At 39.9% G+C, this 72,089-nt stretch overlaps 2 non-coding genes across 2 annotated transcripts; both read left to right on the forward strand.

The window, feature by feature from the left end:
• Positions 1-3,007: 3,007 nt before the first annotated feature.
• LOC136204989 (small nucleolar RNA R71) lies at positions 3,008-3,114 on the forward strand. The gene has a single exon (XR_010675798.1). It is a non-coding gene; the product is annotated as a small nucleolar RNA R71 (small nucleolar RNA).
• Positions 3,115-13,872: 10,758 nt separating this feature from the next.
• On the forward strand, positions 13,873-13,979 carry LOC136204990 (small nucleolar RNA R71). Its single transcript, XR_010675799.1, has one exon. It is a non-coding gene; the product is annotated as a small nucleolar RNA R71 (small nucleolar RNA).
• Positions 13,980-72,089: the final 58,110 nt, after the last annotated feature.

The following is a 72,089-nucleotide window of genomic DNA, read 5'->3' on the forward strand; positions in this document are numbered from 1 at the left end:
TATTCTTTGACATTTATCACAGCGGAGAATAAATGAACGGACATCTTTAAACAGAGTAGGCCAAAAGAATCCGCATTCAAGTATTCTAGTTGCTGTTTTGCTTACGCTATTATGACCTCCGTAAGCGCTAGCATGACATTCTATCATTATAGATTCATGTTCAAACTCACTAACACATCTCCTAAATATTCCATCGCCGCATGTTTTGAACAAGAATGGATCTTCCCAAAAATATTTCTTAACTTCTGAAAAGAATTTCTTCTTTTGCTGGTAAGTCAATCCATCTGGCACAACATGTGCAGGTAAGTAATTGGCTATATCCGCATACCATGGAGTTATGACACTTTGTAATTGCATGAGATGTTCATCGGGGAAATCATCTCGAATGCCTGATGTTTCACCGATGGGACCATTTTCATCCTCAAGTCTTGACAGATGATCGGCGACCAGGTTTTCAACTCCCTTTTTGTCTTTAATCTCAATGTCAAATTCTTGCAATAGTAAAACCCATCGAATAAGACGTGGTTTTGCATCTTTCTTAGCAAATAAATATCGTAAAGCTGCATGATCAGTATAAATAATGACCTTAGATCCTAACAAATAAGATCGGAATTTATCACATGCAAAAACTACTACTAACATTTCTTTTTCAGTTGTGGTGTAATTTAGTTGTGCACCGGACAATGTGTGACTCGCATAATATATAACATGAAGTTTCTTATCCTTCCTTTGACCTAATACACATCCTACAGCTAAGTCACTCGCATCACACATAATTTCGAAAGGTAGATTCCAATCGGGTTTTGATATTATTGGTGTACTGACTAAAGCCGTTTTCAAAGTATTGAAAGCTTGTAAACAATCTTTATTAAAATCAAAAGTTGAATCCTTCATAAGCAAATTAGTAAGTGGTTTGGAAATTACAGAAAAGTTCTTTATAAACCGTCTGTAAAAACCTGCATAACCTAAAAGTTTAGTAATCTCATTTTTGACTACTTCCTTCATGTTCGGATTTAAGCGTCTTTGCCTATCCGCTTTAGGTGGCTTATCCTCTTCTAAGTGAATTCTATGCATTACTATACTAGGATTAATTCCTTTTAGGTCTGAAATTTGTCATCCCATACTTCCTATCCTATTTCTAACAACTTCTTTCAATTTTTCTTCTTGATCGCTTGTTAATTTGTTAGAAATAATTATAGTTAGAGAATCGCCTTCGCCTAAGAAAGCGTACCTCAAATGACTGGGTAACTCTTTAAGTTCTAATTTAGGGGGTGTTACAATCGAAGGTGGAACTGGCCCATCTTCTCTAATCAAAGGCTCTGGGTCTTTATCATCTAATTCCTCGTCTACTATAGGTTCAATTATTTCTTCACTTTGAATTACATCATTGACACATTCCTCGACTAAATCAAGTTTCATACAAGCGAATTCCTCCATAGGGTATTTCATCGCTTTGTTCATGTTAAACTCGACCTTATCTTCTCCTATCCTTAAAACTACCTTCCCTTCCGACACATCTACTAGAGCGCGTCCCGTGTTCATAAATGGTCTGCCAAAAATTAAAGGGCAATTTACATCATATGCAAAGTCTAAGATAAAAAAATCGGTAGGAAAAATAAATTTATCGACTTTGACTAAAACATCTTCAATTATACCATACGGCCTTTTAGTGGTTTGATCCGCTAATTGTAAAACCATATTGGTACGTTTGATATCTTCTTCTAAACCTAACTTGTTAAAAATAGACAATGGCATTAAGTTTATACTTGCTCCTAAATCACAAAGACAACTTGGGAATTCAATATCTCCCAACTTACACGGAATAGTAAAACATCCGGGATCCTTGAGTTTAGTGGGCAAATTACTTGATACTATTGAACTACAGTCTTCAGTTAACGAAATGGATGAAATTCCTTCCCAACTGATTTTCTTTGAAATCAAATCCTTTAAAAACTTACCATAGTTAGGAATTTGTGTTATTACATCCATAAACGTCAAATTGATATGCAAATTTTTGAGTTTATCCAAAAACGTTAGAAGTTGTTTATCATAGTCCTTATTTCGGACTTTGTGTGGAAAAGGTGGTTTGGGTACAAAAGTTTTAGTACCTGCGTCAAATGGTGAATTATTTGTGATTAAGATATCTTCTTTGGACTTTGGTAAATCAGTTCCCGGTAATGTTACATCTTTGGGCATTTCAGGCCCTTGATAATTTTTTCCTGAACGAAGAGTAATAGCCTTCACCTGCTCTTTCGGATTTTCTTCCGTATGGCTGGGAAGACTTCCCTCTTTTCGGGATGGAATTGATTTAGCAAGTTGACCAATTTGAACCTCCAAATTATGGATGCTAGATGAGTGGTTTTTAATAAGCTGATCGAATTTATTTTCGATCCGTTTAAAACCATCATCGTGATTACTTATTTTTCCACTGATAGCATCTATAAACTTGTCGATTTTAGAAGATAAAGTGCTAATCGTATCTCTTGACTGATTTTGATAATTAGTGGTACGATTTTGATTAGCACTAGCATTATTGTTACTGTTATCTTTCCAGTTAAAGTTAGGATGATTCCTCCATCCAGAATTATAAGTATTAGAATAAGGATTATTAGTTTGGTTTTGCCCTTGGACAAAATTTACATGTTCAATCTCACTCATATTTTCGTAATCCACATCCGTTTGGATTGGATTACCATTGGTATCGCGTGGTGCCATAAATTTGTCAATTTTATGCGATAAAGCAGAAAATTGGGCTTGTAGCATCGCGACTGGATCAAGTTCAACTATACCTTTAACTGATGATGAGGTTGAGGATGATGGTTTTGCCACCGGCATATGTCCACGTTCCGCGGGCCACATACTGCTGTTGATTGCCATTTCCTCCAAAAGTTCTCTCGCTTGGGCTAATGTTTTCTTCATAAATAGCCCTCCCGACATAGCATCTAATGAACCCCTAGTTGTAAGATTCAGTCCATTGTAAAATGTTTGCATTAAAAGTTCAGCGGGTAATTGGTGGTGTGGGCATAAACGTTGAAGTTCTTTAAAACGTTCCCAAGTTTCATAAAGGGTCTCATTATCATTTTGAGAAAAAGATGTTAACTCCTTTATGACTCTTGCGGTTTTTGCTAAAGGAAAATATTTAGATAAAAACGCTTGGGCTAATTGTTCCCAAGTGGCAAAAGTTGCGGCTGGCATAGAAGTTAACCATTCTTTGGCTCTATCCTTCAAAGTGAAAGGAAAGAGGCGAAGTTTGATTGCTTCTGCAGTCACATCTGGAATTTTAAATGTGTCACAAATTTCTAGGAAATTTGTTAAATGGGTGTTAGGATTTTCGTTAGGTAACCCGTAAAATGTTACATTATTTTGCAACATATTAAGCAAAGCTGTCTTAATTTCAAATTGATTTGCGGTGATTCTGGGTCTAACGATACTATTGGTTACACCGGCCACACCTAGCCTAGCGTATTCCATAAGTGTTGGTGGGTCTGCCATTTGTTCTGGCTCGGTATATGTTTTTACTGGGGTCTTATTTTTGTTTTTCTTATTTTTCTTGTTCTTCCTAATGGTTTTCTCAATTTCTAGGTCTATAGGGTCTGGTACAATGCCTGAACTTCGAGAACTGCGCATGAACCTGAAATCTTGCACGAACCGAAACTACCTACAAAACAGAATTTTTGAAAAATAAATAAATTAGTATATGAAAACTTTTAAATTATAAAAGTTAGAATAAATATGTTTAAACCTAGATTCGAAAAAAAACACGAAAAATTTAAAATTTTGTAAAAAATTTTGGCGTTCCCCGGCAACGGCGCCAAAAACTTGTTGAGCGATTTCCGCAAGTGCACGGTATACGCTTGTAGTAATAAAAGATATCGAACCCACATGGGACGCTTTTTAACTAAAACTTTATTTAATTCGGTTTAATCACGTGTTTAGGTTTAATAAAAGAAATACGTTTAGTTGATGGAATAGGTTTTGGTAAATTAGGATTAGATAGAAAGATTATATCGAGTTTAGAGAACAATTCCGTTTGGAATTTTGATTACAAAACAGATACTTCCGTAATCGGAATGAAATAGATCTTATTTTCATAAAGCAAAGTAAACAACTTTAACTTTGTGAGATTATGGACATGTAACAATATAATAATTTACTCAATTAAATGGCTTCGAACCATAGAAATCCCTCTAGCGTAGAGACGATTCCTACCTTAATCAAACTAGTGTTTTACTTCTGATAAGCCGCGATCAGCGATCATGTCATCCATAAAAACTAAATTTGTTAAGTGTTCAACAAAGTTCTTATAAGAATAAGATGGAATAGAACGTTTTAATAAAAACACCAATATATCATTTTGAAAATCATTTTGTCGGAACAATATCAAAATAACATCAGTAAGAATATATTGAATAAATAAGTATATCATTAATTGAAATGTGAATTTTCACAAGTTAACAGAGAAGTAGAAACTTGGATAGCATTGTAACGAAGACTTTGAGATCCGGGTCGTCAATCTTTCTCTCAAACTTCGTAGGCTCGTCAAACCATATGCGCTTCAGCCGTCAATTCTTCTCGCTGGATCTTTGGAATAGAGACTGGTCCCGTCCACTATCAGAATGAAAACTAAACTAATACTGTGTTTATAACTAATCTAAATACAATTCGTGTACAACACGATTGCTTACAGAAATGAAATCTAACTTTCTGATTCTTTTCTGAATCAGAAACTCAACATAACAACTTTCTTCTCTAATTTCTCTAACTTTTCCAACTTAACCAACCTTGATTTCTGAAATGGATCACTTATTTATAGTTGGTGAAGGGTTGTAAATGACGGGTCGTGTCTGCTGGTGAAGGGTTGCTTTTATCTGAATGAACAGACACGTTTTTACGAATTAAACATGTGTTTTATGTGCAGGAAGACTTGCTGTCGCAACTGAGATTCTGAAAATCTCAGTCGCGACAGGGGGTATAGGGGGTGAGCTTGAATACGTTGTTTTCCCCCGGTCTGGCCTCCGTAAGTCGCGACTGAGATTTTGAGAATCTCAGTCGCGACAGAGAGATGTTCTCCCTGGCGTTCGACTGTTTTTCATCCTCCTCGAGCGTTCTTCTGACTGATATGCATTCTTGGTACGTTTTTAAGGTTTTTCGTCCATTTTAGCTCCGTTTTTGCTCCTATTTGGATTTTACCAAATATTTAGGTACCTTGCATCAAAGAAGTAAAAAAAGACGTAAAAGTATTCCAAATGAATATAATTAGCATGATTTTAATGTAAATTTAACGTATTTATATATGATATTTTAGGTATATTTTGGGCTTAACAAACTCCCACACTTAAGCTTTTGCTAGTCCCGAGCAAAATTTCATTGAATTTATTCTTTAATCAATCTCTTTATAAATAGAATATATACCCATATATTCCTCTTTGAATTAGTTAAACCGAAAGATAAACTTTTCACGGTATATTTATACGCAAAGCATCAAACTAGCTAGTGTAAAAGAGATATATTACTCGTCTTGTATTTCAATTTTTATATTGAAGTATTCGGGACGGTGTAAGCACGCATGTTTTTGAATCTTTCGTCTCAAGGCATTTCTAAGCACAAAATTTCCTTTCCCAAACCTAAACTATTACAAATATGGATTTAAGGACTTAGGTTTAATATATTTGCTTAGTTACGCCCAAGATAAGGGTGGTCTCGATCGTAACTTTATACGCATTTTATTTTCTTTCGTGTTCGTTTAAGAGGTACCGACCATGCCATGGGTGGACGCAATCGTTACTTAAAACTTTAAACACGTTTAATTTTTGCTTTAATTTTTTAACGTTCCTTTCATACCTCGACCGTGATAAGGGTGGTCGCAATCGTGGCCAAAAGTAAACGATACTTAATTTTCTTCCCTTTCATACCTCGATTGTGATAAGGTTGGTCTCAATCGTGGCCAAAAGTTAAGAATACGACTACTTGATTTAATATGAAAATAAAATTGGGAAAGAAAAATAGCACATTCATCCTATATTGACTTGAAATTCAACATGTATTATGGCTAAAGTTTCCTTAAAAACTTCAATTGGTTTTTAATGTAAGACGAAAAATAATATCGAGCTAAAAAGCTAAAGTTGTTAGTTCGATTTATGCCTATAAACCTAATTGAAAATTGAAAATAAGATTTATATCTATCATGAATTCATGATATAAAGTAGAGATTTGAAACTAAAGAAATTTTACTTATATACATTTACTCGAGACGTTTTTGATAAAATCGTATCGGAGATTTGTAAAAATATTTGTAAAAATATAGCCCGTATAGAAATATTATTTCTATCAATAATGATAACCTTAAAATATGCTTAACATTATTTTGAAAGTTAAAGTGTTTGAAAACATATGAAATATATTTTTTTTTTTAACAAAAAATTATCCTTTATGAAAAATTGCTATTATTTGTGAAAAAGTGTTGCATGGGAAAAAGTGTTGCAAAAATGTTGCATTTGTTTTTGAAAAATTGTTGCATATTATACTTTACTTAAAATTGAATGCATTTAAAAATAAATAGCATTCATTCTCATTCGTTGCATTCATTCGTACTTAAAAATAAAATGGATATGAAATACCTCCTCCCACACTTAATTTGGACCATGTCCTCATTGGTGCAAAAAGCAATAAAACACGAAAAATAGTACGAAATAAATCATACGAATTAGAAATGAAAAATATAGAATACCATAACATTCAAACATTAATAATAAAGAAAATTGTACCAAACATAAGTAAAAATATTGTACCAAACCGAATAAAACATAATAATAATAACGAAAATGAGTTAAAGAGAGAAACGATAAAACCTATCAAGGTGATGGTGGTGGAGAAGGCGTAGTCTCAACTCCTTGGCGTCGGAAGAAAAAGAGCATCCGGCGATGAGTAGACTTGTGCTCACGACTCAACGTAGTGATCCTTGAACTCATTTCGGCATTATTGGCAACGACTTCATCTAACCGCAAATTCATGTGACGGTTATGCTCGTTCATTTGTGTCAAAACACGTTGCCATCCAACTTGTTCTTCTTCATTTGGTTCCATATTTGCTTGCTCGGTGGCATTAACATCAACATTCTCCTCTTCTTCTTCTTTTTCTTCATCAAATTCCTCTTCATCCTCCTCATTATCATCTTGGGCACCTAAACCTTGAGAACCCGAGGCTTCACTACTCATCGTAGCAAAAACACGTCTCGTGCGATCCGCATAAGAGATAAAGGCAGGCGGTCCCATTTTCTTTAATAAATTGGCCCTTTGAAGTGCCGTGAGATCCAATGATGGTAAACCAACATGAGGCATATTTTGATAATCCGCTAATTCACCTCGAGCGCCCAAAACAATGCCGGTAATTAAATTACCCATAGGCACTTGCTTATTGCGGGACTTGGAAGCTCGAACTAAATTAGTAAGTATTATCTCAATACTATCAATTGTCAACCCTTAAAAATAGCATCAAACACAACCAAATCACGAACTTGCACTTTTGAACTTTCAACCCGACCAAATAAGGAGAATGATAAAAACTTGTGAAAGAAGAATATACAATCATCCTTAATTAGCTTACTAGATGTATTCTTTGACGAAAAACATCTAAACCGGTTAAAGAATTCCAAACCGTGTGTGAATCAAAAGGCTTTGGCTTTGTTTGCAACGGTCTTTTGTCTAGGCATATTGTTTTGGTTTGTGAAATTTGGGTGAAAATAGATGAAATTTGGGTAAAATAGGTGAAAATAATATGAAAGGATGAAAGTTAGAATGAAAGAGAATGGTGGTGAATTGAGGAAGAAGATGAATAGGGTAAAAATTTATGGGGAAGATGAGTGAATCTTGTTATTGGGAAGAGAAAAGATGATTGATTGGTGTAAAAATAGGTGATATATATAGGTGTAAGTAATAGGTATTGATTAGGATAGTTGAATAGGGTAGTAAATAGAGTAGGAATAGGAAAAGATGGTGAAAATTTCGCCCAATCCCGCACCTACATGTCGCAGGTCGCGACTGAGATTTTCAAAATCTCAGTCGCGACAGCAAGTAGGGAAGGGGCGAAATTTTGCTGAAAAAATTTTCCTCTGCTGTCTCAACTGAGAATTCGAAATCTCAACTGAGATTTTGAAAAATCTGGGTAAAAGTGGGACTGTTTTTGATGATTTTAACACTTCAAAACCAATTCCTCCGTGAAGTAAGTGACATTAATGTAAATATTAATCCCTAAAACTGAGATAAACAAAACTAAAACATTAAATTAAAGGAAAACCAAAGGTTGTTCCTTAAGAAAAAAGAAATAAACTAAAGAATTAATGCACTTTTATCTATCATTTGTAAACAATACCATAATATACATCTACATAGAAACATTATAAAAACATAAGTTACAATCAAGCACTCATATATATATTAAAAACAACAAACAGAAACACATAAAATATATACATCCCTAACTAAATGACAGACGACGTGCATTGGCCCTTTTAATCTTCGTTTGAACGAAGACTTGCCTCTCTGGTGCAGAAAGGAATGTTGGACCAGAACGGAAAACTCGTTTGACAAGTCCCTCGTTCTCCAAGAACTCGTAGTCTAAAATCGGGTATGGTTCTGTATCAGTCCAAGGAACAGAAATGGTTCCCTTGGCACCTAAAATTATTCCACATATGATATTGGCGAACCCAATCTTCTGTTTCTTCGAACGGGAAGCAGCAACTAACCCCTCCATCAAAATCTTTGAGGAGTTAACTGAGTTGTGTTGGAAAATGTCGCCCAACACATAAAGATCAGTATCTTTCACAATATTGCTACTGACTCGACCAAAAAGGCTGTGACAGAGGAATTTGTGCAGATACAGCATGGAATTAGAATTAATGGATTTGTTAAAGGCAAGACGTGGATTGAATCGCCTAAATCCTGTTAGCATCCTCTATATGTCTCTAGAAGTCATATCCCTTCCAGGATGGTGTTTAGTTGTGTCTCGGGGTGGAAATCCAAACCAATTGTGAAGTTCTGGATAGCCAAAAGTAAATACCTTCCCCTCACAACGAAAACTGAGACGAACACGTCTCTTGTTGACGAACCGAACTGTGGAGAAAAATTCCAAAACCCAATTTCCAATTATAGGAAATTTCATATGAACAAATTTTGACCAACTCAAATTAGTCAGATAGCGATCAATGTCTTCGCTTATCCCGAGTTCCTCGTTCAGAAACTCGTCCAGATACATCATGCCAAAGAACTGAGCATATCTGAATTGCATAAAACGTTTCCCCTCGTCATGGTTATAAATGGGAAACCATGCTCCATATCTATCGGAGATATCAACTTTCTCCTTTCGAGAAGGATTTTGTTTTTGAATGTTCTTCAAAGACTTAGTCATGTTTGTGATAGAAAAGAAAAATGAAGTCTGTAGGATTTGAGATCTTGAGAAAGAAATTTAGAAAGATGAAGTAAAATGGAAGAAGTCTGATCCTACAGGAATATATAAGAACTATAAGTGAAAGGGTATATCTGTTAGAAAGAAATAGGTGGCAAAGTGATACCTCTTCAATTTAACTGACATAAAATTTTGAAGAAAGAAGACTGTAATCACTTACAGTTATTTCAAATGTAAAAAGACAGAAAATTTCTCAACTGAGATTTTCGGAATCTCAACTGAGATTTCTGCATATATAATTTCTAAATAACACTTAACACCTAATGAAAATTTCAAAACATGACTAAATTAAAATTTTAATGTGAATGAAACTCATTTGTACTTAATGATAAAAAAAATAAATAAAAATTAAAATAAATTAAAAATAAATAAATTAAAAAGAAAACAAATAAATTAAAAAGAAAAAGAATGAAAATAAGAAAAGCTATAAATTAAAAACATAAAAATCAAAGAAATTAATTTTTATAAAATTTATCCACGTATTCAATTGCTTGAATAGGAGCTCCGTCGAAATAAATTTTGCAACGATTACCATTGACCTTAAATCGGTCGCCATTAGACTTTTCTAGCTCCAATGTTCCGTAGTCAAATGTTTGAACAACCAAAAATGGTCCAGCCCATCTAGATTTTATCTTACCTGGAAATAATTTTAATCTAGAATTAAAAAGTAAGACCTTATCTCCAACATTAAAGTTTTTAATTTTGATTTTGGCATCATGCCACTTTTCAATTTTCTCCTTATAAATGCTCGCATTTTCGTAGGACAAATAGCGTAATTCATCCAACTCGTTTAAGTCAAACAAACGCTTTTCCCCTGCACTTTGCAAATCATAATTAAGGGTTTTTATAGCCCAATATGCTTTATGTTCTAATTCAACCGGAAAATGACAAGCTTTACCATAGACTAATCTATAAGGTGTCATCCCGATAGGTGTTTTAAATGCAGTACGGTATGCCCATAGTGCATCGTCAAGTTTATGTGCCCAGTCTCTTCTAGAAGACGAAACTGTTTTCTCAAGTATCCATTTGAGTTCTCTATTTGAAATTTCTGCTTGACCATTCGTTTGAGGATGGTACGGTGTAGAGATACGATGGTGTACTCCATATTTTTTCATAAGTGACTCAAAAGCTCTATTTACGAAATGGGTACCACCGTCGCTTACCATAACTCTAGGAACTCCAAATCGACAGAATATTGAATTTAAAAACTTAACAACTACTTTAGAATCATTTGTCGGGGTTGCAATTGCTTCAACCCACTTTGAAACATAACCTACGGCTACTAATATATAATTTTTGCCAAAAGAAAGAGGAAAAGGACCCATGAAATCAATTCCCCATACGTCGAAGATTTCAACTTCCAATATGTTCGTAAGAGGCATCTCATCTTTCCTTCCTATATTCCCTATTCTTTGACATTTATCACAGCGGAGAATAAATGAACGGACATCTTTAAACAGAGTAGGCCAAAAGAATCCGCATTCAAGTATTCTAGTTGCTGTTTTGCTTACGCTATTATGACCTCCGTAAGCGCTAGCATGACATTCTATCATTATAGATTCATGTTCAAACTCACTAACACATCTCCTAAATATTCCATCGCCGCATGTTTTGAACAAGAATGGATCTTCCCAAAAATATTTCTTAACTTCTGAAAAGAATTTCTTCTTTTGCTGGTAAGTCAATCCATCTGGCACAACATGTGCAGGTAAGTAATTGGCTATATCCGCATACCATGGAGTTATGACACTTTGTAATTGCATGAGATGTTCATCGGGGAAATCATCTCGAATGCCTGATGTTTCACCGATGGGACCATTTTCATCCTCAAGTCTTGACAGATGATCGGCGACCAGGTTTTCAACTCCCTTTTTGTCTTTAATCTCAATGTCAAATTCTTGCAATAGTAAAACCCATCGAATAAGACGTGGTTTTGCATCTTTCTTAGCAAATAAATATCGTAAAGCTGCATGATCAGTATAAATAATGACCTTAGATCCTAACAAATAAGATCGGAATTTATCACATGCAAAAACTACTACTAACATTTCTTTTTCAGTTGTGGTGTAATTTAGTTGTGCACCGGACAATGTGTGACTCGCATAATATATAACATGAAGTTTCTTATCCTTCCTTTGACCTAATACACATCCTACAGCTAAGTCACTCGCATCACACATAATTTCGAAAGGTAGATTCCAATCGGGTTTTGATATTATTGGTGTACTGACTAAAGCCGTTTTCAAAGTATTGAAAGCTTGTAAACAATCTTTATTAAAATCAAAAGTTGAATCCTTCATAAGCAAATTAGTAAGTGGTTTGGAAATTACAGAAAAGTTCTTTATAAACCGTCTGTAAAAACCTGCATAACCTAAAAGTTTAGTAATCTCATTTTTGACTACTTCCTTCATGTTCGGATTTAAGCGTCTTTGCCTATCCGCTTTAGGTGGCTTATCCTCTTCTAAGTGAATTCTATGCATTACTATACTAGGATTAATTCCTTTTAGGTCTGAAATTTGTCATCCCATACTTCCTATCCTATTTCTAACAACTTCTTTCAATTTTTCTTCTTGATCGCTTGTTAATTTGTTAGAAATAATTATAGTTAGAGAATCGCCTTCGCCTAAGAAAGCGTACCTCAAATGACTGGGTAACTCTTTAAGTTCTAATTTAGGGGGTGTTACAATCGAAGGTGGAACTGGCCCATCTTCTCTAATCAAAGGCTCTGGGTCTTTATCATCTAATTCCTCGTCTACTATAGGTTCAATTATTTCTTCACTTTGAATTACATCATTGACACATTCCTCGACTAAATCAAGTTTCATACAAGCGAATTCCTCCATAGGGTATTTCATCGCTTTGTTCATGTTAAACTCGACCTTATCTTCTCCTATCCTTAAAACTACCTTCCCTTCCGACACATCTACTAGAGCGCGTCCCGTGTTCATAAATGGTCTGCCAAAAATTAAAGGGCAATTTACATCATATGCAAAGTCTAAGATAAAAAAATCGGTAGGAAAAATAAATTTATCGACTTTGACTAAAACATCTTCAATTATACCATACGGCCTTTTAGTGGTTTGATCCGCTAATTGTAAAACCATATTGGTACGTTTGATATCTTCTTCTAAACCTAACTTGTTAAAAATAGACAATGGCATTAAGTTTATACTTGCTCCTAAATCACAAAGACAACTTGGGAATTCAATATCTCCCAACTTACACGGAATAGTAAAACATTCGGGATCCTTGAGTTTAGTGGGCAAATTACTTGATACTATTGAACTACAGTCTTCAGTTAACGAAATGGATGAAATTCCTTCCCAACTGATTTTCTTTGAAATCAAATCCTTTAAAAACTTACCATAGTTAGGAATTTGTGTTATTACATCCATAAACGTCAAATTGATATGCAAATTTTTGAGTTTATCCAAAAACGTTAGAAGTTGTTTATCATAGTCCTTATTTCGGACTTTGTGTGGAAAAGGTGGTTTGGGTACAAAAGTTTTAGTACCTGCGTCAAATGGTGAATTATTTGTGATTAAGATATCTTCTTTGGACTTTGGTAAATCAGTTCCCGGTAATGTTACATCTTTGGGCATTTCAGGCCCTTGATAATTTTTTCCTGAACGAAGAGTAATAGCCTTCACCTGCTCTTTCGGATTTTCTTCCGTATGGCTGGGAAGACTTCCCTCTTTTCGGGATGGAATTGATTTAGCAAGTTGACCAATTTGAACCTCCAAATTATGGATGCTAGATGAGTGGTTTTTAATAAGCTGATCGAATTTATTTTCGATCCGTTTAAAACCATCATCGTGATTACTTATTTTTCCACTGATAGCATCTATAAACTTGTCGATTTTAGAAGATAAAGTGCTAATCGTATCTCTTGACTGATTTTGATAATTAGTGGTACGATTTTGATTAGCACTAGCATTATTGTTACTGTTATCTTTCCAGTTAAAGTTAGGATGATTCCTCCATCCAGAATTATAAGTATTAGAATAAGGATTATTAGTTTGGTTTTGCCCTTGGACAAAATTTACATGTTCAATCTCACTCATATTTTCGTAATCCACATCCGTTTGGATTGGATTACCATTGGTATCGCGTGGTGCCATAAATTTGTCAATTTTATGCGATAAAGCAGAAAATTGGGCTTGTAGCATCGCGACTGGATCAAGTTCAACTATACCTTTAACTGATGATGAGGTTGAGGATGATGGTTTTGCCACCGGCATATGTCCACGTTCCGCGGGCCACATACTGCTGTTGATTGCCATTTCCTCCAAAAGTTCTCTCGCTTGGGCTAATGTTTTCTTCATAAATAGCCCTCCCGACATAGCATCTAATGAACCCCTAGTTGTAAGATTCAGTCCATTGTAAAATGTTTGCATTAAAAGTTCAGCGGGTAATTGGTGGTGTGGGCATAAACGTTGAAGTTCTTTAAAACGTTCCCAAGTTTCATAAAGGGTCTCATTATCATTTTGAGAAAAAGATGTTAACTCCTTTATGACTCTTGCGGTTTTTGCTAAAGGAAAATATTTAGATAAAAACGCTTGGGCTAATTGTTCCCAAGTGGCAAAAGTTGCGGCTGGCATAGAAGTTAACCATTCTTTGGCTCTATCCTTCAAAGTGAAAGGAAAGAGGCGAAGTTTGATTGCTTCTGCAGTCACATCTGGAATTTTAAATGTGTCACAAATTTCTAGGAAATTTGTTAAATGGGTGTTAGGATTTTCGTTAGGTAACCCGTAAAATGTTACATTATTTTGCAACATATTAAGCAAAGCTGTCTTAATTTCAAATTGATTTGCGGTGATTCTGGGTCTAACGATACTATTGGTTACACCGGCCACACCTAGCCTAGCGTATTCCATAAGTGTTGGTGGGTCTGCCATTTGTTCTGGCTCGGTATATGTTTTTACTGGGGTCTTATTTTTGTTTTTCTTATTTTTCTTGTTCTTCCTAATGGTTTTCTCAATTTCTAGGTCTATAGGGTCTGGTACAATGCCTGAACTTCGAGAACTGCGCATGAACCTGAAATCTTGCACGAACCGAAACTACCTACAAAACAGAATTTTTGAAAAATAAATAAATTAGTATATGAAAACTTTTAAATTATAAAAGTTAGAATAAATATGTTTAAACCTAGATTCGAAAAAAAACACGAAAAATTTAAAATTTTGTAAAAAATTTTGGCGTTCCCCGGCAACGGCGCCAAAAACTTGTTGAGCGATTTCCGCAAGTGCACGGTATACGCTTGTAGTAATAAAAGATATCGAACCCACATGGGACGCTTTTTAACTAAAACTTTATTTAATTCGGTTTAATCACGTGTTTAGGTTTAATAAAAGAAATACGTTTAGTTGATGGAATAGGTTTTGGTAAATTAGGATTAGATAGAAAGATTATATCGAGTTTAGAGAACAATTCCGTTTGGAATTTTGATTACAAAACAGATACTTCCGTAATCGGAATGAAATAGATCTTATTTTCATAAAGCAAAGTAAACAACTTTAACTTTGTGAGATTATGGACATGTAACAATATAATAATTTACTCAATTAAATGGCTTCGAACCATAGAAATCCCTCTAGCGTAGAGACGATTCCTACCTTAATCAAACTAGTGTTTTACTTCTGATAAGCCGCGATCAGCGATCATGTCATCCATAAAAACTAAATTTGTTAAGTGTTCAACAAAGTTCTTATAAGAATAAGATGGAATAGAACGTTTTAATAAAAACACCAATATATCATTTTGAAAATCATTTTGTCGGAACAATATCAAAATAACATCAGTAAGAATATATTGAATAAATAAGTATATCATTAATTGAAATGTGAATTTTCACAAGTTAACAGAGAAGTAGAAACTTGGATAGCATTGTAACGAAGACTTTGAGATCCGGGTCGTCAATCTTTCTCTCAAACTTCGTAGGCTCGTCAAACCATATGCGCTTCAGCCGTCAATTCTTCTCGCTGGATCTTTGGAATAGAGACTGGTCCCGTCCACTATCAGAATGAAAACTAAACTAATACTGTGTTTATAACTAATCTAAATACAATTCGTGTACAACACGATTGCTTACAGAAATGAAATCTAACTTTCTGATTCTTTTCTGAATCAGAAACTCAACATAACAACTTTCTTCTCTAATTTCTCTAACTTTTCCAACTTAACCAACCTTGATTTCTGAAATGGATCACTTATTTATAGTTGGTGAAGGGTTGTAAATGACGGGTCGTGTCTGCTGGTGAAGGGTTGCTTTTATCTGAACGAACAGACGCGTTTTTACGAATTAAACATGTGTTTTGTGTGCAGGAAGACTTGCTGTCGCGACTGAGATTCTGAAAATCTCAGTCGCGACAGGGGGTATAGGGGCGAGCTTGAATATGTTGTTTTCCCCCGGTCTGGCCTCCGTAAGTCGCGACTGAGATTTTGAGAATCTCAGTCGCGACAGAGAGATGTTCTCCCTGGCGTTCGACTGTTTTTCGTCCTCCTCGAGCGTTCTTCTAACTGATATGCATTCTTGGTACGTTTTTAAGGTTTTTCGTCCATTTTAGCTCCGATTTAGCTCCGTTTTTGCTCCTATTTGGATTTTACCAAATATTTAGGTACCTTGCATCAAAGAAGTAAATAAAGACGTAAAAGTATTCCAAATGAATATAATTAGCATGATTTTAATGTAAATTTAACGTATTTATATATGATATTTTAGGTATATTTTGGGCTTAACAGATAAAATGGGCCATTTTCGAAAATCGGTCCACCACCACAAATATGGAATCCATCCCATGTTGGGTCCTTGGTAGCCCCAACACGAAGTCCATCGAAAGGTCTTCCCAAATGGTCTCCGGAATCGGGAGGTGCATACATAATCCGACATTAGTAGCGTGTCCCTTGGAAGTTTGGCAATTCTCACACCGCTCCACAATATACGCCACATCTCTTCTCAATTTTGGCCAAAAATAACGGGAGCTAACCGCTTCAAAGGTCTTGTCCCTACTAAAGTGGCCTCCTAAAAATCCTCCATGTAGTTCCTGAATCACTCTCTCTCGTATGGACATACCCGGAAGGCACAACTGGCTACCCCCTCATGAGAAACTCGTCAACCAACTGATACTTGCCTACTTCGGTGCCACTTCTACACTTCTCCCACTCACTTATGAAGTCCGGATCATCATGGTACTCCCCCTTGATATGCTCAAAATCCACTAACTCCAAGGCTACTATTTTGAGGAGTGCTACCCTTCGGCTCAAAGCGTCCGCCACTTTATTTTGTTGACCCGCTTTGTGTAGAAGCTTATAGGGAAATTTTTCCACAAAGGCGGACCATCTAGCATGCATAGAGCTCCGGAGTTGCTTTTGACTTCCCAAGTACTTAAGGGCTTGGTGGTCGGTGTACAACATGAACTCCTTTCCAATGAGATAGTGCTCCCACGTCTTGAGAGCTTCCACTACCGCATAAAACTCCTTATCACAGGTGGCCCACTTTTTTCGTGACTAACATAACTTCTCACTTAAGTAAGCAATGGGTCGCCTCTCTTGCATCAACACTCCCCCAACTCCTACTCCATTTGCATCACATTCAACCTCAAAGAGCTTTCAAAATCTGGAAATGCTAACACCGGGGCGGTTCTTAGCTTTTCTTTAATCAATGCAAACTGCCATCTTGTTCATCTTCCCACTTGAAGCCTCTCCCCTTCTTCAACTACTCGGTCATGGGAGCGACAATGGCGCTGAAATTCCAGATGAATCGCCTATAGAAAGTGGCTAACCCATGAAAACTTCTAATGTCCCCAACGGTCTTCAGAGTCGGCCACTCCCGAATAGCTCTAACCTTTTTTTCATCAATCCGTATTCTGTTTCCACTTACCACATACCCGAGAAACACTAAACTCTCCATCACAAAATCGCACTTCTTTGTGTTAGCAAAGAGTTGATTCTCCCGAAGTAATACCAATACGGCTCTCAAGTGCTCCATGTGCTCCTCCAACGTCTTACTATGGATGAGGATGTCATCAAAGTAGACCACTACGAACTTCCCAATCACCGGTCGAAGGACTTGGTTCATCAATGTCATAAAAGTACTCGGTGCATTGGTCATCCCAAACGGCATCACTAGCCACTCATACAACCCGTCACACATCTTAAACGTCGTCTTCCACTCATCTCTTGCCTTAATTCTGATTTGGTGGTACCCACTCCTTAAATCAATCTTTAAAAAGATCTTAGACCCAAATAATTGATCAAGCATATCATCAAGTGAGGGAATTGGGAACTTCTACCGTATGGTGATCTTTTTGATGGCTCCGCTATCGACACACATCCTCCACGACCCATCTTTCTTAGGTGTCAACAAAGCCGGAACTGCACAGGGGCTCATACTCTCCCTCATATAACCCATCTTGATTAGCTCCTCCACCTTCTCCTTCATAACCTCATTCTCTTTGGGACTCATTCGGTAATGAGGGAGGCTACGTAAACTAGCTCCTGGTACGAGGTAATGTGGTGTTGAATGTCCCTTAGAGGTGGTAACCCATACGGTAGTTCTTCCGGAAATTGATGCGCCTCGAGTGAGGCTCACTGAGGGATAAGTGTACCCCGTCGTTATCAAGTAATAACATCTGGATAAGTCCAGGTATCGAATCCACAGGATTTATTCGTGCAAGTATCAAGCTACTTGGTTTCTAGTGTTATCTAGGCTTTGGGGGGGTTTGAGATTGAGTTTGATTAAATTAAGATACTCCTAATTAAGTTAATCTACTCCTAGGTGATCTTTCAATAATGTAATTACCCGAAGGGATATGGAATGGTACGATAATGATGAATATACGTTATTCAGACAATCAATTAAAAACCTAATCTTAGTCACTTGTGTTCGAGGCGATTAACCCTACTTATCCTTCTGTGGTTCCTAGTTCGTGATTCCCTTGTAAGGCCGAAACTAGCTCTAAGGCTCAACAATTTGGGCTTAATCATCTATAAGGTCGTCAATCTTATAGGCTCTGACTAGGTCAGATTCAGCTCGCAATATGTGCCAACTTAATATTTGGATTTATGAATGAGTTAAACCAATCAAACAAAGCGAAAGACAAAGATTAAATAGATAAATCAATTGAACAAAACAAGAACTAAATTATCATTAAAGCTGAAGAATATTGTCACGGAGATAAAATGAGCCTAAGATTCATAGACTGGATCAAGAGATAAACAAGTTATGAAAAGAGTAAGAAAATCCCTTTCAGGGAACATGTCTACCACTGCAGGCGTCTTCCTAGGACTTAAGGAGGAACCTTTAATAATCCTTGGTAAGCGGAGCTTCGAATGTTCTTCAATGGAAGGAGATGTAGGAGGTGAAGAGATTCTTCAAGGGGGAAAGATATGTTTTTTACACAAGAGAAAGATGGAAAAACTAAAACTAAAAACTAAAAATTGATAGGTGAAAATCGGATTACAAAAACTGGACTACAAAAACTGGATTAATTATTCCTAACAAATGGAGCTATTTATAATGAAAAACTAAAACCTATTCCTAATAAAAGACTAAATAAAAAACTATTCCTTTTTTTTCTTGAAAGGCTGGCAAACGGGGATTGTGAATCATAGACATCCCGACTATGTTGGCACCCATACTCAAAACACCCGATCCCTAAACCAAATTTATTAAGAAGAAATGAAAGAATTAAAAAATACATCAATAGCAAATCTGTAGACCTGTCAACCTCCTAAATTACAAAGGAAAGCTGAGATACAGAATGGGGGGATGTCCATCCACCAAGTTAAATTTGAGTTCATTCTACCATAGTTTGCTAGGAGGTCAGCCACTTGATTGCCTTCTCTATAAATGTGAGAGACCACCACCGTCATTGACTCAAGATTTGTTAGGCACTTTAGACAGTCCTGCCTAAGAGACTAGGGTACTAGCTCACTCTATTCCGAGTTGAATGAATGACATAAGTTTCATCTCTTTCGATCCAAAGACGCAACCAACCTCTGTCATGAGCCATATTGATCGCCGATATTTCCGCTGAAAGTTCGCTGCATATGAAAAAGTATCCGCTATGCAATAGGAGAACGCCCCAATGAACATGCCGTTTGCTGATCTCAAGATGCCACCGCAGCCGACGGGTCCCGGGCAGCCAGTGACTGAGGCATCCGTGTTAACCTTCAGCCAGGAGGTCGGTAGAGGCTGCCACCGCACCGGAATTATTCTAGGAGCACGGTGCAATCGAGTTGGACGCTGTAGCTCTGTTAAAATATGCTGCTTCGTTGTTGAGTTCCACATTGCTCCATGACCAAGTCTGCCCATTTCGTGAACAGCTTGCCAGATCATGTGAAGAGTTAACGAGATTTGGGGATCCTCTCCTTCAAAAATCTCCCTGTTTCTAGTAGTCCAAAGGATCCAAATCCCATTAATTATCGCTGAATTCCATAGCGCACCAATTTGAGTGCTGAATCTCTGCTTAAGAGCCTCCTGTATCAGATCAGTAACTGAACCCGAAGTGTATATCAATCGGCCAAACAGCGACTCGATTGATCTCCAAACCTGCACAGAAAAAGAACACGTTACAAGAATATGTGTGTCGGTTTCGATTTCTCTCTTGCAGAGGCTGCATCGCGAGACTATACAACATCCTCTCTGTTGAAGTTTGTTATGAGTTGCCAAATAGCCCAGAATCGAATTCCAGCACACTATAGAGCGAGAAGGTGGTATAAATTGAAGGAAAATAGGCAAACGTTTGGTAGTGGAAATATAAAATTTTTAACCTATTTCCTTTAACCAAGATTCGTTAATCGTTATTTCATATAAAGAGGGATAGAAGGAAATACCTTTCTAAAGAACTATCTACTATTGCTAGCGAAGTGCCCTCAACTCTAGATCCGAGTTCACGAGCAAAGACAAAACACAAGATCAAATTAATTAGAATTCAACCAAAGTATAGCAACCAAAATAGATTGCCTCTAATTAATCAACACAAGATCAAGGATAAAAAGAAAGAGATAAAATCAATTGAACGGAAGCAAGCGGTGGAAATCTCATCCTTAATAGTGGGGGTCGAAATTTCTCTCTCTTCGGAAGGACTAGGGTTGGTTGAAATTCTGAGTAGCAGGGGCTATATATAGCCTCTCGTATCTAAACCCTAGTTAGATAGAATTAGGTTATTGAATAAGAGTTATATTTGGAATAATACTCTTATTATTATTATCTATAATTATATCTAAATATAAAGATAATAATAACTTATTGATAAGATAATAATTAGGAGCAATTTAATCTCAATAAACCTCCTAACTTATTTATCCTATAATTAATTTAATTCATAATCATAATCTAATTATAATTGTCCGAATTTAAATTAACTCCTTATGTGTCCCTACACATAAAAAATCGCCCCCTCTATTATTGGGCCTTAGTGGACTTAGTTGGGCTTCCATCAATTAATTAATATGTGTTTCTCTTTTGGGTTCCAAGTCTTATGTGTGACCCATTAGGTTCTTATTGCTTCCAGCCGTATACAACCATTAAATTAATTTCTCAAAGTTACATTCAATCTTTGTATAACGGAATGAGTACGCGAACTGTGATTGGCAGATCCGAAACATTCCCCCAGAGCTATAAGAAGACAAGTTGATTCCGTCTTGACCTTTCCGTATTAGTTACAGTATAATTCGATCCTTTATCAACTACATCCTTGAATAGAATCTTATGACTATAGATTATGTCAAGTCACATATAGCGAGACGTTCGTTTTACTTGTACAGACCGAGTTAACTCCAATTAGATAGGTTAACTGAAATCTTCATTTCAAGTCTTAAGCTATCACCTTGCAAAGATTTAGAGTCAAGTCTTCCACAAGCGATCCTTGGACGTATCTCCCATTTATCAGGAGTGACAAATGCTCAATCCAATGTTAACTATCCTGCAATTACTTCCTGTGATACCCAACGTCTGCCGTACACACCCCAGAGTCATCCCTGTTATGGATCGTGTTACAACAGGATCAAAGCATCACATTCCATAATCCAGAATCACTATATAATTAACATTCCTTTTGAGTCTTAGGATTACATATACCTATTAATACCAATGAGATGAATAGGTGACAAGGATAAATCTACCCATCCTGTTATTTCAAGTCGGGCCCCCAATCCTAATGAACCCTTTCATTGGATCCATGTAACTGTCCAGATATCTCCATATCTGAAGCTTGTGAGATCAGCTCTCTGTCTCGACAAAAAACATTGTTACATGCAAGTCTTAACAGTGTTATGTCAATCCTTATTTAAAACATATCACTTGACTTGGGGTGGTTTTAAGTTTATTAGTTTATTATAATGTTTTGTCTCACTTCATGCTTGTATGAACACTTTATAATCACTTTAAATAAACTTAGGGATTTCCTTTTATTTAGACTTATTTAGTTTTTTAAAAGTGGTTGCCTTTATACAGTTATGAAACCATATCTTATTAAAACAAATGACATAAAGAACAATTCATTTACAGTAGGTTTATACCTTGGAACAATTGTCTATAGGACACTAAAACCCAACACAAAAGGCTTCCAGACAAAGCGACACCAGTCCCTGTGTGTCGGTCTTCCCTGCAACCAGACATAAAAAAGTTTTACGGTGAAAATTACATTGATTGCCGGTTTCCAAACGCATGTATCCTCCAGATCCCGCCCCAACTGGACCTCCTTTATTCTAATTTCCACTTCATTAGGCAGTGCCGGGAGATCCACCCAATCCTCATTTATCACATAATTGCCAACAGTGTCAATAGCCTCTCGTCGTTGCAGAGACGTCAACTCCAATTGATCAGCTAGAGAGGGGCTGATCCATGCTCCATTCCAGAAGCTTAATTTTGAATTCCTACAGAGCCACCACAACCCTGAAAGCCAATCTAGCAGAGCTCCAAATTGAAGAACAATATAATCCTTTGAGATACCTACTAAATTAACGAATCTGGATCGGAGCAGAGCAAAGCAGAATGTCTCTTCGCATATAAGCTCCTAGGCCAGCTTTCCAAGCAATGCCAGAATAAGAATCTTAAGGTCCTTAGCACCAAGTCCACCCTCCTACACCGGTTTACAGTAATCTTTCCAAGGCACGAAGACTAATTTTCTGCTATCAATTGAACCAGTCCAGACAAAATTTCTAATGCATTTGTTCATATTCGCTAGCAAGCTTCTGGGCCACTTGTAAACTGTGAATGAGTGTATAAAACTACTATAAATAACTGAGTTGACCAGTGCCACTCTACCTGCCAATGACAGGCTTCGACCCTTTGAGCGCGAGAAATGCGATAAAATTCTATCCATCAATCCGTGCAGATGCTGCTTGCGTGGATGTCCAAAGAACAACGGCACCCCCAAGTAACGGAAAGGAAGTGTTCCTAACCGAATTCCCAGTTGTTCCGCTAAGCCACTCCTCCATCGAGCATTAATGAAGGTATTTAGAAAAAGCTCAGATTTGCCCCAATTCATAACTTGTCCTGAGATTGAACCATAAATTGAAAAAACATCTCTCAGCACCCTCAAATTGCCATACGAAGCCTTACAAAATAACAAAATGTCGTCTGCATAAAGTAAGTGCGTCGGGAAGCAGTTTGTCCGAGTGTAATTCATCGGAGAGAGGTCTCCAGAGTCCCTTAGCTTCAATAGCCAACGACTTAGAAAGTCTTCTGCAATGGCAAATAGGATAGGAGAAAGAGGATCTCCTTGTCGAACCCCCCTGAAGCAATTGATTAGTCTAGTTATTTGACCGCCAGTTAAGAATGAAATGCGAGCAGCGGACAGGATATTGAGAATCCAATCCTGAAATTGAATAGAGAATCCAAAAGCTCCTATTACTGTTAAAAGGAAATTCCAGTCTAATGTATCGAACGCCTTTCGAATATCAATTTTAACTGCCATGGTCCCCCCAAAGCAGCATTTCTTTAACATATTGCTGCCCTCAGAAGCTAGAGCAATACAGTGATGTATATTTCTGCCTGGAATAAAACCAAATTGATGTTCAGATACAATTCTAGATGCAATTACGGACAACCTGTCAGCAAGGATCTTAGAGATAATCTTGTAGCTAAAATTGCTCATAGCAATTGGTCTGTACTGATCAATAGAAACCGCATCTTCAATTTTGGGAATTAGAATCATTAGGCTAGAATTTAGTCCTGGGAGAATTTGACCCGAATAAAAAAAAACTTTTAACCATGGAGTAGACATCCGACCCTACAATATCCCAGAAGGCTTGATAAAACTGACCTGTGAATCCGTCAGGACCGGGCGAGCTGTCCTTGTCCATGTCAAAAACGACTTTACGAACCTCTGATATATCGGGGCATACTGTTAAGGACTCGTTTTCCGAAGCCGTTACCAGATGCGGAATCGTTTCAAAAATACGCATGTGATCCCTTGGGTAATCACCCTCCGCCTTGAACAAGGTAGCGTAGTATTTGTTGATGTAGGCTTCGATGTGCTTGGGGTCTGTGAGAATCTCATCATCAACTTTCAACATGTTAATACCTGCTTTTGCAGCTTTAATATTTGCCATTTTGTGGAAGAAACTGCTGTTTCGGTCCCCCTCTTTCCACCACCTGATTCTGCTCTTGTCCCTGAGGTATGTCTCTTTCTGTTTTAGAAATGCATCAAGCCCCATGTGCGCATCTAATTCTCTCTAGTGGATCTCCGGCGCGAAACCGTTAACAGAAATTTCTGCTTCAATTTGGGTGAGAGTATCAGTCGGCTCTGCAATCCTCACGTCCAGATTCCCAAAAACATCCTTATTCCACCTACGCAGGATAGGGCAAAGTTGTTTCAATTTTGAGCACAATGATTGCATAGGAGGGAGTCCCGTATTGTAGCCGTGCTAAAAGTCCACATTTACTTCTCGTAAATTTGGATGTCGGACCCACATACTCTGAAAATGGAACCTAACAGGCCTGTGTAACATTTTCAAACTTCTGAAAAACACCAGGCAGTGATCTGAGTGATGCCTAGCCAAAGCAATGCTACTGTGAGTCTCCCAATAATCTGAAAAATTGTCTAATACAATTGCACCGTCCAATTTACTTTCAACCCTGGCAGACCTAGAATGACCATTACTCCAAGTATACATCATTCCCTGAGTGGCAGCTGTTAGACGAGGTGTCGCGGCCTAATCTCCCGGGCGGACCGGGGGGTGGACACCTCATGGCGACGTAAGCGGTGATTGGCGCCGAAAGCAACCAATCGTGGAATCAAGCTGCTCGGCAGGACCGGAGCTCGGAGTATGGAAGAGTCGCCACCCACGAATGGGAAAATGAACACCGATCCCTTGCGGGATACCGGTGAGGGTTCGAGAAACTTAGGTACGAGCCGAGAAGGCTAGCTCCTTCCCGGAGAAAGGCTACTAGGCACCCCGACATCGCCCGGTTATGAACCATCGGCCTCCTACTCAGCGTGTTAGGCGATAACGGACTAATCGCATATTTCTTTAAGTTTAAAATTCATTTGAAACCTTTTCTTTCTCGTTTTGAAAACCGCTTTGAGCATATATTATTGAAAGCCATTTTGGTAAAGAATCACCCATTTACATCAGTTCAAGATACATAAGAGAGAGAGGGGGGAGAAGAAAGAATCGATTTGTTTACAATGTGATTTATGCTTCGTATTACACACTAACTCTAAACTAAACTCACTTCCCAAAAATGAGTTTATTTACATGGTTCGTATCTTAATCGTCGTTGGAACGATTTAGGTACGTTTCAAAACCCCGTTTAATGACGTTCACTCGAATCGCCGTTGGAATGACTCGAGCGTTTGAAAATGTTGAGATAAAAGTTTTAACAAGAAAACGTGATTAAGCATACAAGTCAATTTATTTTGTTCAAAAACCATTTAGGAAAAACGATTCAAAAGCCCTATTATTTACAATTAAAAGCAATTTTAATTACAAGGTTCGCTTAATCCGTCGTTGGAACGAATTAAGGTTTTAAAACGTGATGTTTTAAGAAATGGTTTAAAAATGTCAAGAAAACATTATTTATACTTTAAGAACATCTAGAAAAGCTTTAATTTAAACAAACAAATTAAACTCTCTTTTTTGTAATTTATTTTCCCCTTTTCACTCAATTAATCCTTACTTGAATATAATTACAACAATAAATGAACTAAACCAAAATTCATCAATTGAAAACTAATTTAAAACATATATCCCCAAATGCCAAAAGAATAAGGAAATGAACATATACATATATATATACTTATATATTAAAAAAATAATGACATACATATAACTTTGAAAACCAAGTAAAGGATACCACCTAATATAGCTAAGTATATGTATAATAATGAAAATAACACTAAGTATGATATACTATAATCAAAACTCATGAAAATAATGAATAAAGTTTACAAACAAGAAAATAGCTTTCGGTTCAAAAATAGAACTTATATCATAACCCCAAAAATCGATTAATCATCCAAAAGCCCAAAAAACTATACATATATACTTATATATAATTTATAAAATCAAATCAATATAAATCAAATTCTTAATATAGAATAAATAGATATATAATATGTAAATAATAATTATATAAATCCAAAGTACATTTATCAAATATTTTACATAATTAAATAGAGGTATGTTTAAGAAGGAATGTTAAAAGAAGTAATAAAAAGGCTCAAAAATGGGTATTTAGAGTTCCAGCAAATTTACCGACGGAAAATCCGTCGGTAAACAGCAATCAGTGACAGAAAAAGAAGAATTACAGAAACAGTCCACCACTTTCCAGATTTATTCAAACACCTTAAATTAGATCTATTCTATCGTTTTGGAACTCCGAACTACCAAAAATGGATCATAGTCTATAACGGAGGTTCTTAAACGATGTTTTTTTATTTAAAACGTTATTTAACAAAATTTTCTAAAACTTATAATTACAACGCTTTTAATACCCGAACTACCTTTGAATCGGATCACGGTTCGTATTGGGATATTAAAACGAGGTTTTTATTTTAAAAACAAAACCGAACGTTTATCTAATACGAGACGAAAATTAAGTAAATACGAACAATTAAATAAAACGTGATAAATAAATAAATAACTAAATAAATAAACTTATAACATAAAAATAAATAAATAAAAGAAATAAATAAAATAAAATAAAATGAGTCTAGTCCTCGGATAATACCTCAAGTTCGGTATCTGATAGTCGAAGTCAGTCGATTCCACGAGTTGTGATTTTCCGGTGTTTTTTTTATGTTTTTGATAAAATATTTAACTTTTTGGAGATTTTCAATTTTTAGGAAAAAAAATGTTTTCTCCCAAAAAAATCAACTTTCTCTCTCTAGAAAATGTTCTAGTGTGAGAAGCTCTCCAAAATCCTCCTTTCAAATGCATGGGGATCCGTGTCTTAAATAGGCAACGGGTCCCGAAAAATTTTGGGCGACGCCCAACTAAGATTGGGCGTCGCCCAAAACAGGTTGGGCGAACGCCCAACATTGTTGGGCGAACGCCCAACATTAGTTGGGCGAACGCCCAACTATCGTTGGGCGTACGCCCAACCTCAGTTGGGCGCACGCGCCCAACTGATGTTGGGTGTTCGCCCGATGGCTGCCGGGCGTGCGCCCGCGCTATCGGGCGCGCGCGCCCAACGGTCGTCGAGCGCGCGCCGCCGGACGTGCGCGCCCCGCGGACGTCGAGCGCACGCCCCGCGCTGCCGGACGTGCGTCCAACTGTCGTCGGACACACGTCGGCTGCCGCTAGGCGCTCGCACCATGTCGCTGAGCGCTCGCGAGCCGTCCACCTGACGACCGCGATTTCCGTTGACTTTTCCTTTCTTTCTTTTTCTTATTATATATTTTTCTTCTCTCTTTTAAAATTTCCGGAGCCAACCGCTTCGACCGTCTTGTTACAGGTTTTCGTTATAGGTCCTCCGACTCGGTGTCTACAGTTGCCCCTACTTTTCTATTTTGACAGTGATGTGTGTGTTTTGAAAATGTTTTTTGCTAACACGGCACATGCAATGGAAATATATTAAAGTAAAAGACACATATAGAGTAGGAGGAAGAATACCTGATCTCCATGCCGCATGCTCCGGCCTTGTCTTCGACCTTCGCCTTGGTTGTCCCGTCCTTGCCTCTGAATCAACTGCAGACGAATGCTCCTTCTGGCGACCCTAGTCTCTAAATCGACCGCAGGTATATAGCTCTATCTAGCGACCCTAGTCTAAATTGACCGCAGGTAAAGTTGCTCTTTCTAGCTACCCTAGTTTCCAAATCCACTGCGGGTAAAATTGCTCTCTTTAGCGACCCTAGTCTAAATCGACCGCAGGTAACATTGCTCTCTCTAGCGACCCTAGTCTAAATCGACCGTAGGTAAAGTTGCTCTTTCTAGCTACCCTAGTCTTCAAATCAACCGCAGGTAAAATTGCTCTTTCCAGCTACCCTAGTCTCTAAATCAACCGCAGGTAAAATTGCTCTTTCCAGCTACCCTAGTCTTTATCTCGACCGCAGGTAAAGTTGCTTTTTCTAGCGACCCTAGTCTTTATCTCGACCGCAGGTAAAGTTGCTTTTTTTAGCGATCCTAGTCTTTATCTGGACCACAGGTAAAGTTGCTTTTTCTAGCGACCCTAGTCTTTATCTCGACCGCAGGTACTCTTTCGTTTTGCATATTTCAAAATCCATCGTTCTACCCTAATCTCTACATCGATCGCAGGCATTTTCTTGTATTGTAGATCTCCAAATCGAACATTCGACCCTAATCTATACATCGATCGCAGGCGTCCTTTCGTTTGTATATCTCCAAACCAACTATTCGACCCTAATCTATACATCGATTGCGGGCGTCCTCTCGTTTTGCATATCTCTAAATCAACCGTTCAACCCTAATCTATACATCGATCGCGGACATCCTCTCGTTTTGCATATCTCAAAATTCATCGTTCTACCCTAATCTCTACATCGATCGCAGGCGTTTTCTTGTATTGTAGATCTCCAAATCAAACATTCGACCCTAATCTATACATCGATCGCAGGCGTCCTTTCGTTTGCACATCTCCAAATCAACCGTTCGACCCTAATCTCTACATCGATTGCAGGCGTCCTTTGTTGATGATAGCTGGGCTTTATCACTCGTCCGAGAGTTTTTGACCGCAGTCACTTTGATATTTAGGCTTTATCACTCGTCCGAGAGTTTTTTACCGCAGTCACTTTGATATTTGGGCTTTATCACTCGTCCGAGAGTTTGTGACCGCAGTCGCTTTGATATTTGGGCTTTATCACTCGTCCGAGAGTTTGTGACCGCAGTCGTTTCTTTTTACCAGGATCGTCTGCGTTTGACCGGAGTCGATGATGCCGTAAATCGAAGTCCGTAGCAGGGCCTGTGCCTATTGATGATACCGTAGGCCGCAGTCCGTAGCGGGGCCTGTGCCCGTTGGTGATGCCGTAGACCGCAGTCCGTAGCGGGGCCTGTGCCCATTGATGATGCCGTAGACCACAGTCCATAGCGGGGTCTGTGCCCATTGATCAAATTTTAATTTACCTATCGGAGCCTGCCTAAACTTGTGCGGATTTCTTGGAGCTATCCGAGTATTTCTGCATGCGGCTTGACTTGAGTCACGCCCATCACCTGGTGAACATTTTCATGGTGTGACCTAGTATAGTGATATGTATGCACATGACTATGAATGAATATTTTTCTCTCTTTTTCTCTTCTTTTTTTTTATACATTGCTTAACTCCTATTTTCTTTACAGGGAGACCTCCATTCTATTGACCGAAGATTACAGGAGAACGTGGCGGTTGGGCAAGGGGAGTGGCTACTGGATGCTGACGCTCAGATCGGACGTCGTTGTCGGGATAGGGAGGATGAGCGCTCCAACTGGGAGGAGCGAGGCCGAGCAGCCGAGGAGAGGAGCCGTGTGGATATAGAAGCCCAGCGAGCTGCTGAGGGGAGTTTGCGGATTGCGGTGGAGAGCCGCCGAGTTGCCGAGGAGTGGGAACCTTACTTTGGAGGCTTTGATTCGTTTGAGGGCTTTTGGGACTTTGGGATTCCTTCTCATTGATAGTCCCGTCATTATTTCGGTTTACAACTTTATTAGTACTACCGTGATGTATGGCGGGTATATGTGAAAAAGATATTTGGGTAGGCTTTTTATTTGGTGGTGGGGAAAAGAAATGTATAACTCATGACTTACAATACCATGCATTCAGTCGATCATAATAATTCCAATCATTCTCTTCAAATATGTTCATGCCTTTATTTATTTACAAACAACAGAAATACTTAGCCGCTTATACATTATTTTTATAATTGCTCAAGATACAACTACTGTTACCAGGACCCGCCTTTGTTCGGTTTTCAGATCCCAGCGATTTTTCAACTCTCCTTTTATTATCCCGGAATTTTCAAATGAGCGCCCTTTCGGGTTTTCACCGATTGGGATCTCCCTTATTGTTGCATAGGTCGCCCTTTGCGGGTTTTCGACCTATCGGGAATTTTTATTTCTTTCTCTTTTTTTTTTACGAAAAGTATGTCTTAAGCCTATCCAGATTGGTAGGTTTGGAGAACTCAATGCCATCCATCGTGGTTAGTTTCACCGCCCCTTTGCTTAGGATCTTCTTTATGAGAAACGGTCCTTCCCAGTTTGGCCTAAACTTGCCCCTAGGGTCGGTGCACGTCATTCGGATCTGTTTCAGCACCATGTCTCCTTCTTTGATAGGACTGACCTTAACCCTTTCGTTGAAAGCTCGGGCCATCCTCCTTTGATATAGCTATATGTTGGTAAAGGGCCTCCATCCTCTTCTCGTCTACCAATGCCAGCTGTTCATAACGCTTCTTCACCCATTCCGCTTTAGGAATCTCTACTTCTGCCGCGATCCTCAGCGGTCGCTTCTCAACCTCAATAGGCAGAACTGCTTCTGCCCCATATACTAAGGAGAACGGCGTTGCCCCAGTTGACGCTCTAACCGTCGTGCGATAAGCCCATAAAGCAAGCGGAAGCTGCTCGTGCCAATTCTGATGCGATGCTACTGTCTTTATGAGAATCCTCTTAAGGTTCTTATTGGCCGCTTCTACTGCCCCGTTAGCTTGTGGGTGATATGGAGACGATCTATGATGCTCAATACCGTACTCTTGGAAGAGACACTTCCCCTTGAAACTGGATCCCATTATCCGCGATCATGTGGTGAGGCACCCCAAACCTGGTGATTAGATGCTTTTCAATAAACTTTCTCATCTGCTTCGATCCTAACTTACTAAACAATTCTGCCTCTACCCACTTGGTGAAGTAATCAATGGCAACTACGATGAACTTGTGTCCATTTGATGCATTAGGCCTCACCTCACCGATGATATCAATGCCCCAAACTTCAAACGGCCAAACGGGTGCTAACACGTGCAGTTCCATAACTGGTAAATGATTATAATCTCCGTGGATTTGACAATCATGGCATTTCTTCGCATATTCGTTACAATCTCTTTCCATGGTGAGCCAATAGAAGCCTTGCCTTATGATTTTCTTCGCCAACACCGCTCCTCCCATATGGGCCCCGCAGATTCCCAAGTGTACTGACTCCATCGCTTCACGGGCTTCTCCCTCATCCAAACACCTTAATTGTAACCCATCGGCATGTCTTTTGTAAAGCAAGTCATTGTGGATGACGAACTACTGAGCTAACCTTCTAATCACAGCCTGATCCCTAAGTTCTGATTCAGCCGGGTACGCCCCACTCTTCATGAAGTTTACGATATCGAAATACCAAGGCTTTTCATCTGCTCCCAATAGCGTCACCTCTTCATAGCACGGTTTGTGAGACCTCCTCAATACCAAAGGCTTTGAGGCAAGGTTCTGGGAATTATCCTATACCGACACCAAAGTGGCCAAAGCATCCGCTGCCTGATTCTGTGCTCGAGGAATGTGATAAAAACGACACTCGCTGAATCTTCACGCCAATCCTTCCAGCTGGTCTAGGTATGGACGCAACCTTTCTTCCATCACTTCCCAGTTTCCCTGTGCTTGTTCGATAATCAGTTTTGAGTCACCCCAAATTTCAACATATGATGCCCCCAGTGCTGCTAATGACTCCAACCCATAGATGCACGCTTCATATTCGGCCATATTATTGGTGAGAGGGAAGGATAGCTTCTTTGCCATTGGGATCCTTTCTCCTTCTGGTGAAATAAGTAGCACTCCTACTCCGGCTCCATTTGAGTTAACCGCTCCATCGAAGAACATTTTCCACGGTATAACTTCTATTGCGTTCAAGTGCTCATCGGGGAAATCATAGTTTATCTCTTCCTCTTCTGCGTTCAGAGGTTGGTTGGCCAGAAATTCTGCTACGGCTCTCCCCTTGATAACCTTTTTCGTTACATATTCGATGTCAAATTCGGACGAGAGCAACAACCATCGGGCTAGCTTCCCTGTTAGAGACGGAGTTTGGTACAGATACTTCACGGGATCCATCCGGGAAATAATGATCACTTTGTAAGATTGAAAATAGTGCCGCAGTTTCTTTGTTAGCCATACTACTGCCACACACGTCTTTTCAATCATGTTATATTTAAGCTCATATTCCAGGAACTTCTTACTCAGATAATACACCGCGTGCTCCACACCGGTGTCCCCTTCCTGGGCCAGCATTGCCCCAATAGATCGCTCTTCGATTGCTACATAGAGGAGAAGCGGTTTTCCAAGTTTAGGCGGTCTCAGAACCGGCGGATTAGACAAGTAGCTTCGGACATTCTCTAAGGCTTGCTGACACTTATCATTCCAAATCGTGGGTTGATCTTTCCGTAGCAACTTAAAGATCGGCTCGCAGATTGCAGTGAGTCTTGCTATGAACCGACTGATATACTGAACCTGCCCCGGAAACCCTCTCACCTCTTTCTCATTCTTTGGTGCCGGCATTTCCCGTATGGCCTTCACTTTGTCGGGATCTACTTCAATTCCCTTATTTCCGATTACATAGCCTAAGATTTTTCCCGATGAAACGCCGAAGAAGCACTTCTTCGGGTTCAACCTTAGTTTGAATTCTGCAATTCGGGCCAAAAACTTTTTGAGTGCAGCGAAATGCCCCTCTCTCGTCTCCGACTTGACCATCATGTCATCCACATAAACCTCTACCTCTTTGTGTATCATATCATGGAACAGTGCCATAGCCATTCGCTGGTAAGTTGCCCTGGCATTTTTCAAACCAAACGGCATTACCCTATAGCAGTACGTTCCCCACTCAATTGTGAACGAGGTCTTTGCCTTGTGCTTTTCTGCCATCTGAACTTGCATGTAGCCCATGAAGCCGTCAACATTCGTGTGCAAGACGCTCGATGCAGCACTGTCGATTAATACGTCAATATGAGGCAATGCGAATTCATCTTTGGGGCACGCCTTGTTAAGATCTCTATAGTCGACGCCCATTCTCACTTTGCCGTCCTTCTTCACGATTGGCACTACATCTGCGACCCAAGGGGGATAGTCGATTACTTCGATGAACCCTGCTTCTAACTGTTTCTTTACTTCCTCTCGGATCTTATCTGCCCATTCCGGCCTCATGCGTCGGAGTTTCTGTTTCACGGGCTTAGCATCGGGGTATGTCGGAATACGGTGAGTTACGATTGATTGATCGATTTCTGGCATGTCTTCGTATGTCCAAGCAAACACTATTTCGTAAATTTTTAATTATTCTCTCAAATTCTTTCCTCTCTTCAGTAGTTAATTCTTGAGCAATTTGTATAAGTTTAGGATTTTCATCCGTGCCAAGATTGACAGTTGACATTTCTATTGTATTGATTTCAAACGTAGGCATGTTATATGAATGAGAATGCATGGAATGATCAGAATCAACATCAAGCAAGTAAGCAAAATCAGAATTCATTTCATTGATAGTATTGGTGAGTACATCATCAGATTCAAACAAAGCGGTAATCTAGTTGTTATCAACAGGGTTCTCGGGTTTCTCATAAGTCTTGGAGGTACTGGGCTCATCCATCGCTCCCACAGGGGCCTCAATAGTGATCACCTGCTCCTCGATATTAAGATCTAACATCATGATCTCCTCGATAAAACAACTTGCTTCTCCTTTGCCCCAGTCGGTAACATCATTGAAGATCTCAAAACCTGGCAAAATCTTTCCTTCGGTGCTAGCAGCCATTTCCAGCTCATCATCAGACTCATCCCAGATGTTGATCGGAACTCTCTGATTGATACCATCCTCATCGGAGGAACTTCCCCAAATATCCACGACCATCAGATCCATTACGTGAGGGACGTTCGGATTTATGTAGGAAGGGTCCGACGATCCATACCGAGCCCAGCCTATCAGTTCTTCATAGTCCCTGAGGAACACTCCATTCATTCTTCTAGCGACGAGTGGAATAGCACCCCTTCGGATACACATGAGTTGCTCCTGATCGCTCAAGGTGACCCGACATGAGGCATACTTGAACCTCCATCTCCTAGCATAATCCATGAATGCTTCCTCGGGAAATTGCTCGATCCTTTCTAAATCTTCCAACGACCCAGTCCACGGGATGTACATCTCATATCTCTGCACGAAAGCCTCCATGAGGGACCCCCAGTCCCCTTTTGCCTTTGCCGAGAGCATTCGGTGCCACATCAAAGCTTCTCCTACGAGTGTCTTTGGAAAATGCCGAACCAACTCACTTCGATAGAGTCCTGCGTCAAACATGTAGGCACGGAAACAGTTTATGTGGTCGATGGGGTTCTCATCTCCTTTGTACTTAGCCATGGTTAACACTGCCTCAGGTGTCTCCTCATCGGGGAACATCGGCACTTCCTCTGGGTATCCCCCTGCGGTGTACTTCTTGATGAATCTCTTAGTTATTTTTGCCCAATCTGCTTTAACGTGCATTGGAAGAGACATGTACCACACCAGTGACTCTCCTGCCAATGAGTTTCAAAACAAGCTCGTAATCTCCTCCTCTTTGAAACCTAGAGGACTCATAGCCGACAGATAAAAATGCAGGTGCTCCATGGGGTCCTTGCCTTCATTATACTTGCTGACAGTCAGAAACGGACGTTTGATAGGCCCAATTTGCATCGCGCTATGTTCCCCTGCCTGTGTTTTATCTCTTCGGTACTTCATCAAAAACAAGCTTGACATCAGTGACCAATCATGCTTAGTCGAGTCAGGTAGCGATTGAAACCACTTCAAAGGTTCGCCCACCAGCGAAAGATAGAACCATGGAGCGACCTTTTCCACTTTGTATGACTCCCCAAACATACCACATACGTATCCATACAAATGAGCTTCGGGGTCTTCTACCCCACTAAACAATTTCAACACAGGCATGATCCTCCGAGATGATACTTCCTCGGTTCCCTCAGTTTTGGTTCTACCGTCCATCACTTCTTCCGTTGGCTCTTCCTCCAAAACAGACACGTATAAACCATTTCCCACATTTCTTTTCTCATCGGAGTCCAACAACTCTTCCTCGTCTTCCCCGAAGGGTTCCACAATCAAACTCTCTTCGAGCCTAGACCCGATCATGCTCACCCTATGATTAGGAAATGGATTGCGCCTAGTGGAAGGGTTTGCTGATGATGGATCATCTATCTTTTTCTCCTCAATCAAATTTTGAATCTCATGCTTCAACCTCTCACAGTTCTCAATAGTGTGCCCGTAGTTGCTATGGAACTCACAGTACCCCCTAGCTTGCATCTGAGGAGTAGACGGTGCTTTGCCATTAGGAGTGAGGGCTTTCAACAATCCCCTTTTTTGCAATCGTTCGAAAACTTTTACGTATCTTTGATCAAACTTGGCGAACTGCCTCTTCTCGATAGCGTTAAGTTCAAGCACTTTCACTGCGGCTGATTCTGTACTCGCACTTGGCCCTCCGACACTATATCCAGACTTCGTCCACTTAGTGTAAGCTTTCTTCAGCTCTCCATCCCCCTCAACTGTCAAGGCACAACTATACATCTCATTGAAATCGGTAAAAGGCATATACCGCAGCTCATTCTTAATATACGGCAACGTGTTACCAACTACCATTCGGATCTGATCCTGCTCAAGCGGCTTCTGCTTCATGATTGCCGCCTTGGCTCTCCACCTCCTCACAAAATCGGAAAAAGACTCACCAGTTTGTTGCTTAGTACTCTCCAGCTCCTTCAGAGTAACCTCAAGCATAGTGTTGAAACTATATTGGGCGATGAATGACTTTGCCAACTCCTTCCAATCTCTCTTCATCACCAGCGGCAACGCATGAAACCATACGAGGGCCGCTCCCTCCAGATAGGTATTGAATAGTCCCAGGACTTGATCCTCAGTTAGGATCGTGTGCTTCATTACTGCGAAATACTGATTCATATGAGCCGTGGGATCCCCGGTTCCATCGAACTTCTTCATGTCCGGGAGCCGGAATTTCAAGGGCAAAGCCGTTTCCGACAAGTAGTTCTTCAAATTATAAAAGTCTTGACTCCCGGAACTTCCCCCACGCAGATCCTGCACTTCCTGAGTGATGTGCTGCTTTCACTCCTCTTCCTTAGCCTTCTCTTTCTCAAGCTGTTTCTGGATATAATCCTGATAGTCATCCTCGTTCCCGAAGCGGGGACCGGTGTTCACTTCATTCTCAGCGCGTTTGCTACCACTCTTGTTGTCCTTCAATGCCAGCTCAGCTAGCTGGGCCAAAATTGCGGCCAGTTGATCATTGATATTGTTCACAGAGTTTTCCAATTCGGCCACCTTTTCGTCGGTCGCAGACATACTGGCTGAAGACTGAGTATACTCGGACGAAGATGATTCAGAAGCCACAACTGCCGATTCAGAACTGTCAATCTGTAGCTGATCAAACTGCCTGACTAACCGGTTACTCTTGCGAAACCACAACCGCTTAATGATGAAGTCTGTGCGAACCGTCATCCATTAGTATGTATGCATGATTTTATATGCATGATTCGTGGTGTGTGCGTTTATTTATTTATGGATATATAAGATAAGAAGAACAAACGTCAGTCTAATTACACGTATCACAACATCTCTCTTCCACCCTTATTCCTCCACACACTCGATGGTCCAAGTCTCTTTCCTAGGATTTTGGTTTGGGGCTCACATTGCCGTCCAGGGGACGCGTGATGCCGCCGATTATTGTGGAAAAGTAAATCATCCATCAGACAACACAGTTCGTTTTAACGTATCAGCGTTCAGTGACTAAGACATCGACCAAATGGATTGTCCTTTCGGAATAACTCGTCTTTTGCCATTTTGCGAGACGCAGTAATTCGGGTTTTGACTCCCTTTGGGCGCGTCTCAGATTTTGGATGTGGTACGAGTTATTCTTTTGGTTCAATCGTTTGTTATTGACAATGACTCGTTCCCTTTTATTCGCGTGGGTTCGTGTCTCGATTTTTGGATTGCGACGGGATCTTTTGGATCTATCGAGAGACGTAACCACGTGTTCATTCAGTGATGAAAGCACTTTTTATTTTAGGGAACGGACTCATCGCGTAACGTGCTTGTTTTTAGCGTTAAGAATCTGTTTGCTCGTTTTTGGCTACGTAAAAAGACGGCGAGTCTTATTTGAGCACACGATAATCTTTCGGCTAGCAACAACTCTTTATTTCTTCCAATTTACGGGATACACCATCCTAGCGTGGTTATAGAAAATTAACGTTTCGTTGAATCGCATGCTTATTCGAGGCAGGGATATTACCGCTCTTTTTCATTTAGGCGCGAGTTAAGCAAACACGCATGTCGGGCCATATTTCTTGTAGTTTTGGTAACGGTCGAAATGATCGAGCCATTAGTCAAACCCACAGTCTCGTCCATATGGCGCAATTATGCGGTTTAGCTTAATTCGGCTTCATGATTTTAAACGGCGTATATACCAGTTCGAGGCACGTATTTAACGGCATTGGTTCATTTTCTTTAACTACCCTCGGGATGGATATATATCGTAGATACAGAATGACTTTGGTCGTTAATTTATTTTTGCTTTTCTTTTATTTTCTTAGTCACCTTTGCGGACACGTCCATTTCTCTTAAGAACGACACAAGGCATAACGTAAGAGCTCGTCTTTTATTCGGAAGGGACGGGCCATGTTTGCGAAACTCTTTACGTTACAACGGGGTCATTCAAAACAGAAATGTTCTTTGTTTTCGTTTTGTCATAATCTCGTTTTATCCCAACCTATTTTAAAGAATGTGAATAACGACTACCGTTAATATAGTCTTTTGAATCGAGATATAACTATCCTCAATACCAAACCGATTCATACTAATACGTGCTTACGTCATAACGCATTTCCTGAACATGTGCCTTCTTCGGGACACGGAAAGGGACCAGGCGGGTCGCACAAGTTCATTCATACGAGATGACTAAGTCATCTTTAGTTCGAATCGTTTCGATGTTTTGGGGTAGTTTGTATATCGGTTTAAGAGTATATATTAACGTATCGTTTTATTTTCTTTACATATTTTAGGATTAGACACGTATCATGGCAATTTGAAAACACGAACTGATTCATTTATCACATCAAAAATGGTAACGGGTAATCCTATGGCAACTTCTAAGGCTACTATATGCTAACACGACTGATCGCGGGACCTCACAGGACCGTACAAATTCGCCCCTAACGAATGGATGGGGACCCTTTGGCGCCTTACTGTAAGGGGGAACTTACACTAGCCTCTTTCGAGCGACGAATGGACTCTCGCTAGAGGTTTCGCGGAAATTACCTAAAAGGTTTGCAATAATGCTTATGAATGCATACGAAAAGAAATAATACGATCCGTCCCCGTTAAGGGCTTAATACACGCCTTCCGGAATCAAATTTCTCGCTTCCCCAGCAGAGTCGCCACTTGTTAGACGAGGTGCCACGGCCTAATCTCCCGGGCGGACCGGGGGGTGGACACCTCATGGCGACGTAAGCGGTGATTGGCGCCGAAAGCAACCAATCGTGGAATCAAGCTGCTCGGCAGGACCGGAGCTCGGAGTATGGAAGAGTCACCACCCACGAATGGGAAAATGAACACCGATCCCTTGCGGGAGACCGGTGAGGGTTCGGGAAACTTAGGTACGAGCCGAGAAGGCTAGCTCCTTCCCGGAGAAAAGCTACTAGGCACCCCGACATCGCCCGGTTATGAACCACCGGCCTCCTACTCAGCGTGTTAGGCGATAACGGACTAATCGCATATTTCTTTAAGTTTAAAATTCATTTGAAACCTTTTCTTTCTCGTTTTGAAAACCGCTTTGAGCATATATTATTGAAAGCCATTTTGGTAAAGAATCACCCATTTACATCAGTTCAAGATACATAAGAGAGAGAGGGGGGAGAAGAAAGAATCGATTTGTTTACAATGTGATTTATGCTTCGTATTACACACTAACTCTAAACTAAACTCACTTCTCAAAAATGAGTTTATTTACATGGTTCGTATCTTAATCGCCATTGGAACGATTTAGGTACGTTTCAAAACCCCGTTTAATGACGTTCACTCGAATCGCCGTTGGAACGACTCGAGCGTTTGAAAATGTTGAGATAAAAGTTTTAACAAGAAAACGTGACAGAAAAAGAAGAATTACAGAAACAGTCCACCACTTTCCAGATTTATTCAAACACCTTAAATTAGATCTATTCTATCGTTTTGGAACTCCGAACTACCAAAAATGGATCATAGTCTATAACGGAGGTTCTTAAACGATGTTTTTTATTTAAAACGTTATTTAGAAAAATTTTCTAAAACTTATAATTACAACGTTTTTAATACCCGAACTACATTTGAATCGGATCACGGTTCGTATTGGGATATTAAAACGAGGTTTTTATTTTAAAAACAAAACCGAACGTTTATCTAATACGAGACGAAAATTAAGTAAATACGAAAAATTAAATAAAATGTGATAAATAAATAAATAACTAAATAAATAAAATTATAACATAAAAATAAATAAATAAAATAAATAAATAAAATAAAATAAAACGAGTCTAGTCCTCGGATAATACCTCAAGTTCGGTATCTGACAGTCGAAGTCGGTCGATTCCACGAGTTGTGATTTTCCGGTGTTTTTTTTTATGTTTTTGATAAAATATTTAACTTTTTGGAGATTTTCAATTTTTAGGAAAAAGAATGTTTTCTCCCAAAAAAATCAACTTTCTCTCTCTAGAAAATGTTCTAGTGTGAGAAGCTCTCCAAAATCCTCCTTTCAAATGCATGGGAATCCGTTCCTTCAATAGGCAACGGGTCCCGAAAAATTTTGAGCAACGCCCAACTAAGATTGGGCGTCGCCCAAAACAGGTTGGGCGAACGCCCAACATTGTTGGGCGAATGCCCAACATGGTTGGGCGAACGCCCAACTATCGTTGGGCGTACGCCCAACCTCAGTTGGGTGCGCGCCCAACTGATGTTGGGTGTTCGCCGGACGGCTGCCGGGCGTGCGCCCGCGCTATCGGGCGCGCGCGCCCAACGGTCGTCGAGCGCGCGCCGCCGGACGTGTGCGCCCTGCGGACGTTGAGCGCACGCCTCGCGCTGCCGGACGTGCGTCCAACTGTCGTCGGACACACGTCGGCTACCGCTAGGCACTCGCACCACGTCGCTGAGCGCTCGCGAGCCGTGCACCTGACGACCGCGATTTTCGTTGACTTTTCCTTTCTTTCTTTTTCTTATTATATATTTTTCTTCTCTCTTTTAAAATTTCCGGAACCAACCGCTTCGACCGTCTTGTTACAGGTTTTCGTCACAGGTCCTCCGACTCGGTGTCTACAGCAGCCTCAATGAACTTCGCTTCCTTAATAAAATTTCTGAACTCCCGATATGGTCTAGAGGCGGGAGGTCTCCTCTTTATCTCGTGTGAGCCGAGGATGGCATTAAAGTCACCCATGGACCCGGAAAACTAACATGTAATGTTTCAATATCCATATATAGGGCTAATCTTCTGTTTGCCCAAACACTTCCATACACCAAGCAAATAAAATTGGGGATTCCCAGAATTGAGAATTTCAGTAAAACAAACTGTTCATGAGCATGACAAGCATCAATAGAAGCAGACAGATGAGTTTGTACAAAGACCCACATAGTTACCGGAGTTTTTATATTGGTGCCAATATGTATCATACCCAGACTCTCCCAGTATGAGGCCTGCACCGTAGTAAAGTCGACCATGGGTTCCGCTAGGCATAAAATATTCGGTTTATGTAACTTACATAAATTGTTAAGATGTTGCTGAGTATCACGATTGTGAATTCCCCTGCAAATCCAATATAGAACATTCATTGGTATCTCAAAGGTACAGTACTGACCCGTTTAACATGAGTTATCTCCGATTTTTGCCCCCTGCGTCTGCCTTTCTGCTTTGCTGTTTTTGAACTTGCTATTTCCCATATTCCATCCTCACCCTCAGCTATATCAGCCAATGACTGGGACTCCGGCGGGATTGAGCCATCGCTCAAATTATCTGCACCTGGTGAAGCATGTCTGTCATCCGGATTGAAGTCCGATATGTCCATCCCTGTGCTCAGCTGCGGGCTTCCCTCAAATATAGTTTTATCCCCTAAGTTGCAGGGTGCTGTATTATTTTCCTCACAAGGTGATTTCACCGCCTCCTCATGTAATGTATCACAAATCATTTGGATTTTGTCGCTCTCTGGCACAGAACTCGCAGGTTGGATCTGTAAGTCTTGAACAATGCGGTATGTCACTGCTTTCACGGGGATATCAGTCCGGGCGACCTCCTTTGTAATTTTCTTGCCTTGCACTCCTACTGTTGCGGTTTTTTTATCTGGCTCGGTCCCAGGTTTTTTGTTTCGTTTACAGTCATACGCCAAATGACCGATATTCGAACAAACTCTACAAAAACTTGGCAACTTCTCATACCCTACATCAATTCAGAGTTTCTTCCCCTCCCGTTCAATGCTTATGTTCATAGGCAATTCCGAGCTCAAATCCACGTCCACCAGCATTCTAACATAATGCCCAAAGTCGCCTTCAAGTGTGGCCCTATCTACTCTGATCAGCCCGCCAATGCAACGAGCTATGTCAGATAGTATTTGTGCATCCCAATATTCCCAGGGAAGCGAATACAAACGAACCCATACCTGTGCGTTTATGGATTTCTCTCCGGAACCCATGGCTGTAGACGAAAGGTCCCAGGCCTAACATTAAGAACCCCTTTTGCCAAAACCCAGGTTTTCAGCGATTGTGAGTCCAAGATGACGTGATAGAATCCGCGCCCTATGGAAATCAGCTGCCATGCCTCATTTATGCCCCAAAGCTTCGATAAAGTCTGCTTGAGGTCGGCCACCTTCCATGGCGTTTCACCTTTGTTCAGAATAAGTCTGCCGATTAAGGAGGAGGAACAGAGTGCAATTCTCCTGTTATAAGCGGTTTGAGATATTTTTACCGTTTTGATTCCGCCAATATTAGATACTGCTGCCGAAGAAGATGGATTGTTGGTGATGTTTTTTTTCAGAATTCCGGCATGAGATTTTGGCGGAGGTTGCGCGACATGAGCGATTGATTCTTGACACCGTAACTTTGGATTGAAGAGAACTCTGATATCGAGGTAGTCTTCGTGTGGAGCCACACCACCGGCCTGATCGGCCAAGGCGGCCATCGAGTCAAACACCACTGAGAAGGGCGGCTGCTACGGCTAGGGTTTCATCCGATCTTTCAACAACAATCCAATAAAAAACTATTCCTAATGAAAGACTAATTAATAAAAAGCTTTCCTAATGAAAGGCTAATTAATAAAAAGCTATTCTAATGAAAAACTAACTCTAACATTATCTAATAAAAACTAATTTATCTTTGGGGATAAAAAATCTAATTATTTAAATACAACAAAGCCCAAAGATAATCCCTAAAAATGTGCCAAAATATTCAACATGATTTTTATTTGAATTTGATGTGTCGAGTGGGTCCTGATTCTGATCCTTAAAAATCACCACCTTTATCACTGAAAATCTGCACATAATCTCATAAAAATATTATTTAGATAATTCACCCAAAATTAATTAATTATCCTACCAAAAATCTTTTTTAATTACCAAGTCAAATTTGATTTATTTTTGGTAGGTTAATTTCTTAATTTTGGGTATAGATAAAGCTCAAAATAACATATATAGATTAATTTATTAAAAGTGACAAAATATTTGACAAAAGTTAGGAATATTTAATAAAATGATGAAAAGTAATTTAAAAATCTAAAATTGACAAAACAATAATAAATTACTATTAAAGCAAATAAAAAGATAATAAAAGATAAAAAATAATCCCTAAAATCATACTAAAATATAGGGGCTTTTGACCCCTATCAAACCTCCTCACACTTTAAAGCTTTACTTGTCCTCAAGTAAACTAAAACCAAACCCAAAAATAGACTAGCCGAACTAGAAAACCTCTCGGTTAACTAAATGAGCAACATAAAAACAAGCAGCTGTAAACACATATATTCAAAAAGTAAATAGAAAACAATGCCCAAAAAGCCGCAATTCGATTTATCAAAGGCCATACTTTTAAGTGAAAGGAGACATGCTTAATTAAACGAGTTTAAGCGATAAAACCAAATAAACACCTCACTAAAAGTTGTTCATTCAATCACACAATATTTAGGTGGCTAGGTGTTTACTCTCATCTTTATACTTGCCTAAAATTATTGTGAGTTTGCACGTTCATCCGAGTACCTATACATTGCTAAGACTCAAACAATATCAAAAACAATCTCGAAGTTCAGGTTGTAATGTGGTTAAGGTTAGAGATAAGTTAAAAGGTTAAGAAGTTTAGCACTAGAAAAACAAAGTACAAATGACATTTAGCAAACATAAAGGGAACGAGCTTTTTATTGAAATTTTAGAAGCATTTTTTTCTTCTCTTTTTTTTTTTCTTTTCTTTTTCATTTTTGGTGTGGACCGAATGATTGGTCTTTTATTTAAACAAGGTGCACGTTCACCTTTTAACCTTTTGGCTTGCTTTTTAAAATGCCATAAACAAAGAAAAAGTGCTAAAACAAACTCTATTGGAGTTTGCAAAAATATGGATTAAGAACAAACTTAGTGAAAGTTTGCAAAAATACGGGTTAGGAAAGAAAAAAAACTATAAATTACAAAAATTAAGGCTCAAAGGGGCTTCCTAGAGTTGATAAAAAAAGATAAAAATACGGTAAAGAAAATGTTAATTCTAAAGAGACCCTTCATCGTTTATTGTTTCAAATCAAAGCTTGTAAACTTAACTCGGTATTAGGTGTAAAATCTATAACTCTCAACAAGCAAAAGCACACAAAAATGTCAAAGAAATTAGAGCTTTTAGATGTTCGCTCTTTAAGGCTCAAAATTTGCTCACAATTTGTTGGGTTATTTTGTGCTAAATAGTTTTCGCTCAACTCAAGTTTAATTGCACATGTCTTCAATACTTAATTTATGAAACAATTGAAATGAAAATAAGCAAATCGAAACAAAGTAGACTAAATGCGATTATAGCTCATGAGTTTACAGATACAAGGTTTGTGTCTCCCACCTAAACTTTTTAGCATGCAAATTCAAGTTCGATTCTAATCTTTCCAAAAACAAATAACGAAACTTTAACTTCGGATAGAGTGTACAATTTTTGGGATTATAACATGCTAAAACAAACTAAAAACAAAAAAAAAACGTGTAACAATTTTTTTTTGGATTTTTTTTTCAGAAAAAAAATATTTTTTTCCGGCCAGCTCGGCGAGCTGGCAGGCAGAAGGTCTGGAGAAACTTTCTTTTTTTGGGAAATTTTTTTTCCCGACCACCTGGCCGAGCCAAGTCAACGAGTTGATAGACAGAAGGTCCGAAAAAAAAGTAATTTTTTTTAAACCCGAACACTAAAAGAAAAGAGAAAAAGAAAAAACGTAAAAGAAAACTAAAGAACTAAACTAAAAGCATGAATGTATAATCTAAACTTTATTAAAAAAACCTGAAAAACTAATTCTAACTTGGGTTGTCTCCCAAGAAGCGCTACGTTATAGTTGGTGAGTTCGACATAGAATTCTCTCCTAGGTGTATGCTGCCATTCGCATTAAGAATTCAAATTCCTAAATAAATAATTCATACCTGCAAAACGGATTATCAGTTTTAAAGAATTTTAATGAAAGCAAAGGATAAAATTTAAATAAATTATGAAAAAGTTTAGTTTGCTCCCTTTTTTATTCTCTAGGTAGATCAAAGAGAATGAAAATTTCTGGGCATGGAGCAAATCCGAACTCTTATATTTTTGGATTCTTCTCTAGAGGCTCAATTTCAACTGATTCCTCAACTAATATTGAAACTTTTGGTTTCTCATAATTAGGGATCAGTTCTTCATTGTTAATGGGAAAAGATATTACCTTATCAACATGACCTACCAAATTGGATTCTTTAATTAATTTGTCTACGGTTGAATCAACTAGGATCGCTTTTTGTATACATAAATTTTTAATTGAGGCATACAAATCATCAGTTTGATCTTCGTGAGTAGATAGGAAGTTAAGCAAATGCGTAACAGACTCCTTATTTCCATTGTTTCTAGCCATTTTCTAAAAAAAAGAAGAATTATTAGAAATAACAATAAAAATTAAAAACAAATATTCACACAAAAATATTCACAAAAAGTGCCTAAACTAACAAATTCGACCTTTGCTTCGATATAACTGGAAAATAAATCCCTAGCAATGGCGCCAAAAACTTGATGCGCCTCAGGTGAGGCTCATCACGGGATAAGTGTACTCCGTCATTATCGAGTAATAAAATCTGGACAAGTCCAGGTATCGAATCCACAGAATTTATTCGTGCAAGTATCAAGCTACTCGGTTTCTAGTGTTATTTAGGCTTTGGGGGGTTTGAGATTGAGTTTGATTAAATTAAGCTACTCCTAATTAAGTTACTCTACTCCTAGGTAATCTTTCAATAATGTAATTACCCGAAAGGATATGGAATGGTACGATAATGATAAATATACGTTATTCAGACAATCAATTAAAAATCTAATCTTAGTCACTTGTGTTCGAGGCGCTTAACCCTACTTATCCTTCTGTGGTTCCTAGTTCGTGATTCCCTTGTAAGGTCGAAAAGGCTCAATAATTTGGGCTTAATCATCTATAAGATCGTCAATCTTATAGGCTCTGACTAGGTCAGATTCAACTCGCAATATGTGCCAACTTAATATTTGGATTTATGAATGAGTTAAACCAATCAAACAAAGTGTAAGACCATGGCCGTCTTAAATATTTTTGAGGCCCTGTGCTAAATGAAAAAAAAAATTGGGCCATATTCATTAAAAAAATTAATACTTTCATATAATAATAATGTTTCTACAAAATGAAATGCCAAAATACTTTTAACTTCATTTTTAACATACTAAATATAATAAAAATAATTAAATTTGATAATAATAATAATAATAAATTGGGCCCTTGAAAACTCTTAGAGCATTAATTTTATGGATAAGTTAACCTTCACTCAATTTTTCACATAATAATTAAATAACAATAATTTATTTAAATTTTTATAGTAAAAAAATTTGGGGCCCTGTGCGGAAGAGCGCCTTATACACCCTTCTCTTACTCCCCTACGTAAGACAAAGATTAAATAGATAAATCAATTGAACAAAACAGAACTAAATTATCATTAAAGCTGAAGAATATTGTCATGGAGATACAATGAGCCTAGGATTCATAGACTGGATCAAGAGATAAACAAGTTATGAAAAGAGTAAGAAAATCCCTTGCAGGGAACCTGTCTACCACTGCAGGCGTCTTCCTAGGACTTAAGGAGGAACATTGAATAATCCTTGGTGACCGGATGATGCGGACATCCTAACTGGGATCACTCATCACGCGCGCTCTGGCGGATCCTCAGACATCACATCCAAGGATGTTGTATCTACGGGGCGGATCCCAAGGACATACAAGCAGGCGGATCTAGGAGTACACAAGGAGGCGTATCCACATCTGTCCAGGGGCGGATCCTCAAGCTTACTTCTTGAGGAAGTAGACAAACAACCACCCCGACATTCCGTACCTGTACCTTCGTACTTGTTGTCTGGGCATACTATCCATTTTGCCCTCTTGTTTTATACCTTATTGTAACCCTAGTAAGGGTAGATTAGGTCTTTATTATCCTTAGGGGATATATTTAAACCCCCATTTTTGTAAGGATGGGAAACTTTTATCAATTAACAATCATTCTCTTTGAGAACCTAAGGTTTATACCTTGTTATATTGGGATTCACTCCTTCTAGTTTAGCTAGGGAAGAACCTCTTTGTTGGTTTACGATTAAAACCTTCATTTATCGTTTTCAATCTGTATCAGTTGGTATCAGAGCCGATCGTTTCCTAACCCGAAACTTCTTTTGGCAATGGTTCAACCTCGACAATCGCAAGATTCCATGGAGACCAGCGACCGGAGATATAAGGAGCTGAGAGAGCACCTCGTGGAACAAATCCAAGCTAGCATCGAGCGGCAGAAGCAAACTGACCAACGGTTCCAGGAGTTATCCACTTCCCTAGAAAACTTCAAACTGGAGGTCCGTGCCTTGATCAGACCAGCCGCCAGAGAGTCAGACCAGAGGAAGGAAGGAGTCCTTGAACAACGGCCCCAAAGGCAATTCACACCACCCAGACTGCCATTGGCAAATGTCCAACTTCCACGAATGGGTCCTAGGGATCCTGAGGTAAGAAGACCCAACTTTGTTCTTGTTCATAATGCTGATAGCGATAGTGATGACTTTGAAGATATTGGGGATGATGGTGCCTTTCGGACTATGAGGGATGTTGGTCCGGTTGACAACAGACGTGTGGACGTTGCTAGGCCAAACCTAGATCTAGGAAACTTTGACAGAGATGATGCTTTTAGGCTAAAAATAGACTTACCCTCTTTTGGAGGTGAGTTGGATATAGAGGAGTTCCTAGACTGGTTATCTGAAGTGGAGCGTTTCTTTGAGTATGTTGGGATTCCTGATGAAAGGAAAGTGAGGCTGATGGCGTATCGCTTGAAGGGTGGCGCCTCAGTTTGGTGGGATCAGTTGAGAGAAGAAAGGAGAAGAGGGGGCAGGGATCCGATTAGATCTTGGCTACGGATGAAGGCGATGTTGAGGGAGCGGTTCCTACCGCCAGACTATGAGCAATACATCTACAGTTCATACCGAGGATGCTCTCAAGGAAACCGGAGTGTCCATGAGTATACATCAGAGTTCTTGAGACTGTCTGCAAGGGCTAACTTGTCGGAGACCGAGAGTCAAAAGACTTCTAGGTATCTAGAAGGATTAAGATACCACATCCAGGATCGCATTGGCACACAGATGGTGGTTCGGGTACAAGACGCCAGAAACTTAGCTCTCAAGGCCGAATCCCAACTGAACGGGAGATCCCGGAGATCCGCCACTACCGAACATACACCTGGGGGGAGAGGTAACATGAAGCCTTATGACAAAGGCAAGCAGGTGGCGAGTGCCAGTGGGGCTAAGGTCAGCAGTGTGGGAAGGGGATCTGTCGGAGATGCTAGGCCGTACAAGGAAGCACATATACCACCTAAGAGCAACAATCCGTACACCAAGCCAGCGCCTTTTAAATGTTTTCGGTGCAATGAGCCAGGCCATAGGTCCAACGAATGTCCTAGGAGGAAGAGCGCTAACATGGTGGAGAGGTATGAAGATGACTATGACGAAGGGGAGGAAGTGTTTTGTGAACCCTTAGGAGAAGATGATGATGAGGCGGATGAAGAGAGATACACCATTCATGTGGTATGACGTTTGTTGGTCTCCAGCCGGATAGAGGGAGATCAGAGGCACCGACTATTCAGGACCCGCTGTCTTGTGAAAGGTGGGTGATGCAATGTGATAATAGATAGTGGGAGCCAAGAGAACATTGTGAGCAGCAGCGCCGTTCGGAAATTCGGGCTGTTGGAGGAGGCGCACCCTGACCCCTACAGGGTCGGATGGATCAAGAACGTGGGTGAACTTAGAGTGAACCAGAGATGTAGGGTACCTATTGAGATCGGTGATTATAGAGATGAAGTCTGTTGTGATGTGGTCGATAATGATGCCTGCCACCTATTGTTGGGCCGACCCTGGCAGTTTGATAACGATGCCATCCACGTAGGAAGAGAGAATACTTACAGGTTTGTCAAGGATGGGGTGAAGTTCGTACTTACGCCAATGATGAGAGAGCCAAATATCGATGAGAAGTCTACATTGGTGGTCTGTCCCACACACAAATCCTTTGTCAGCGAATGTGAAGAGAGCCAAATGGTGTATGTGGTAATGGTTAAGGCGAATCATAAAGCCTTCCCAGTGGACGAAAGGGAGATGCCGAATGAAGTGATCCGCCTACTTGGCGAGTATCAAGATCTGTTCCTGGGGGAGCTGCCAAGTGGGTTACCACCTTTGAGGGACATCCAGCATTATATTGATCTTGTACCTGGGGCTAGTTTACCGAGCCTCCCACATTATCGAATGAGCCCAAAGGAGAATAACATCATGAGACAGAAAGTGGAGGAACTCATCGAGATAGGATACGTTAGGGAGAGTATGAGTCCATACGCCGTTCCAGCCTTACTTACGCCCAAGAAGGATGGGTCTTGGCGGATGTGTGTTGACAGCAGGGCTATTAACAAGATCACCATCAAGTACAAGTTCCCTATCCCAAGGCTGGATGACATGCTGGACCAACTTGGCGGATCCAAAGTCTTCTCCAAGATTGATCTCAGGAGTGGTTATCATCAGATACGGATTCGAGCTGGGGATGAGTGGAAGACTGCTTTCAAGACCAGAGATGGATTGTATGAATGGTTAGTGATGCCATTTGGGATGACTAACGCCCCTAGTACATTTATGAGGCTGATGAATCAGGTGCTCCGCCCAGTGATTGGCAAATTCGTAGTTGTGTATTTTGATGATATTCTGATTCATAGCCGGACCTTGGTGGAACATGTGGAGCACTTGCAGACAGTATTTGACCTGTTAAGGAAACACCAGCTATACGCCAACACTAAGAAGTGTGATTTTGACATGGAGAGCCTGGTTTTCCTTGGGTTCGTGGTTAGTGGCGATGGAGTCCAAGTTGATGGAGAGAAGGTAAGAGCTATCCGAGAATGGCCTACTCCGAGGAACGTGGGGGACATCAGGAGTTTTCATGGGCTAGCAACATTTTATCGGCGGTTCATTAAAAACTTCAGTTCCATAGTCGCCCCGTTGATGGAATGTTTGAAGAAGGGAAGGGGATTCGAATGGGCGGATGCTCAAGAAGAGAGCTTCGCCTTGATCAAGGAAAAGCTGAGTACAGCGCCTGTACTGGCGTATCCCAACTTTGATAAACTGTTCGAGGTGGAATGCGATGCTAGTGGAGTTGGGATTGGTGGTGTCTTGATGCAAGAAAAGAGGCCCATTGCATATTTCAGTGAGAAGCTCTGTGAGGCATGGCAAAAGTGGGCAACGTATGATCAAGAGTTTTATGTTGTAGTTAGGGCGTTGAAAGTGTGGGAACATTACTTGGTGGGGAAAGAATTCATCCTCTACACTGACCACCAAGCTCTCAAGTACCTGGGGAGTCAGAAGCAACTTCGAAGGTCAATGCATGCCCGGTGGTCCGCCTTCATAGATAAGTTCCCCTATAAACTTATCCATAAAGCCGGAAAACAGAACAAGGTGGCGGACGCCTTGAGTCGAAGGGTGTCACTAATAAAGACAGTAAATCTAGAGGTCGATTGTTTTGAACACATCCGAGGAGAATACCTGGCGGATCCTGACTTTGGTAGTATCTGGGAAAAGTGTCGGCACCAGCATGGGGATGGGGCGTATCACTTGATGGATGATTATCTCATGAGGGGCAACCAACTTTGCTTACCCTGCACTTCCATCCGCGAGAAGGTTGTTCGTGATCTACATGGCGGATCTCTGGGAGGGCATTTTGGGCGGGACAAGACATACGAAGCAGTGAGTTCCCGATATTTCTGGCCTAAGATGAGGAGAGATGTTACCTACTTAGTAGAGCGATGCTATATTTGCCAGACCGCCAAGGGACGCACTACAAATGCTGGCTTGCAGCTACCCCTGCCTGTACCAGGAACCATATGGGAGGATCTATCCATGGATTTTATCCTAGGGTTACCCAGAACTCAGCGAGGCATGGATTCCATCTTGGTCGTTGTTGATCGGTTTTCAAAGATGGCCCACTTCATACCATGCCGCAAGACTAACGATGCCTCAGCGACTGCCAAGTTATTCTTCAAAGAGATTGTCAGACTACATGGCGTACCTAAGAGCATTGTCTCGGATCGTGATACGAAGTTCCTCAGTCACTTCTGGCGGACGTTGTGGGCTCTATTTGATATGTCTCTGAAGTTTAGTACCACCGCCCACCCTCAAACAGACGGACAGACAGAGGTTGTCAATAGAACTTTGGGAAGCTTACTACGCAGCAAGTGTAAGGATAAGCCTGGGATGTGGGACGTGATTTTAGCCCAAGCTGAGTTCCCCTACAATGACTCTGTACATTCGAGAACCGGGAAGTCCCCATTTGAGGTGGTATACACAAAGACCCCGAATCACATCCTTGATATAGCCCATCTTCGTAAAGGAAACGTGACTGCCAACCAGCTGACCAAGGATTATGTACAGATGCACCAAGAGGTGAAAGAGACTCTTGAGGGGAGAAACCAGAAATTAAAGGCGAAGGCGGATGAGCACCGCAGGGACCTACAGTTTGAAGTTGGGGATGAGGTTATGGTATATTTGGGCAAAGAGAGACTCGCTAGTGCCCCAAGCAGCAAGCTTCGGCCTAGGAAATACGGGCCATATAAGGTTACTAAGAAGGTCAATGCCAATGCCTATCATATAGCATTGCCAAATTGGCTTGGTAAAATCTCACCAGCGTTCAACATCCGTGACCTTAGCCCGTGGAAACCGGATGGTCCGCTGGAGTTCGACAAGGGCGAATCAGTGTCCAGATCTTTTAAAGAAGGAGAGAATGATGCGGACATCCTAACTGGGATCACTGATCACGCGCGCTCTGGCGGATCCTCAGACATCACATCCAAGGAGGTTGTATCTACGGGGCGGATCCCAAGGACATACGAGTAGGGCGGATCTAGGAGTACATAAGGAGGCGTATCCACATCTGTCAGGGGCGGATCCTCAAGCTTACTTCTTGAGGAAGTAGACCAACAACCACCCCGACATTCCGTACCTGTACCTTCGTACTTGTTGTCTGGGCATACTATCCATTTTGCCCTCTTGTTTTATACCTTATTATAACCCTAGTAAGGGTAGATTAGGTCTTTATTATCCTTAGGGGATATATTTAAACCCCCATTTTTGTAAGGATGGGAAACTTTTATCAATCAACAATCATTCTCTTTGAGAACCTAAGGTTTATACCTTGTTATATTGGGATTCACTCCTTCTAGTTTAGCTAGAGAAGAACCTCTTTGTTGGTTTACGATTAAAACCTTCATTTATCGCTTTCAATCTGTATCAGCGGAGCTTCGAATGTTCTTCAATGGAAGATGAAGGAGATAGAGAGGATTCTTTAAGGGGAAAAGCTAGGGTTTTTACACAAGAGAAATATGGAAAAACTAAAAGTAAAAAATAAAAATTGATAGGTGAAAATCTGATTACAAAAACTGGACTACAAAAACTGGATTAATTATTCCTAACAAATGGAACTATTTATAATTAAAAACTAAAACCTATTCCTGATAAAAGACTAAATAAAAAACTATTTCTAATGAAAGACTAATTAATAAAAAGCTTTCCTAATGAAAGACTAATTAATAAAAAGCTATTCTAATGAAAAACTAACTCTAACATTATCTAATAAAAACTAATTTATCTTTGGGGATAAAAAATATAATTATTTAAATACAACAAAGCCCAAAGATAATCCCTAAAAATCTGCCAAAATATTCAGCATGATTTTTATTTGAATTTGATGTGTCGAGTGGGTCCTGATTCTGATTCTTAAAAATCTCCACCTTTATCTCTGAAAATCTGCACATAATCTCATAAAATATTATTTAGATAATTCACCCAAAATTAATTAATTATCCTACCAAAAATCTTTTAATTACCAAGTCAAATTTGATTTATTTTTGGTAGGTTAATTTCTTAATTTTGGGTACAGATAAAGCTCAAAATAACATATATAGATTAATTCATTAAAAGTGACAAAATATTTGACAAAAGTTAGGAATATTTAATAAAATGATAAAAAGTAATTTAAAAATCTAAAATTGACAAAACAATAATAAATTACTATTAAAGCAAATAAAAAGATAATAAAAGATACAAAATAATCCCTAAAACCGAACTAAAATATATGGGTTTTTGACCCTTATCAGAAACACATCTCGAAACTCATTTAGTAACCTCCCCACATCTTCCGGAACCTCTTCTTCTCGACTTCCTACTCCATCCTATGGCATACTAGATTTTACCATCACTACATAGACCATTTGACTTTCCTCACACTCATTAAGGAACGCCTTGTGAGTTGGGCAAACGATCAAGGTAGACTTTCCTTTGGCCTTAGCTTCTCCCACAAGAGGTGTGAGCACATATCGAACCCCATCCTTAAAAAACCGATAGGTGTTCTTCCTCCCGGCATGAGTAGCATCCCTATCAAATTGCCAAGGACACCCTAATAGTAGGTGGCAAGCATCCATCTCCATAATGTCACAATAGAACTCATCCCGGTACTCTCTAATCTAAAGAGGTACCCGACACCATTGGGCGACCTTAATATCTCCTACATTCTTGATCCACCCCACACTATACGGGCTAGGGTGAGCCTCAATAGTCAACCCGAACCTCTTGGTCGCGGTGTCACTAATGATGTTTTCTTGGTTGCCACTGTCAATTATCACATTACACTTCACCCCTTGTACCAGACATCGGGTTTGAAACAATTGGTGTCGTTGATCCGCTTCTACTTTACTTGAGACCAAGGGCCTCCTCACTACGTGTATAGCCCGGCCACCATCATACTCTCCATCCTCCTCATCATCGATCGGATCACAACATACACCCTCCTCATCCTCATACTCATCTTCGTCATCATATCGCTCAACCATTTTGGCACTCATTCGCTTGGGGCATTGATTGGAACGATGACCCGACTCATTGCATCGGAAACATTTAAATGGAGCCGGTCTTGCATAGGGGTTATTGCCCCTACGAGGTTGTGTCGCCTTAAAAGGCCTTACATCCCCACTAGGTGCTTTACCCGCACTAGGCGCTTTGGAATCACTCGAGCTAGAAATCACATTGGCCTTGTCAACTCCCTTGGGGGCTCTTCTCCCTCCATACACATTCTCAACTCCGGCCCTTCTATATCCATCACGCCCCTCAAAGTCAATTGATACTCGGCCTTCAATGCAAGATTCTGAGCGTCTTGGACCCGAATCACCGTTTGTGTTCCAATCCGGTCTTGAATGTTGTATCTTAGTCCTTCAAACTACCTTGAAGTCTTTTGGCTTTCGGTTTCTGGCAAGTTAGCCCTTGCCGAAAGCCGCAAGAACTCTGAGGTGTACTCGTGCACACTCCTCGATCCTTGAGAGCAATTCTGATATGAGCTATAGATGTATTGCTCGTAGTAGGGTGGTAGAAATCGTTCCCTCAACATCTACTTCATTCTAAGCCAAGATATAATCGGTTCCCTTCCTCCTCTTCTTATCCCCTCCTCCATATTGTCCCACCAAACCGAAGCCCCTCCCTTCAATCGATAGGCAACTAAACGGACTTTCCGATCCTCCGGTATACCCACATAATCAAAGAATCTCTCTACTTCAAGTAACCAATCGAGGAACCCTTCTATGTCGAGTTCTCCCCCAAATGACGATAGGTCCATTTTTAATTTGAAGGCATCATCCCTCTCCAAATTTCTGCCATACCCTATTCTCTCATTCGGCTCTCCTCTATACCCGCCTCTTTCATTACCTCAACCCCCATACGGGTCATTCAAACCGAAGTTTTCCTTTCCGTAACCACCTACAACATCACTATGCATAATATCCAAATTCCCGACACGCACATGCGCGGGACCAACAACATCATTCATATTCATAGCATTTCTAGCCCTATCATTCACAACATTATCATCCATATGTATTCTCATATTCCTAGCAATCCTATGCATCTCAAAATCATCAAACAAATCGTCAGCACTATCACTATCGGCATTTCGAATGATAACGGGATTAATGCGTCTTACCTCATGAACCCGAGGGTCCATTAGTTGTGGTGCATAGTTTCTTCTTGGTGGTGGTGTTGGTTGTCGGTCGGGTTGAGGATCGTGTGTGTCTTCTTGCCGCCAGTGAGGTTATCCGGCTAAGAGACCTTGAGTATTTCGGTCTTCAAGTTTTAGCTCTTCAATGGCGAGAAGGATCTCCCGGGTACTCGTCTCATGCTTCTCTTCCAACACCCGTAGACAGTCTATTAACTGCTTCACGATTCCTTCTAGCACTTCAAATCGTTGTTCATGGGATCCGGTGGCTTCGTTTGAGATACGTGGTTGAACCATTTCTGAGAAGAAGTTTCCGAAAAGGAAAACGACTCGGCTCTGATACCAACTGATGTAGATTGAAGTCGACTGAGAGTTTTAATCTTAAACACACAAAGAATACAATCTTCTCTAGCTGAACTAGAAGGTTGAATAAACCCAAAGATAGAAATCCAAAGCTCCAATGGAGGCTATAGTTTTAATTTATCAAAAGCTGTGGCTCATTACAAAAGAGGGAGTATTTATACCTTCCCTAAATTTACTAACAAAAGACTAAAAGGCCCACCTAGGGTTTCATAGGTAGTTTAACCACTAGGGGCACAATAGGGGTAGTAAATATAAGTGGCAGTTCTGTAATAAAAATATAATGGCAAAACAGTAATTAGTGGGTGGCAGGAATTGTTCCCAGCAGTAAGAACTTGGGGAAGAAGCATTCTTCGGATAGGCACGCTCCGCGTAGCCCTTCTCACGCTCCGTGTGGTTTCGCTCCTGGACTTGAAGACTCTCGCTGGTGGCTTTCATGCTCCGCGTCCCTGGGAGTACGCTCCGTGTTTATGACCTCCTAGACATGTCTCTCTCTGAAGGCTTGATTGACGCTCCACGCATCGGGGGACACGCTCCGTGTGGATGACCTTCTGGACTTCTCTCCTGATTTTGGGTTCTTCACGCTCCGTGTGTTTCGCTCCTGGACTTGAAGACTCTCGCTGGTGGCTTTCATGCTCCGCGTCCCTGGGAGTACGCTCCGCGTTTATGACCTCCTAAACATGTCTCTCTCTGAAGGCTTGATTGACGCTCCACACATCAGGGGACACGCTCCGCGTGGATGACCTTCTGGACTTCTCTCCTGATTTTGGGTTCTTCACGCTCCGTGCACTGGTAGGCACGCCCCGCGTGTCCTGCTGGTTGCTGTTGCTTTCTTCCTCCTTGGATGGCTCCCCATGGTCCTTGCTCACTTTGAAACCGAGCTCCTTGTCCATTGGCTTCGGGGTTGGTTAAGAGGAAGGGATGCCCTCATCACCTACATTATAGGATATTCATTCGTATTTTCTTCTTAAAAAAATTAGAAAATTGATACAAATAACTTAAAATTCATTGGATAAAAAAATCATATATCAATTTTTACACAATTTTAAAAAATAAAAAATATATTTTTTTCTTTCATTTGTCCACCAAAATACATGAATTTCTTAAATTTTTTGAAGATATATGAAATTTTAGAATATTTTAATTTTAATTGTATAGAATTTTAACATCTTGGGTTTGAAGTTGAAAATCACGCCAACATAAAGAAAGAAAAAAAAAAAGATGATGATGAGTCTCTCTGCCCAGAAAAAAAGAAGAAGATGATTAGTCCTAGAAATTAGGGATTAATTAATAAGTCAACTAGATAAAAACAGTTATTCTGTTTTTTTAAGAATAGAAACATTTATTAAAAAATAGATATTCATATCCTCGTCTGCTTCGTGCCCCTTGGGATGCGCCGGTCCATCATTCTCACTCCAACAGCGAATATGTAGGTATTTTATTATTTTTTTTATTTATTATTGTTTTACATATGTTTATTTTCTAATATTTAATTTTCTGCAGTGGGTTAGCCGTTTGGTAGGCATCGCTGAGCGGGCGATCTCACGCCTGCTCGATGAGGAGGCTCCACCAATTAGGACTGATATGGAGCAGTTTATGGAGGAATGACACCGGATGAATTGATATTTGTTGTAATTTATTATTTTTAACACATTTTCACACATTTGAAAACATATGTAATACTGCATGTATATTAATTAATTGTAATGTTAATTATTTATATTTAAAACTACAAGGTTAATAATTCAAATTATAATCCGCAATAAACCACTAATCCGCAAGAATCCGAATAAAACCATTTTTTTCCTCTCCTGACATGCGGGCGTGAGGACATCACGCCTCATCAGATGGTGAGACGTGTGTATATCACGCCCAGGTGTCGGGAAAGGAAAAAAAATTGGTTTTCGCACCCCAACACCTGAAAGGGTATTTTCGTCCTTTCGGGTGGCGAAGGGTGGAAAAATTGGGCTATCTTTTGCGTTCAAAAAGTCCACTTTTTCTTTATAATTATATTTAAGTCATCTATTTAACCCTTCATTTTAATTCTGCAAAATTAAATTGGTAGTTAAGGTCTAGGCATAACATTTATTATTGTTTTGACACTCTTCCTCATGCAAATGCTCATAGGACTTCTAGCATATAAAACACATACATATCTTTCCATTTGTTGATCAATTCAATCTATAAATATGGTTACTAGAATTGGAATCTTTGTCAAAGAGTTAATTTAATTAACAACTTAAACTGGTAGTTAAGATCCAAAAATAACATTTGTCATTATCACTCACAAAGGTGAACAATTCCATAAATTTTGTTTAAAGTGTCAATTTTTTGCATTTTCAGACCATATTTTGATTAAACATGTACCAATGGCCAAAACTCAAATGTGAAGTAAAAGTACAGATCCCACCATCTTTTTGCCAAATTCAATCATTTAGTACCTCAAAATCGTGATTTAGTGTTATTTTTGAATTAATTTGGTTTTTCTTTTTCAGTTTCCGTTGTCTAACTAGGATTCTATTTTCTTATTTCTATTATAATTCTAATTTAGTATTTTTCTCATTTGAAGGATTGGTATCATTGTAAGAAGACAGTTCTATAAATTAAAGAAATTTGTATTTTCGAATTACTAAAGTTAATTTTGAAGGTTTCTAAATATTCATGCATCGAATCAACTATTAATTACTAAATGTATTTTTAATTATTTATATATTTCTGATATTCATAGAAACAATAGGTTTATAACACTGTAATTTTTTTTAATATTCAACCGAATCAATAGACTGCTAGCAAACCGATTAATTCCACCACATCATTTCAGCTTACATTCTAGACTTTCATATGTCTAATTTATATATCAGCAAAACCATTCAAGAGTTGATTTTTTTATTTTGTCATTTTCCTATATTTTACGGACACATGTTGTGCATTTTCCTACTAAACTATATTTTACGGACACATGTTGTGCATTTTCCTACTACAATAAATATGGTGAATGCGTCTAAATGTGAATTCCAAAAATGGAACGATTAAACAGAAGATGCAAGAACTGAAAATAAATAAAAAATCATCCTAGATCCCTAGTTTCGCTTGACAGGTCTACCGGTTAACTTTTTACTAAGATAATTAAAACCAAATACAAAGACGTTATTTAATTTTATTTATTTGATTGATTTTATAATTTTCTATTTTTGTTTTGATTACAGAGGTAGGAAATAAATAGTAAATTACAACTTGAAAGGAATAAATTGGTCACTCATGATATAAGTTGTAAAACTGAAATAAGTTGTTCATAACAATAATTAAAATGAATATGCATGTAATTAAATAAATAATCAAACTTGACGTTGAGGCCATGAAATGGATGTCGCTGCAATGCTTGCAAATTGTATTAAAATTTGTCGAAGTTGATGTAGAAATTAGACTTTTTGTTTTCGTTATAAAAGTTGGGGGTTCCAAGGTGGATATTTTCCATAAATTAAACTTAAGCTGCTCTTGAGTATGTAATGATTGAATAACATGGAAACTTTGAGTAATAAAATGATGGTTATGGGAGGCTGTTTTGAACAAAATAAAAACTAAGATCTATAGTTTGGATATCAATAAAGAGAGAGACTAAAGCCAATTTTACAGTGAATGGTGGCCGAAATAATTTTTAAAAGATAGCTGATTAGGACCTCCGGTGGTTGGTCGGATCAAGGTCAGAATCTCGAGTTTGAAATTTGCCAGCGAGGTAGCTAACTCTTTGAGCCATTCTTCCGTTTGTCTCTATCGTTCAATGCTTGCTTGGGCTTGTTCCGCAAGACACTCCCTTGGTTCTTCATATCTCCGGTCACTGGCTTTCATGGAATCTTGAGTTTGTCTAGGCTGAACCATTACCAAAAGAAGTTTCGGGTCAGAAAACGATTGGCTCTAATACCAACTGATACAGATTGAAAGACGATAGTGGAGGTTTTAATTGTAAACCAACAAAGAGGTTCTTCTCTATCTAAACTAGAAAGAGTTAATCCCAAGATAAATGTGTCAACCTTGAATTCTAAGAGAAGTGAGTTTGATTGATAAAAGTTACTCATCCTTACTCACATGAGGGTTTAAATACTTCCCTTAAGAAAACTAATGGACATAATTGCCCTTACTCATTGGTTCTTCGGCCTTTGGATATTCCTATTCATCCACCTCCCCGTTCTGTAGTGCAACTTTTGTCAATCGATCCCTAGAGGTCCCTTGGGTAGTCAGGCAGGATTGGCTCAGGTGTCTTTCTTAATGCGCTTCAATGGAAATTACTGCGACATATATTTTTCGTGAAGGCAACTGTGCTTCTGATGGATTAGCTGGTTATGGAATTAGTTGTAGTAATATTATGTGGTGGAGCTCAGCTCCTGATTTTTGTTTTTCTTTTGTTTCTCATGATATTTGTAATTTAGTTCATTTATGTTTTAGATAACTATCCCTTTAGGTTGTATTCTTTTTTATTATTTATTCATTTTGGGACTTATTTCCTCATGGGTTCGGGGGTATCAACCTAGTTGGGATGTCCGTCCCTGGTATGGGACATGTCTCTATTTTTACTAAAAAAAATAGATAATATATGTTGACAAATAGTACTGATGGTACAGGCAAGGACTGTCAGGTGGTCGACTGGTTTCCTTCGTAAGGAAGGAAAGCTTAACCCTTGCTCAGGAAGTAATCTCTTGGATCCGCCATCAAGAACACGTGGGTTTCACTCTTTTCTTAATATTATTTTTCTCTCTCTTCAATCTTGTTTGGAGATTGAAGAGAGAGAAAAATTATTATTCAAAATTCAAATTGAAGAAGACCAAGTCTATAATTATCCTAATTATGTGTCTATTTACTATATTATCCTTATCAGTATATAGGTAAATTTCCCTATGTAATATGGGTAATTATAGTTGATTGAAATTATTATTGAGAAGTTATTAATAATGAGCTACAATATAGATATAGTTTTATAAAATTTGGGCTTTAAATAATATAAATAATTTTTATCGGGCAATCTGTCATGCAATTTATAAAGAACTATGTACAATGATATTTTAAAAGGTAAACATTTGATATGAATTGCCCACTTTAGAAGATGATCCGCCAGATTGGATGCCCACATTAGTTTTTTTGAAGATAAGAAGAGTTACTGCCATTCTCAATGCGAAGGTTATGAAGATGATGTTTGAGATCACGTATATGTGATCGAGAACCAACATAATATGCTTTTGTGAGCTTGCTCCATGCGGCAGAAACAGTTTCTACACCAACAACCTGTGGCATAACAGTTGGTAAGAGAGAAGAAATTATTAGACAGAGGACATATTGATCCTTTTGTTCCCAAGATTATTAACACCAGATGACAATTGTTTTGGGGGAGCAGTGTGTGTAGAGTCAATATGACGGACTAAATTTTGACCTTTGAGAATTGGAAGAATTTACATTTTCTATGAGAAAATTGGTGGGAGTGAGTTTTTGAGAGATTTGAGAAGTAAGAGTTATGTGTCTATTTACTATATTATTCTTATCAGTATATAGGTAAATTTCCCTATGTAATATGGGTAATTATAGTTAATTAAAATTATTATTGAGAAGTTATTAATAATGAGCCAGTGACATTTTGGTAAATAACATGCACCACCTTTAATTAAAGATTAAATGAGAAAGTGGGGTAGGAGGGTTTTGAACCTGGGGCTAGGGCGCAGGGGGAGTGGATCGCGCGCCATCTACCGCTAGGACACTTGCTTCAGTTTGTTTATTATACAATTCTTTTATTTATATATTATTAAGTACCTTTGATGCTAAAAAAATCCAATACTATATTTTTTAAATAAAAAATACACTTGCTTTAGTTTGTTCATTATACAATTCTTTTATTTATATATTATTAAGTGCCTCTGATGCTAAAAAAAATCCAATACTATATTTTTTAAATAAAAATATATTATATATTTTAATAAAATTTCATATTAATATTTTTAGAACATACGATATATTTAGAACTTATGGGGTCTATTTGGAATCAAAATTGGATCTCTCCCGTTTAATTACTTGGGTGTTCCTCTTTTTCAAGGGATCCCAAGAGCTAAATACCTTGCGGCGACTGCGGATAGAATTATTCTCTCTTTCTCGCGCTGGGCGGGGACGTCTCTGATAGGGGTATTCTACCCCTATCTTTTAGCGTGATTTACGGGTTGATTTTGGATAAAATAAATAAGTTTAATTACAAAAATAAAGCGTTTTGATAAAATAAAGAAATAAAAACAAAACTCGTACTTTCAGTTAATTTTCCGTGCTTTTGATTAGTTTAGGAAATAAAAACGTCAAGCTAACTCGGCTCGCAAGATTTGTATTTCAGGTACGAGCTAGGAGCAAAAATCTACTCAAATACGCGGGGCGTATCATCCTTTACGCGGGGCGTGAAACATGTTGTCAGTAATAATTGCCTTATCCGCAGGCGCCATGTGGAATTGACTCAGCATATGCGGCGCGTATGCCACCCTACGCGGGGCGTATGACACATGTCGGAAATGATTGGCCTAATCCTGAAAGTCAGACTGCACTGTCTCCCTGAGTCAACTCTTCGTACGCGGGGCGTAAAACCATACACGCGAGGCGTACCGGGCAATTCCTCAATAATAATAACTCAGAGACTCGTTTACACAGGGCGTACTTAAGCTACGCACGGCGTAAAAGTTCCAATTCAAGCAATAAAACTCCAGAGGCTCAAACACGCGGGGCGTACCTTAGCTACGCGGGGCGTGCTTAAGACAACAAAACACGGAATTGGTCCACATGCAGGAGATTTCTGACGGAATGGGCATTTACGCGGGGCGTAGACCACCTTACGCGGGGCGTATCATGGGATTTCTGCACCAAATAATGTTTCTCCATACTTGTACTTTGTGAAATTACAACATTGCCCTTGCTTGATGTCTATAAATAGGAAGCTCTTGAACTTCATTAAAAACGAACCAAGAAATAATTACACACTAGAGAGCAAAATATACTTGTTTGGATTTTTGTTGTAGTATAGATTCAGATTTTGTAGCTAAACTCTCCACCTCGAGAGCTTGTTCGGTTGTTTCGGCATTCCATCGAAGTTCCGCTCCACCATTCGTCACCAAGCTCGAGAGTTCCACCTCCACGACCTAGGAGACGGCTTTGAGTCCGGTTAGCTAGTTTCAAGGGCGGATTCTCCCCTTTTACGTGCTAATTAGCTTGTACTCTTCCTATGTACTAGGCTTGGTTGTATTCCATTTATATACATTTCATATTTATAATTTCATGATTTATAATCTCTATTTCTCTTTACGTGTTAGTGTTTGCTACTTGTTTTGATATTGATAATTGATTATTGTGTAGGAGAACGCGATTTCCGACGCCATTCGGGCTATCCTTAGGGAGTTATATAGGTGTTGCCCCACCGGAAGTGACAAACCGGAAATCGTAGGAATTGACAAGCCACGGAACTTACGGGCCCTAGTTTCTAATTCCCCCACGTTAGACACGCATTGACTAGGAATCACGTAGTCTAAGTGCTTCACGGGTCGGTCCTACTACACTTAGTCATCTTTGCAAGAGTAAATTATTATCCGTATACATTTAGAGTCGTTATTTATCGTGGTTATAACTTATCATAATTCATCCCACTTCATAGGGTTTTAGCTCTATAAATCTGTTTCGCCAATAGATAGGAATAGTGTGTAGTTGTGTCTTACTTTACCCCAAAGTAATCATCGCTTAAATAACATACGAAACTGAGTCGTCTAATACTTGTAATTATAAATCCCGTGGATTCGATACCCGGTCTTAACCGGATTATTACTTGATACGACGGGGTACACTTACCCCTAAGTAGTCGTAGCGTCTAGCAGAGTTAAGAGCAATTTATAAAGATCACATCCATAGATAAAGAGTCTGCACTCATAATATATACATTTCGTTGTGAAAACTCTACCACTAGGCGTCGCGCCATCAAATTTTTGGCGCCGTTGCCGGGGATTTATAATCTCCTACAATATTAGACAAAAACGTTTCATTGTTAGTTTAAGCATTCTTTTTGTATAAAGTGTTTATATATACCTTGACTAACATTATTCTTTCTTGTTGATAACCTTTTATACTCCTTTTTACTTTATGCACACCCGATCGAAAAGTGATTCTCTTATTCCTATTGATCTCGAAATTGAACGTACTCTTTGTAGGATTCGAAAAGAGAGAATGACAAATCTCAACAATGAAGCTAACCAGCCCGAGATCAACCAAGGGGTGCCAGAACAACCCGTGAATAACGACCGTAATGGTGAAGGCAACGACACGCGTTCGATGTTAGAGATTCTTGCTCCACATCGCCCTCAAATCCGCCACGGAATCGTTGCCCTCACCATTCCGGCCGACACATTTGAAATAAAAACTAGCATGATCCAATTAATTCAACAACTCGGTCAATTCGGAGGGGAACCCCATGAAAACCCTAACGAACACCTTGATAAATTTCTTATGTGTGCCGAAACTTCACGGAAAAACGATGTTCCGGTTGAGGCCGTCCAACTAAAACTATTCCCTTTTTCTTTGACTGGGCAGGCGTTGGAATGGTTGCACTCGTTAGAGGCGGGATCGATCACATCGTGGAAGGAACTCGAGAAGGAGTTCCTATCTTACTACTTCCCGCCTTCTAAAACGGTTAAGTTGAGAAAAGATATCACTTCCTTTCGGCAACTTGGATACGAGGCCCTCCACTCAGCTTGGGCTAGATTCCGAAAGTTGCTCCGAAGCTGTCCCCATCACGATATCCCTAAGCATGATCTAGTAAGTACTTTTTTTTATCATGGTTTAACATCTACTAATCGTGCAACCATTGATTCTGCAACAGGTGGGGATTTGTTTCGCAAATCGGCAAGCGAGGCGTATGAGCTCATTCACGAATTAGCTAGGAAAAGCGTCCAATGCCAAGAAGATCGGCTTGCCGGACCCTCGCAACATCAAACCTTTGCCGTAGAGGACGAGGCTTCCACAATCTTCATGATCGAAATGAACAAGAAACTGGACGCTTTAATGGCGCAAATGAGCCTCCAAAATTCAGCACAAGTCCTAGTGTGCTCTCACTGTGGTGGTGGCCACCAAGGTAAGGATTGTCAAGCCAGAAGCCCTTTTGCCGGTGACACCGAAAGCGTAAGTTGTGTAGGGGGACAACAAAGGTATAATTCTCATTATAACTCCTACCCTAACACGCATGCTTATCACCACCACAACAATAATAATAACGGAAGGAGGTTTCAACACATTCCATCTTATGATAACAAGCGGGATGTGTTGAAGCCCCCATCCGAACTCCATGGTGAACTTGTGGAACAAGGGTTGGGCCAATCCCCTCATGTCCAAGAAGGGCAAAAATCACAACCTCCTAGCAATGCATAAGACGCAATGGTAATTGATCTCCTTAAAGAAATATCTTCCCGTCTTGCTAACAATGAAGCATTTTGCAGGGACTTGGGACAGCAAGTGGCCCAATTAAATCGCCAACGACAAGGGAGACAACATGGGTCTCCCCCGACTAACACCGAACAAAACCCGAGACCAAAAAATTGGGAGACCGCACAAGCAATAACTCTCCGTAGTGGTAAGGGTTTGGAACCACCGGTTCCAAAGGCGACTCCACCCGCTCCACAGGTAAGTGATGAACCGGAAGTGGTAAGCAACCCCGGTTCGGATCCAAAACCCGCGACTTCCTTGGATAAGAATAAAAATGTGTGTGATCCAATTGGAGCTTACGTACCGAAGCTCCCTTTTCCACAACGACTCAAAAAGGAAAAATTGGATCACCAATACGGCAAATTTTTGGAAATTTTTAAGAAACTTCACATTAACATTCCACTTGCGGAAGCATTGGAGCAAATGCCCACATATGCGAAGTTTCTTAAAGAAATCCTCGCCAAAAAGAGGAAGTTGGATTATAATGAGACGGTAGCGCTCACGGAGGAATGCTCCGCGATTATAACAAACAAACTCCCACCTAAACTCAAGGATTTAGGTAGTTTTTCTATCCCTTGCACGATTGGTAATGTTGAGTTTAGGAGAGCTTTATGTGATTTGGGTGCTAGCATCAATCTAATGCCTTTATCTATATTCAGGAAGCTCGGCTTGGGAGAACCTAAGCCTACCAATATGACGCTCCAGTTGGCCGATAGATCCATTGCCCGGCCAAAAGGAATTGTGGAGGATGTCTTAGTGAAAGTGGACAAGTTCATTTTCCCCGCCGATTTTGTAGTGCTCGATATGGCGGAAGACGATTCGGTATCAATCCTCCTAGGATGACCATTCCTTGCAACAGGTAGGACTCTCATTGACGTCCACAAAGGTAAGCTCATCCTACGGTTGCAAGACGAAGAGGTAGAATTTAACGTGTACAACTCCATGAAATTTCCATCTAATACCATGGCGGATTGTAATTTTTTAAATTCCGTGGACTCTATTGATCTTTTTGTTGAAGAATTTTGTGATAGGTCTTCTGCGGGAACCTCTTCGGAAATAGATGGTATTGAGCAATTGGATGAGGAGCCATTGAACAAGCCGTTTGAATACTCCTCCGAAATAGAACAATGTATGTTGGCAAGGAGCCGGTTCGAGGGTTTAGACCGGGATAGCAAAGCAAAGCCGAAGACCTCTCTTGAGGAACCTCCAACTTTGGAACTTAAACCCTTGCCTCCTAATTTAAAATACGTATTTTTGCAACCTCCTAATTTCTTACCGGTTGTTATTTCTTCGCTTTTGACAGCGGAAATGGAGGAAGCATTGATTGCGGTATTACAAAAACATAAAGGCGCATTTGGATGGACCATTCACGATATAAAAGGGATCAGCCCCACCATTTGCACACACCGCATCTTTATGGAGGATAAAGTCAAGCCCTCCATGCAGCCGCAATGACGGCTTAACCCCAATATGAAAGAGGTAATCAAACTCCTCGACGCAGGTATAATCTTTCCTATCTCCGATAGTCCATGGTTTAGCCCGGTCTAATGTGTTCCCAAAAAAGGGGGCACAACGGTGACGGAAAATGATCAAGGGGAATTAATCCCCACACGGAAAGTAACCGGTTGGCGAGTATGCATTGATTATAGAAAACTTAACGAAGTCACCCGAAAAGATCATTTTCCCTTGCCGTTCATCGACCAAATGTTGGAAAGAATGGCGGGTCATAAATTCTTTTGCACCCTCGATGGCTTATCCGGTTATATGCAAATTCCCGTCGATCCTTCGGATCAAGAAAAGACGACATTCACTTGTCCGTATGGGACATTTGCATATAGGCGGATGCCATTTGGGCTTTGTAACGCCCCCGCCACCTTTCAAAGGTGCATGACGGCTATATTCTCCGAAATGATTGAGGATTTCATGGAAGTCTTCATGGACGATTTTTCTGTTTTTGGGTCGTCCTTTGAGATTTGTTTAAGTAATCTTGATAAAGTCCTCCAACGTTGCGAAGACACTAACCTTGCACTCAGTTGGGAAAAATGTCAATTCATGGTTCAAGATTGCATTGTTTTGGGACACAAGGTGTCCGGGGAGGGGATCGAGGTCGATCCGGCCAAGATCGAGGTAATTGAAAAACTACCTCCACCAATCAACGTTAAGGGAATTCGGAGTTTCTTGGGTCATGCGGGGTTCTATAGACGATTCATCAAGGATTTCTCTAAGATAGCAACCCCTTTGACCCAAGTCCTTGCAAAGGATGCGGAATTTAGTTTTTCCCCTGAATGTTTACTTGCATTTAATACGCTAAAGGAAAAACTAGTTAATGCACCTATCATGGTGAAACCCGATTGGAACCTCCCCTTTGAACTCATGTGTGATGCGAGTGATTTGGCTGTAGGTGCTTGTTTGGGCTAACGTGTGGATAAACTCTTTCGCCCTATCTATTATGCGAGCAAAATGCTCAATGAGGCCCAACAAAACTATTCCATCACGGAAAAAGAGATGCTTGCCGTTGTTTTTGCTTTCGATAAATTTAGGTCATATCTTGTGTTATCCAAAATTATCATATACACTGACCACGCAGCTCTCAAGTACTTGATGACTAAGCAGGACGCCAAACCACGCTTGATACGGTGGATCCTACTCCTACAAGAATTCGACATCGAGATCAAAGATAAAAAAGGAGTGGAGAATGTTGTGGCCGATCATCTCTCTCGCTTATAAGGCGAGCAAGGCGAATCTCCGGAAGCTATTGAAATTAAGGAGACCTTTCCCGACGAAACACTCTACGCGGTAACATCTTTACCTTGGTATGCCGATATGGCAAACTACAAAGCCGGTAATATTCTTCCCCCACACCTTACATATGAGCAGCGTAAGAAATTCTTTCACGATGCTAAGCACTATTTTTGGGAAGAACCCTATCTGTTCAAATCTTGTGCCGATAACATTATTCGTAGGTGTATACCGGAAGAAGAGGTTAATCATGTGCTACATATGTGTCATACCCAAGAGCCGGGGGCCACTTTGGCCCTAGTCGGACTATGGCAAAAGTCTTACAATGTGGGGTTTATTGGCCTACTTTGTCTAAAGATTCCCAAGACTTCGTCAAATCATGTGACGCTTGTCAAAAGAGCGGAAACATTTCCCGAAAACATGAAATGCTCTAACAAGGAATCTTAGTCTGCGAACTTTTTGACATATGGGGGATAGACTCCATGGGACCTTTCCCTAAGTCGCATAACAACACTTACATTCTTGTAGCGGTTGACTATGTCTCCAAATGGGTAGAGGCCGTTGCCTTACCTTCAAACGACTCTAAGGCGGTAGGGAAATTTATAAAGAAAAACATTTTTACTCGGTTCGGGACCCCTCGAACTATCATTAGCGACGGGGGTTCCCACTTTTGCAACCGCCAATTCGATCAACTCTTACTTAAGTATGGGGTTGCACACCGAGTCTCTACACCCTACCACTCGCAAACTAGTGGGCAAGTTGAGGTTGCTAACCGAGAGTTAAAACGCATCTTAAAAAAATGGTTAACTCCTCTAGGAAAGACTGGAGCTTGAAGCTCGATGATGCTCTTTGGGCTTACTGCACGGTGTTTAAGACGCCCATCGGGATGTCCCCTTATCGTCTAGTTTTTGGAAAATCATGCCATTTGCCCGTAGAATTAGAACATAAAGCATATTGGGCGCTGAAATTTTTAAATTTTGACGTGCAGGCTACAGGAGAACATCGCCTCCTCCAACTCAATACTCTTGATGAACTTCGCTTAGGGTCGTACGAAAATGCCAAAATTTACAAAGAACGTACAAAACGGTGGCACGACAAGCACATTCAGGTTCGGGAGTTCACCAAGGGGGATCAAGTTCTCCTCTACAACTCTCGCCTCCGGTTATTCCCCGAAAAATTAAAAAGTCGATGGTCGGGACCATACACCGTAATTAATGTGCACTCCTCCGGAGCAATTGAGATCCAAGGTCCATACAATGCAACCGTCCGGGTCAATGGCCACCGTCTAAAGATATACCGCGGCGGCGTTTTTCCACAACAAGGCGAAACCACACTCCTCGCCCCACCATGAGCTTGCGCATCACCAAGGAAAGTCGAGCTACTCCGACTATAAATGTAGCACTGGTTTGATGCTCTCAAACCCTATATATATCCATTCATTTTTTCTTGTTTTCTTCGTTTCGCTTCAATCCCATGGAAAACCAAATCCCAATCCGACATAATACGCGGGGAATCTCCTTATGCACGCCCCGCGTCTTTGTGCCTCTGATCCAAAATTATACAAGGGACACCTCCCACGTAGGGCGTACCCCCTATTACGCCCCGCGTATGATTTCCTTTCCGTGGCTCCCAAAGTCCAGAAACTCAAACACGTGGGGCGCCCTGTTCATGCGCCCCGCGTATTTGAGTCTCTGACCCCATGGTACGCCCCGCGTGCCCATCATTTTTATGCTTAAAGAAGTTCAGAAACTCAAACACGCGGAGCGCCCTATTCCTGCGCCCCGCGTATTTGAGTCTCTAACTCCAAAAATAATGGAAACGCCGCCTTACGCGGGGCGCCCTCCCTACTACGCCCCGCGTATTTGAGTCTCTGACTCAAAATGCATTAAAAATGCTACCCTACGTGGGACGCCCCCCTGGGCACGCCTCGCGTAGGGCCCCTGACCACTAAGGGTCTTCTTTTCCTTTCCTTACCTTATTTTTGTTTTTATTTTTGTTTTAACCTCTTTTTGCGACGCCCTTGGAATATGCATCATTTTAAATAACGCGGAGGGTCGTGCAACCCCACACTTTTAGTTTGGTTTGCACTACCAAAAACAAAAATAAAAATAACAACAAAATAATTAAACTCATTTATTGACTCTTTAAAATTTTCCCGACACGCTATCCCTCATTCGGAAATTAATTAAAGTTCCGTTATTTTTCATCAAAAATAAAAAAAACATCAGAACATAAAGGAATGATTCGATTAAGAGATTTTAGTCTTGATCTTAAAGTTAGGGAATTTGTGCAAAACTTAGGATTAGTACTAAACTAAGACATTGAGTCTTAACCCAAATGTTATCTCCATAATAAACTTTAAAAAGGCAATAAATACGGATAGTTGAGAATTGAGCGAAGACTTGATAGTACACAATTTAAACCCGAATCTTTGTGAGGTATTCTTGAGCCTAAAAGAGTTCGTACGAGAACTCTAATTCTTTCACAATTTTTCGAGAGCTTTGACTTCACTCGACTCATAGAAATTGCATCCAATACCGGATTAAGTACACTTATTTGTGGTAAAAAGGCAATAGATGATAAACCGAACCCACTTAGGCTAATTTTTCTTAATTTATTTTTCTCGTTTTCATTGAACATTAGGAAATCCCTTTGAGCCTATTAACCAAATTTTTCTCGTTACCATTTAACCCTTTTTCCTCTTGTTCAATTACCGACATAATCAGTTGAACCCGAATTACCCGAAATAAGTCACGGCCTGAGCAAATGAGCACCATAAGTTCTCAAAATATGGTTTTTGTGCCTCTATCAAAACAAAGGATACAATAAAAATAAAAAGGCATTCTCAAGCTGCACCCGAGCAATTTTGAAGTATATCTTGTAAAATTCGCTAAGGCCGAAGCAAAATACGGTGCGATCATAAGTCGGTATTTTGGAACTTGAGTTTCTTTAAACTAACCACTAAAGAAGCCACCCACATTACAACCCCCCTCCGGGTTCATTTTTAATGTTGCTTAAGCATATTTTAGGAGGAAAAACCCGGATGAAAATGCAAATTCAACATGATCTCGAGTAAGTGCAAAGAAGAGTGCTAAAACACCGACCCACCTAAAATTGAGCGTAAGAGTGAAATCCCTTGGTGAGGTACTATCGGGTTCTCAAAAGATAATCAACCCCCGTTAATATTGCCTATTAAATCTTGATCATGGAGGTTTCAAACAAGTTTCGTACTCAATTGTTTGCGTAGGTACTCACCGAAACCTTTGCACAAAACCATAACTTTGAAATCACGCACTTGGCAAAACCAACCTTCGGTTTGTTTCTTAATTTTCCCAATCCCTTGTCTTTCGATCTCTTTTACTTGAGGACAAGTAAAACTTTAAAGTCCGAGGAGGTTTGATAGGGGTATTCTACCCCTATCTTTTAGCGTGATTTACGGGTTGATTTTGGATAAAATAAATAAGTTTAATTACAAAAATAAAGCGTTTTGATAAAATAAAGAAATAAAAACAAAACTCGTACTTTCAGTTAATTTTCCGTGCTTTTGATTAGTTTAGGAAATAAAAACGTCAAGCTAACTCGGCTCGCAAGATTTGTATTTCAGGTACGAGCTAGGAGCAAAAATCTACTCAAATACGCGGGGTGTATCATCCTTTACGCGGGGCGTGAAACATGTTGTCAGCAATAATTGCCTTATCCGCAGGTGCCATGTGGAATTGACTCAGCATACGCGGGGCGTATGACACATGTTGGAAATGATTGGCCTAATCCTGAAAGTCAGACTGCACTATCTCCCTGAGTCAACTCTTCGTACGCGGGGCGTATAACCATACACGCGAGGCGTACCGGGCAATTCCTCAATAATAATAACTCAGAGACTCTTTTACGCGGGGCGTACTTAAGCTACGCACGGCGTAAAAGTTCCAATTCAAGCAATAAAACTCCAGAGGCTCAAACACGCGGGGCGTACCTTAGCTACGCGGGGCGTGCTTAAGACAACAAGACACGGAATTGGTCCACATGCAGGAGATTTCTGACGGAATGGGCATTTACGCGGGGCGTAGACCACCTTACGCGGGGCGTATCATGGGATTTCTGCACCAAATAATGTTGCTCCATACTTGTACTTTGTGAAATTACAACATTGCCCTTGCTTGATGTCTATAAATAGGAAGCTCTTGAACTTCATTAAAAACGAACCAAGAAATAATTACACACTAGAGAGCAAAATATACTTGTTTTGATTTTTGTTGTAGTATAGATTCAGTTTTTGTAGCTAAACTCTCCACCTCGAGAGCTTGTTCGGTTGTTTCGGCATTCCATCGAAGTTCCGCTCCACCATTCGTCACCAAGCTCGAGAGTTCCACCTCCACGACCTAGGAGACGGTTTTGAGTCCGGTTAGCTAGTTTCAAGGGCGGATTCTCCCCTTTTACGTGCTAATTAGCTTGTACTCTTCCTATGTACTAGGATTGGTTGTATTCCATTTATATACATTTCATATTTATAATTTCATGATTTATAATCTCTATTTCTCTTTACGTGTTAGTGTTTGCTACTTGTTTTGATATTGATAATTGATTATTGTGTAGGAGAACGCGATTTTCGACGCCATTCGAGCTATCCATAGGGAGTTATATAGGTGTTGCCCTACCGGAAGTGACAAACCGGAAACCGTAGGAATTGACAAGCCACGGAACTTACGGGCCCTAGTTTCTAATTCCCCCACGTTAGACACGCATTGACTAGGAATCACGTAGTCTAAGTGCTTCACGGGTCGGTCCTACTACACTTAGTAATCTTTGCAAGAGTAAATTATTATCCGTATACATTTAGAGTCGTTATTTATCGTGGTTATAACTTATCATAATTCATCCCACTTCATAGGGTTTTAGCTA

This window comes from Euphorbia lathyris, chromosome 8, assembly GCF_963576675.1.
Source record: "Euphorbia lathyris chromosome 8, ddEupLath1.1, whole genome shotgun sequence".
In the NCBI taxonomy this organism is placed as follows: Eukaryota; Viridiplantae; Streptophyta; class Magnoliopsida; order Malpighiales; family Euphorbiaceae; genus Euphorbia; species Euphorbia lathyris.